This window comes from Coregonus lavaretus (genome assembly GCF_964263955.1).
Source record: "Coregonus lavaretus genome assembly, chromosome: 7".
Lineage (NCBI taxonomy): Eukaryota > Metazoa > Chordata > Actinopteri > Salmoniformes > Salmonidae > Coregonus > Coregonus lavaretus.
Genome location: NC_139994.1, coordinates 17,182,423 through 17,253,429, shown reverse-complemented (window position 1 = coordinate 17,253,429; position 71,007 = coordinate 17,182,423). Strand labels below are relative to the sequence as shown.

The 71,007-nt window shown below is 44.6% G+C and overlaps 5 protein-coding genes across 9 annotated transcripts in view; 3 read left to right on the top strand and 2 right to left on the bottom strand.

Annotated features, from left to right (window-relative positions):
- Positions 1–6,746, top strand: part of LOC311131904 (retinoic acid receptor beta-like) — a gene marked incomplete at both ends in the record, with an annotated part of 20,013 nt that extends 13,267 nt beyond the window's left edge. Inside the window, 2 exons of the mRNA XM_084165017.1 lie at positions 6,180–6,338; positions 6,499–6,746. Coding sequence (XP_084021143.1) covers positions 6,180–6,338; positions 6,499–6,746 — 407 coding nt within the window. The remainder of the gene's footprint in view (positions 1–6,179; positions 6,339–6,498) is intronic.
- Positions 6,747–11,528: 4,782 nt separating this feature from the next.
- LOC311132107 (DNA topoisomerase 2-beta-like) lies at positions 11,529–51,547 on the bottom strand. Of its 3 annotated transcripts, none has more exons than XM_084165297.1 (35): positions 51,006–51,547; positions 43,876–44,106; positions 39,286–39,376; positions 38,158–38,221; positions 30,181–30,326; positions 29,803–29,900; positions 27,539–27,751; positions 27,119–27,292; positions 25,223–25,324; positions 24,942–25,079; positions 24,571–24,709; positions 24,170–24,327; positions 23,736–23,861; positions 23,326–23,436; positions 22,901–23,006; positions 22,550–22,659; positions 22,133–22,225; positions 21,104–21,218; positions 20,276–20,397; positions 19,988–20,136; positions 19,507–19,738; positions 18,952–19,086; positions 18,384–18,584; positions 17,784–17,979; positions 17,591–17,682; positions 17,317–17,472; positions 16,945–17,028; positions 16,474–16,671; positions 16,058–16,223; positions 15,587–15,748; positions 14,009–14,320; positions 13,725–13,817; positions 12,811–12,951; positions 12,506–12,606; positions 11,529–12,405 (listed from the first exon to the last, which is right to left on the bottom strand). In XM_084165297.1, exons 1-35 carry the CDS (start codon positions 51,045–51,047, stop codon positions 12,217–12,219), a joined length of 4,986 nt encoding a protein of 1,661 aa, XP_084021423.1. In that variant the 5' UTR covers positions 51,048–51,547; the 3' UTR covers positions 11,529–12,216. The 3 variants fall into 3 exon arrangements, with proteins under 3 accessions (XP_084021423.1, XP_084021424.1, XP_084021425.1); XM_084165298.1 differs by having other exon boundaries at positions 12,811–12,948; XM_084165299.1 differs by having other exon boundaries at positions 43,876–44,088.
- Positions 39,386–43,861, top strand: LOC311131808 (uncharacterized protein; the record flags this gene model as incomplete). Its single annotated transcript, XM_084164939.1, has 3 exons — positions 39,386–40,142; positions 40,185–43,753; positions 43,845–43,861. The coding sequence occupies exons 1-3, from the start codon at positions 40,090–40,092 to the stop codon at positions 43,859–43,861; spliced, it is 3,639 nt and encodes a 1,212-aa protein (XP_084021065.1). The 5' UTR covers positions 39,386–40,089.
- A 99-nt stretch (positions 51,548–51,646) lies between the features above and the next one.
- ngly1 (N-glycanase 1) lies at positions 51,647–62,871 on the bottom strand. 3 transcript variants are annotated; one of them, XM_084165300.1, is made up of 12 exons: positions 62,711–62,871; positions 60,307–60,421; positions 59,906–60,127; positions 59,570–59,732; positions 58,333–58,552; positions 57,971–58,092; positions 57,517–57,662; positions 57,103–57,213; positions 54,238–54,414; positions 53,741–53,932; positions 53,253–53,430; positions 51,647–52,971 (listed from the first exon to the last, which is right to left on the bottom strand). In XM_084165300.1, the coding sequence occupies exons 1-12, from the start codon at positions 62,809–62,811 to the stop codon at positions 52,790–52,792; spliced, it is 1,929 nt and encodes a 642-aa protein (XP_084021426.1). In that variant the 5' UTR covers positions 62,812–62,871; the 3' UTR covers positions 51,647–52,789. The 3 variants fall into 3 exon arrangements, with proteins under 3 accessions (XP_084021426.1, XP_084021428.1, XP_084021427.1); XM_084165302.1 differs by having other exon boundaries at positions 53,365–53,430; positions 62,711–62,861; XM_084165301.1 differs by having other exon boundaries at positions 62,687–62,856.
- Positions 62,872–63,124: 253 nt separating this feature from the next.
- LOC311132255 (3-oxoacyl-[acyl-carrier-protein] synthase, mitochondrial-like) lies at positions 63,125–65,776 on the top strand. The gene is made up of 5 exons (XM_084165489.1): positions 63,125–63,218; positions 63,485–64,059; positions 64,292–64,524; positions 64,720–64,947; positions 65,199–65,776. The coding sequence occupies exons 2-5, from the start codon at positions 63,520–63,522 to the stop codon at positions 65,599–65,601; spliced, it is 1,404 nt and encodes a 467-aa protein (XP_084021615.1). The 5' UTR covers positions 63,125–63,218; positions 63,485–63,519; the 3' UTR covers positions 65,602–65,776.
- Positions 65,777–71,007: the final 5,231 nt, after the last annotated feature.

Sequence of the window (71,007 nt, the reverse complement as noted above, 5' to 3'; positions counted from 1 at the left end):
CTGTGAGGTAACGTATGAGACAGGGTGTGCATGTGTGTTGGACTGTTCTTTTAACAGGAAATTAGTATGTTCTGTTCAGCCTGTTTCAGCTGGGACAGGGCAGGCAGACATTGATTAAAACACACACACACATACATACAGTGAGCTCTACATTGTTGCATAATGCAGTTACAAACACACACAATCTGACACACGCTCCTTCCAAGGCAGTTAACCACCAACAACAACTGATCCCCGGGCGCCGATGACGTGGATTAAGGCAGCCCCCCGCACCTCTCTGATTGGGTTAAATGCGGAAGACACATTTCGGTTGAATGCATTCAGTTGTGTAACTGACTAGGTATCCCCCTTTCCCCCTGCTCTCACTCTCTGAAGTGTGTGACTGGCGTAAGTTTCCATTCCATTGTGTGAATCCCCAGAGCCTTGACATATATTACATGCTGTTGCATAATCCACAGAGGAAATAACTAAGCACTCTGCACTGCTGTGAGTCTCTCTGTAATGTGACTCTGTGACTGGGAGGCAGGCCTCAGTTCCCACAGCAGGAGCTGGTTCTTTCAACACACTCACACACTGACCCCTTATGGATTGAATTGGTACTGCAAGCATTACAAGGGACAATGTCAAAAATAAAAGGTGATAAAAATGTCATATAGGGCTATTGGCTCTTGAGAACTATGCGGTATTGAATAAAAAGATGTTGGTGGAATTGTATATACACTACCGGTCAAAAGTTTTAGAACACCTACTCATTCAAGGGTTTTTCTTTATTTGTACTATTGTCTACATTGTAGAATAATAGTGAAGACATCAAATATATGAAATAACACATATGGAATCATGTAGTAACCAAAAAAGTGTTAAACAAATCAAAATATATTTAATATTTGAGATTCTTCAAAGTAACCACCCTCGCCTTGATGACAGCTTTGTACACTCTTGGCATTCTCTCAACCAGCTTCATGAGGTATTCACCTGGAATGCATTTCAATTAACAGGTGTGCCTTCTTAAAAGTTAATGTGTGGAATTTCTTTCCTTCTTAGTGCGTTTGAGCCAATCAGTTGTGTTGTGACAAGGTAGTGGGGGTATACAGAAGATAGCCCTATTTGGTAAAAGACCAAGTCCATGTTATGGCAAGAACAGCTCAAATAAGCAAAGAGAAACGACAGTCCATCATTACATTAAGACATGAAGGTCAGTCAATACGGAAAATGTAAAGAACTTTTTGCAGTCGCAAAAACCATCAAGCGCAATGATGAAACTGGCTCTCATGAGGACGCCACAGGAAAGGAAGACCCAGAGTTACCTCTGCTGCAGAGGATGAGTTCATTAGATTTACCAGCCTCAGAAATTGCAGCCCAAATAAATGCTTCACAGAGTTCAAGTAACAGACACATCTCAACATCAACTGTTCAGAGGGGACTGTGTGAATCAGGCCTTCATGGTCGAATTGCTGCAAAGAAACCACTACTAAAGGACACCAATAAGAAGAGACTTGCTTGGGCCAAGAAACACGAGCAATGGACATTAGACCGGTGGAAATATGTCCTTTGGTCTGGAGTCTAAAATTGAGATTTTTGGTTCCAACCGCCGTGTCTTTGTGAGACGCGGTGTGGGTGAACGGATGATCTCTGCATGTGTATTTCCCACTGTAAAGCATGGAGGAGGTGGTGGTGTTACGGTGTGCTTTGCTGGTGACACTGTCTGTGATTTATTTAGAATTCAAGGCACACTTAACCAGCATGGCTACCACATCATTCTGCAGCGATATGCCATCCCATCTGGTTTGGGCTTAGTAGGACTATCATTTGTTTTTCAACAGGACAATGACCCAACACACCTCCAGGCTGTGTAAGGGCTATTTTACCAAGAAGGAGAGTGATGGAGTGCTGCATCAGATGACCTGGCCTCCACAATCCCCCGATCTCAACCAAATTGAGATGGTTTGTGATGAGTCGGACTGCAGAGTGAAGGAAAAGCAGCCAACAAGTGCTCAGCATATGTGGGAACTCCTGTTGACTGTTGGAAAATAATTCCAGGTGAAGCTGGTTGAGAGAATGCCAAGAGTGTGCAAAGCTGCCATCAAGGCAAAATATATTTTGATTTCTTTAACACTTTTTTGGTTACTACATGATTCCATATGTGTTATTTCATAGTTTTGATGTCTTTGCTATTATTTTACAATGTAGAAAATAGTAAAAATAAAGAAAAACCCTTGAATGAGTAGGTGTTCTAAAACCTTTGACCGGTAGTGTATATTTCCTACTCCATACGCCCTTTTAATGTTCAACGGTGTCACGATCGTTTACGAACGAGAAGGACCAAGGCGCAGCGTGATAAGCATACATGTTTATTTAAACACCACGACAAAACAACAAACGAAACGTGAAGTCCAAGGTAGACAAATAACATACCTCACACGGAACAAGATCCCACAACTAACAGGTGCCAAAAGGCTGCCTAAGTATTGTCCCCAATCAGAGACAACGAGCAACAGCTGCCTCTGATTGGGAACCACACAGGCCAACATAGATCTATACATTCTAGAATCTACACCATAGAAACAACATAACACGGAATATACACACCCTGACTCAACAAATAAACGTCCCCTGAGTCAGGGCGTGACAGTACCCCCCCCCCCCCCAAAGGTGCGGACTCCGACCGCATAAACATAACAGGGTAGGGGCCGGGTGGGCATTCCGCCTCGGAGGCGGTTCCGGCTCCGGGCGTGACCACCACTTACTCTCCACCTGTTGCGCCCCTGGTCTGGTCTGGACCTCGGCGCGCTGCTTCCCCTCTCCTTCCTCCCACAACGTACCAAGCCCTGTCTGGACCCTGGTGTGGGAGACCCCGAACCTGGAGAGGGGCTGACGTCTGGGTCTGGACTGGAACCGCTGACTGGAGCTGGACCAGACGACGGTGGATCAAACTGCTCTGGCTCCGGAGTGGAGCCGCTGACCGGAGCTGGATCAGGCACCGGTGGAGCGGACTGCTCTGGCTCCGGAGTGGAGCGGTTGACCGGAGCTGGACTGGACCCCGGTGGAGCGGATTGCTCTGGCTCCAGAGTGGATCCGCTGACCGGAGTAGGACTAGACCCTGGTGGAGCGGATTGCTCTGGCTCCGGAGTGGAGCAGCTGACCGGTGCCGGACCAGGCACCGGTGGAACAGGCACGGGCCGTGCCGGACTGGACACACGCACCACAGGCTTGGTGCGGGGAGCAGGAACGGGCCGGACCGGGCTGACGACGCGCACCACTGGCTTGGTGCGGGGAGCAGGAACGGGCCGTACCGGACTGGCGACGCGCACCACTGGCTTGGTGCGAGGGGCAGGAACAGGCCGGACCGGGCTGGCGACGCGCACCACTGGCTTGGTGCGGGGAGCAGGAACGGGCCGGACCGGGCTGACGACGCGCACCACTGGCTTGGTGCGGGGAGTAGGAACAGGCCGGACCGGACTGGCGACGCCCACCACAGGCTTGGTGCGAGGTAACTGGCCGGACCGGGCTGGCGACGCGCACCACAGGCTTGGTGCGAGGGACAGGAACTGGCAGGACCGGGCTGGCGACGCGCACCACTGGTCTGGTGCGGGGAGCAGGAACAGGCCGGGCCGGGCTGGCGACGCGCACCACTGGCTTGGTGCGAGGGGCAGGAACAGGCCGGACCTGGCTGGCGACGCACACCACTGGCTTGGTACGAGGGACAGGAACAGGCAGGACCGGGCTGGCGACGCGCACCACTGGCTTGGTGCGAGGGACAGGAACAGGCCGGGCCGGGCTGGCGACGCGCACCACAGGCTTGGTGCGAGGGGCAGGAACAGGCCGGGCCGGGCTGGCGACGCGCACCACTGGCTTGGTGCGAGGGGCAGGAACAGGCCGGGCCGGGCTGGCGACGCGCACCACTGGCTTGGTGCGAGGCACAGGAAGAGGCCGGACCGGGCTGGCGACGCGCACCACTGGCTTGGTGCGAGGGGCAGGGACAGGCCGGACCGGGCTGGCGACGCGCACCACTGGCTTGGTGCGAGGGGCAGAAACAGGCCGGGCCGGGCTGGCGATGCGCACCACTGGTTTGGTGCGAGGTAACTGGCCGGACCGGGCTGGCGACGCGCACCACAGGCTTGGTGCGAGGGACAGGAACGGGCCGTACCGGACTGGCGACGCGCACCACTGGTCTGGTGCGGGGAGCAGGAACAGGCCGGGCCGGGCTGGCGACGCGCACCACTGGCTTGGTGCGAGGGGCAGGAACAGGCCGGACCTGGCTGGCGACGCACACCACTGGCTTGGTACGAGGGACAGGAACAGGCCGGACCGGGCTGGCGACGCGCAACACTGGCTTGGTGCGAGGGACAGGAACAGGCCGGGCCGGGCTGGCGACGCGCACCACAGGCTTGGTGCGAGGGGCAGGAACAGGCCGGGCCGGGCTGGCGACGCGCACCACTGGCTTGGTGCGAGGGGCAGGAACAGGCCGGGCCGGGCTGACGACGCGCACCACTGGCTTGGTGCGAGGGACAGGAAGAGGCCGGACCGGGCTGGCAACGCGCACCACTGGCTTGGTGCGAGGGGCAGGGACAGGCCGGACCGGGCTGGCGACGCGCACCACTGGCTTGGTGCGAGGGGCAGAAACAGGCCGGGCCGGGCTGGCGATGCGCACCACTGGTTTACCACTGGTTTGGTGCGAGGGACAGGAACAGGCCGGACCGGGCTGGCGACGCGCACCACTGGCTTGATGCGAGGAGCAGGAACAGGCCGGGCCGGGCTGGCGACGCACACCACTGGCTTGATGCGAGGAGCAGGAACGGGCCGGACCGTACTGGGAACACACACCACTGGCTTAGTGCGGGGAGCAGGAACGGGTCGGGCCGTACTGGGAACACGCACCACTGGCTTAATGTGGGGAGCAGGAACGGGCTGGACCGGACTGGCGACACGCACCACTTGCTTGGTGCAAGGAGTGGGACTGGGTTCCTTTATAAACCCCCGCTCCTTCTGCTGCCTAACCAGCTCCTCTCGCCGTGCCTCTACACTCTCCTTCTCCCTTAATCGCCTCCTGTAGCGCCTCCCTCTGACCTAATAACTTCTACTCCCTCTGAACCAATAGCCCCCTTAACCTGGTGGCCTCCTCTCCTAACCTGCTGATCCGCCCTGTCGCTGCCTCCTGCTGCCTCGTCGTCCACACCGTGTGCCCCCCCCAAAAAATGTTCTTGGGGTTGCCTCTCAGGTCTCCGTCGTCGGCACTGTTGGCGCCGTTTCTCCTCTCCTACCTGGGCATCCTCATTCATCGCCCTCCGGTAACGGACAGCCTCCTCCTCCGTGATTCTCCCCCAACCGAGGAGGACATCTACTAACGTAACCTCCTGTTTAATTCCCGGTGTTTGCTCCTGAACACGCTGCTTGGTCCTATAGTGGTGGGATCTTCTGTCATGATCGTTTACGAACGAGAAGGACCAAGGCGCAGCGTGATAAGCATACATGTTTATTTAAACTTAAACACCACGACAAAACAACAAACAAAACGTGAAGTCCAAGGTAGACAAATAACATACTTCACACAGAACAAGATCCCACAACTAACAGGTGCCAAAAGGCTGCCTAAGTATTGTCCCCAATCAGAGACAACGAGCAACAGCTGCCTCTGATTTGGATCCACACAGGCCAACATAGAAACAACATAACACGGAATATACCTACCCTGACTCAACAAATAAACGTCCCCTGAGTCAGGGTGTGACAAACGGAAACCGTTCAAGTCGGATTACTTCTAACCGAGTTAGAATTCAGACATCTCCCTTGTTTCTAGACATTTACAGCACATCTCCTTTTATGCCAAACTATACCACAGTGTAAGCTCATGAGGCGTATGGCCTGGTAAAAGCCTAGCGTTGCCCTACTCTATGACTCTGGTATGTGTCATACATAGCCTATGTACAAAGAAGATGCAACTGTAGCTCAGTTGGTAGAGCATGGCGCCTGCAACGCCAGGGTTGTGGGTTTGTTTACCACGGAGGGCCAGTTTGAAAATGTATGCACTCACTAACTAAGTCGCTCTGGATAAGAGCGTCTGCCAAACGACTAAAATGTTTTTAAAATGTTTAATTGATCTGTGTGACTCTCTCGCTCACTCACTGACTCACTCTCTCTCTCTCTGTCGCTCTCACTCACTCTCTCGCTCTCTCTCTCAGACCGTCAGGACCTGGAGGAACCCTCTAAGGTCGACCAGCTCCAGGAGCCCCTACTGGAAGCTCTGAAGATCTACGTGAGGAAGAGGAGGCCCAACAAGCCACACATGTTCCCCAAGACCCTGATGAAGATCACTGACCTCCGCAGCATCAGCGCCAAAGGTACAGACAACACAGAGACTAATACACTAATACAACTGAGTAGAAATGAGCACACTATAGATTCAATAGCAGTTCAGTAGGAAAACTTTGTACACATATGCCCTATAACATCATTTCGCAATACGTTTGTTTTGCAATATGTCCTTTCCTCTCCCTCCAGGTGCGGAGCGGGTCATTTCGCTGAAGATGGAGATCCCTGGCTCCATGCCTCCTCTGATCCAGGAGATGCTGGAGAACTCAGAGGGTCAAGACAGCCAGAGCAGCACAGAGGGCGAGGATGGCAGCAGCCACAAGAAGGGAATCCCTAAGGGGGGTAAACCCTGCCCTGTGTCCCCTGACCCAGACGCTTCAGACAGCGACGGGCCCACAGCGGCCCCCAAGGAGGAGGAGGAGGAAGAGGACCCCTAGGTCCCCATGGAACTCAGGGGCCTCTCAGACTGACACTCTCTCTCTCGCTGACATTCCTTTGCACACAAAAAAAACAACAGAAAATAGGTCAACAGCATGGTGGAGCAGGCCGTTGGTCCCTTGGCGAACCACCACCACCTTTGCTTGTTCTAATGTTATCCTTTTACGTTTGTTTTTTCCTTCTCTCGCTTTGCCTCTTTATTTTCCCTTAAAAAAAACGACAACACTAAAACCTAAAAGGACCAGTGGTTGGTTTGTGTATAATTCTACATTTATCGAGCTCTTATTTTGGCGTTGTGTCTCGGGGACTAGGGCGTGATTGGTCAAGTTGGGTTTGACTCCGTCCGGCAACGCCCATTTACCTGTTGTACACAAAGGTCATAGGTCATCCTCCTCAGGTCTCCTGTGTAAATTCATCCCTGCATGACGGGCTCGCCGAGTTTAATACGTAGTTTTAATCTCTCTTTCTCTCAGTCTCTCTCATATTGTTGGAATGCATTGTACATACCATTGTATGGTTAGAAATCTGTCTGTTTCTATGATGAATTTTGTGGTGCTTTTTTCATTGTCTTAAATATTATTGTTTGAGGTGAAATAGTACATACATGACAAGGTTTAAAAGGGGGCTGAAATGTAAAGTCCTTTACAAAAACAGTTATATAGACTGTTCTTGCATATAGACAGTATGGAAGACTAATACTTTATATTTGTTCCTATATTTAAAGCTGTTTTTTGTTTTGTCTTTTATAACTCATTATGTTGACGTCTCGATGAGTGTACATTACATTCATTACAGGCTTCTCTCCCGTATCAGCTGCTGCATCTCTTCAGTCGCTTCCTCAAGGGGGGGAAGCCAGACTATAGAGGCCATAGATAAACAATGACTAGATTGAATCTAGATATACAATTACCAGATTGGATCTGTCTATCACAGATAACAGGCTGTAATGTAATGTACAGGGCTTCTGAGGCTAAAAGGCTTCTGAGATTTTATCAGAAAATGACATTCCCAGAGAGAAACCAAGCAGTCTTAACCAGTGAAATCTCTCTGGTTAAAGATAAGTGATGAGCGACTCTCATTGATAAAGACTTTCCTTAACCTAAGCTTGCGCCACTGAGAAATTGAGCTGTTGTTGTTAAAACAAATGTGGTTATACATTTGGAGTTCCCTTGCAATTCTCTTGAAAATTCTCCACAATCTGTGCAGGGAAATGCATTCTTATTACAGTGGTAAAATCAAAATTGCTTCTCTGATGCAGTTTCAATCTAGTAATTGTACATTAATGGCTGTCAGCAACTACAAGCATCTGCGCAACACAAAATGCACATTGGATTCTGGGCCAGGATTACAAACGAGTCCTGTAGACCCAGAATCACTACCTACCCCTTCTTACATACTTGCATACATAAGTGTCTTGTTTTGGCAGTAAACCACGGGGACATTGCAATCCTTAAAATACATATTCATGACCTAACCGCTTGGCCGGGAAGATTGTACACTAGACTCTAATGTTCTATCTAGCTGCACATGTATGGGATTCTAGTAGCCACTACGCATTCTTAGTTCTCGTCCTACAGAGTGACTGACTGTTGCCTTGCTCCTCCGACAGTCCTGTGCAAAACTATAGTGATGCAAAGGAGATTTTTTACACGTGACCCTTAACCCCTGAGACGTGCAGTAACTATAGGTAGACAAGCTCGGGTAGTGTTCATTCGTGGTGCAACATCACCGAATGTTCAGATAATTATATATTATGTAGACGTGCTTCTCTGTCATGTAGAATAGGGAATCAGGTCAGCTCTAACACAATAATATATTTGTATCTGTAACATTCCTGAACATTGCACCTCCTGAACCCAACCCTGCTTTGTGTTTTGGACGGCAGATCCACTAGAGAGCTCTTTTTCTCAGGGATGAGGAATGATGTCCCACATTCGGCCGCCGCCGCAACGGCCCTTCTGGTCTTATAAATATATTCTTAGTAAAGCTGCTTTTCTTCAGAGCCTAAGGGCTAGATTCAATCCGAAGCGCTGTAGATCTGCAGTATACCGCAATTAAAATGTAAAGGCAATGTTCCCGCGTTCGCGGAGACTGCATTCACGGTAAACGCTGCATATATCGGCACAATCGGAAATTACCTTTCAATTTCAATCGCGCTATACCATGGTTCTTCAGTGCTACGGATTGGATCTAACCCAAATCACAGATTAGAATTTGGACACTATTTATAAAGTTAATAGCCTAGAATCCACACTGAATATTGCTCTGTTCGTTCCACTGTTGTGAAGTGAAACAATAGTGATGTTCAGTGCGGAAGCCAGGCTATAAAGTTTATACTACAGCTAGGAAGAACTAGGACCTCTACAGTCCCTTATTACCTGTCGTAGCCTGGTATCCCTTGTGGTTGAAAGGATAAGGATAGATAATATCATTTACTCAGATGTTGACTATTTACTCAACTGTAGCACAAAGGCAATACTTCTCATAGCACTTATATAAAACTTGATCATGTGAATCATATGTAGCTGATACAATGTTAAGGGGGATGGTAATAAACAATGTTCTTTATCACTCTTTAAGGGTAATAATAATTTGGCATAAACTGTTATGGGTGTTTATTGAGTCATTCATCTCAGAGGTATAAAGACAGGAAGGTTCTTTATTCTGAATAGAGGCAAACATTAACCACAAGGGAATAGATTACCACTATAGTTAGTCAGCTAGAACCAAGGTTGGGGTCAATTCCAATGTAATTATTTCAGTTTACTTCCTGAATGGACTGAATTGATATGGAATTGACCCCAACCATCGCTAGAACCCTCCAGAAACATCTCACACATAACCATCTCCTCCTCTCCTCCATATCAACCCCACATGTAATACATACATATCTTAAGGGAAAAACAAAACTGTCTCAGTTTTACCATGTTTGAATGTGAATATGCTGTCCAGGCGTTACATAGGAATGATATGCAGTGTTAAAGGAATATTTACTTTAAAGCAGCGTTTCGTCAATTTCATTGCATCTCATTGTATGTATGAAAAAAATGTAATGCTGTCTTTCCCTCTCTAAGGGAGAGAGGGATGCAAGGGAAAACAATCCTGGTGGCTGTGGGTGAATCTCAAAAGTCTTCCCTACATTCCTCTCCCTTGATTCCTCGCCTCCTTCTCAAAATGCATTGGAGGAAAGGGTGCAGAACCTCAGACCTTCTCCAATGTGTGTTGTTGAGGTGAGGAATCGAGGATGTGATGAATCAAGGAAAGACTTGAGATTTACACTGAGTGTCTTCGAAGTTGGAAAACTTATTTCACAGCTAAAGAATGTCTAAATCCAACTCCCTAGTGTCCAGAGCGCCTCCTACAGGCACCAGGAGACACAGCAGGGAACTCGATCCATTCCACAATGCCGAATTTACTACGTTGGTTTCTGTTGAATGTTGTACCGATGTAACTGTTAATATTTACAACTACTATCCCACTGCAGACTTGTCCATGTATTAGATGGTGTGTGTGTGGTGTGCTTTATGTCTCAACTAATGGCAGCTTTAGGCTATCTGACCTCTCAGAGCTTCATCTCATAGCCAGCCCCTCTTGGGTAGCAGCTGCTCACCCCCCACACCATTTAGGACCAGCATGGGTTCACAATAGGGTTGCAAAATTCTAGAAACTTTTCCAAATTCCCTTTTTTTTGTGGTGGGGGGTGGTTGATGGTCTGAGGATTTTCAGAATCAGGAGGGAATAAGCTAAAGGAATTTCCAACGTGGAATTCTTCAACAGGGATTTTCTTTTTGTTGCTGGAATTTTGAAACCCTAGTTACTCCGATGTCATCGCTGATCAAACAACAGAGCTGCTTTCCCCTCTTTAGTTGGAATGCCAAGCAGTTGTCACAATCAACTGACAGCAATTTGGTTAAGTCAATAACGGAATAAGATCAATACATGTGGATCGTGTTCAGGAAGGGGGCAACGTACTGAACATTGCAGATAGAAATACACTGAATAGATCTGTAATGATTCCATACTCTACGAGTCAGTGGTCTGTTCTATGCAACATATTTCTACCTGAATGTCCCACACCGCTGTGCCCTACTGAGCGCGGCCCATTATCCAACTATCCAGTAAAAAAGCCAGAGAGAACATGACTGTGAACCTCAACAAATGTAACCTTCGAAAGCAGCTTTGTTGTTATGCCTGTTCAAAAAGTGTCAATGTTCAAAAGTTTAACATTTACAAATAATGTATATGATTGCCTTTTTCTCCCCATCGGTATCAGAAAAACCTCGTCATCATATGCAGTGTTGTATAGTTAGCGTTATGATTATGATCAAATTATGGTTGAGTTTTCTTAACTTTGTCTTACTGGACTCGAGGGTGGGCGGGGAAGCAGGGAGGAGTTGTCATGGTGATTATACATTTACCCAGAACCTCCTGCTGGCCTGGTGGGAAGAGAAAGCAGGAAGTCCTCAAAAGGAGCTTTACGGTAGCTTCTCGTTTTCCATTTTCAATATTGTCTGTTTGTATATTAACAATGCTTTATATGTTCATATACTGTTTAACTTGACCATGAAATGCCCTGGCAAAGTAATAAAATATATTTATTTTAAAATACATAACTTGTGGACGTGTTATAACCCGAATATTTAGATTTACTGTAGCCTTGAATACTGTGTGTGTGTGTGTGTGTGTGTGTGTGTGTGTGTGGTGTTCCTAAGGTTCTGCTCTGCAGGAAATAGAGTGAAGTCAATTAAGAAATTCAGACAGAAAACCCAACGGCCAGAGAATAATTTACATTTCATTGTTTACTTCCAAGTTCATGTTCAAAAAGGTACAGTCTCTTTTTTACTTTTTAAACAGTTAAAATGTGCTGAAGCACCGCGTTCCTAACTTCTAAAAGCCGCTTAGGACAAATACAGAACATTTCCATGGTAATAATAATAATTAAAAAAACAATTGTCTTGGTATGTATAATAAAAAGTGTAAAACACCTACACGGTAGAAAGCATTAAACGTCACCAATAAAATAAGAGTGGGGGAAATGTACAAAAGTCTGTGGGACACCGTACAGGGGTATTTCCACGAGCATGTCTGGTCCAGGTTGAATACTTCAAAACTAAATCCTTCCTTCCTACGTTGAAATAATCACACGACTGGATATTTATACAACCACTGCTTACACCTATCCCACCTCTCAGATGATTTCTTCTAGGAAGTGAAGGAGGAAGGATGCACGTTAAAATTACTCAAGCGGTGTGTGTAAATGGATGTTCAAATTGTTTAAAAACCCATCCTTCCTTCCTGATTTCCTCGAGGTGATCACAGATCGTAAGTGATTGGATAGGTGACAGCATGGGGTACTAACCTATTACTTTCCCCAGTCCAACCAATGAAGATCTGGGATTACTTCAAGGGAGGGAGGAAGCATTTAAATAGCATTGGAACAGAGCCTGTGTGTGGGAGGGATTCCATGGTCTAGTCGAACATGTCGTACTGATCGTCGTCTGACCCTGATGCTGACTCAGCAAAGTACTTCACTTCCTTCTTGGCCCTGCCTCTGCCCGGTCGGTCTCGGGACTCCACGCCGGATTGGCTGAAACGGTTGGAGTCCACATCATCATCTGACATTGGGGATGGGGCCGCGGCTGCTTTCTTTGATGGCTTCTACACATGGAGAAGATGCTAAGTATCTTTGTTGTATGGAAGGCTTAGTTTTTTTAGTATCTTCTTATATCCTATATAATTCAATGACACACATCCTTACCCTGCTGGTAGGGGCTTTGGGTGCTTTCCCAGGAGCCTTCTTGGGACTGAAATCATCCTCATCAGATCCAGAATGCTTCCTCTTCCTCCCTCCGCCTTTACCTGCACAGGTCAGGAGAAACACCCAGGTTACACTCCGTTCATATTCAGGTTACACTCTGTTCATTACCCAGGTCACATTCAGTTCATACCCTGTTTACACTATGTTCATACCCTGTTTTACACTAGGTCAATCTTATATATTCATAGAGAAATAGAGTGTAAGCTGACTGACTCTCCACCGATCATTGTGAGGTAAGCCTGTACCTTTGAGTGCTGGTGCAGGCTTCTTGGAGCCGGTATCTGAGTCTGAGTCCCAGACAGACGTGTCCAGCTTCTGTTTTGTTGGCGCTTTGGGTACTGGTGCTTTCCTGGGTTTGGGAGCTGCATCCGAAGGCTTCTTCACTGCTGTGATTAACAGAGAGTGAGCCAATCAATAACAATAAGTATCTCAGCAAGACACCATGGATGCGTCTAAAAAGGCACCCTATTCCCTTTATAGTGCACTATATTCAACAGCACCAACATTATCAGTATCTTTTTAACCCCCCTTGGTAGTGAGATTTGCATTAGTGCTCCCTCTAGCTGCAGATGTGGGTGTTACCAGAGTCATAGATCGCAACCTGTCCTCTGGGCAATTTGTGAGATTGGGTATGTAAACTTTGCCCCTCAATTTAATATATGTTACATTATGAATGTGATAGCAGTCATACAACATCATACGAATTGGAGGATGCATAGTATCATACGTCTTACCTGGTCGTACAATATCATACAAATTGGAGGTCTATAGTATCATATGTAGTAGAGGACGTATAGTATTATACGTCTTGCTCTGAGACCAGGCTGCTTGTTGTGTCATAATGACAGGACAATTTTGCCTAGAAGGTCATGAGAATTAGGTTAAGGTTAGGAAAAAGGTTAGGGGAAGGGTTAGCTAAAATGCTACAGTTGTCCCCGACGCAACTCGAACACGCAACCTTTGGATTGCTAGACGGTCGCGGTATACGCCCACCCATCCTCCCCGACCAACCTCCCTATCGTTCTGTCTTAAGTAAGCAGACCGTTATTTAATTTGAAACGTAACATATACTTAATGAAGGTACACAAATGTACGCTCCAAAGTGTATGTCTATTTAATGTGGCCAGGCTGTAGATACATATATGGCTCTGTATGTTACCTTTCTTAGCTGGGACAGGTTTGTTGAAGGCAGAGCTGCTGGAGTATGAAGAGAAGGCCTTGTCTTCCCCGTCACTGTCCAACTTCAGATCATCTGGAAGAGAAGAGTAACAGACATTAACCCTCAGATGAACATTGGGACTAGGAGCTTATTAACATACAAAGTCCTTTTTCATAGACAAACACACAAGACTTGAAATAACGACAATAAATATACATCTTTAACCTTTTACTAAAGAAAGTACACGACAAGGCAAACCTGCTGAGCTTGTTGTGCGAACTCACCACTGTCATTGCTCTTTTCAGAGGAGCAGGCTGATTTAGAGGAGGAGAATATACTCTCTGGTTCCTTCTTCTTCTTTGCTGGTGAGACGATGGTGGTGGTCTGTTTGGGCGGTGGGAAGATATCTTCATCATCCTCATCATTGCTGTGGTCGTTGTATCGGTCTTTAGTCTCGGAGGAGGCAGTGAAGTCATCTTTGCAGGGCCGGGCTGGCGAGGACGCAGCAGCAGCATCATCATCATCCTCCTCCTCATCCTCTTCCTCTCCTCCATCCTCTTCCTCACTGAAGTCAAAGGTGTACTTGGGCTTGGCCGCTGAGGAACAGAAAAAGTTCATTATAAGTATGGGTGTGTTTTGAATCACTTGTTGTAGTTGCAGCAGATTGATTTGTAATGATTTCTGAAAGGCAGCATGTCCTAATAGCCCACTGCTAGCAATAAGGAACAGCTACAGAGTTCATTTGGAGTTAGTGTGAGAGAGCTGAGTACCGTATCATAACCTCTCCTATTGCATATGGATTGCGTCACGCTGCAGTCAGACTTCAGGCTCATCAAGCCAGGGAGAACCAGACATTCAGACTTACAAAGAGCTGATGGACTTTGAAGTTATAGTCACCCCGGGTTACAGACAGCATAGTGTGTAGAATGACAATGAGCCAAAACGATTATGTTAGAATTAGCAAGGCTAGAGATATTTCTGACCACATGACCTGCAAAGGGAATGGATCACTGCCGTTACCTTGCTTTCCAAACAAGGTGCATGAATTGAGGAGCAAACTGGGTTAGAGAGGAGATTCAGCAACACTTGGAGGTCAAATGGAATTACATTTAAAAAATCATCTTTATTGCAAATAGTAGAACCAACGCATTTCGGCTTTTGGCCTTCTTCAGGGTTTTTACAAAAATAAGAATGAGGCTTTTAAACATTTGAAAATGGCCAATCACAAAGAATATGCAAATAAAAACATAATAAGATTGGTTAAAGCAGTTGTAGAAAGACCAACCAATCGACTAAGTGACTGGACCAGGAAAAACTCTGGGCCTCTTGTGGACAGATCTACGTCAACATAACTGGTACAGTACAATCTATGGTGAAGGAATGGGATGAGCAGCAGTAGTTCCGGTGTTTGGGTTTTTCATCACTGGTTATTTGGACAAATCACGATTTCGCAGGTGTTAGCATCTTTCGAATTTCGGAAGAGGAGGGGACATTCGGCCCGTAACTTGCAAAGAGAGAGCGCGAGCGAGCTACTCGTTCCGGTTCTGTTCCTTGTTCTAGCATTTCTTCAGCTATTCTCTTAACAGGTATAGACCTAGAACTTAATCGAGCAGCTGACCAATTAGGCAAGACTTTAGTTCTGGGTTAACCGAGATTAGGGCCCAATTAACTACTGATAACTGCTGTGGTCAGGAAAATGCCTGTCCCTAGTTCTAACAGGTCAGTGAACACGAAATTGAAGAAAACACCCCAAAACAGAGTGAAACAGGAAGCTACTGTCTGAACTTATCCAACAAAAAACACTTCTTCACGCTTTCCATTTTAATGGTGTGCCCTAATGAACACAGTAGGTAGGTGGTTACCTGAGGCCCGTTGTGACTTGGTGTCTCGGGGGATGACCACAGGTTCACTGTCCTCCAGGTCGCTCTCTGATTTGGACTCGTCCTCCGACCAGGGGTTCCGCTTCTTCACCTTCTTACCAGATGCTCCTTTGGGTGTGGGGGTTTTCCTGGCTCTGGGAGCACCTGATATAGAGAAAAGGGTTTATTCATTCAGATTTTGGGTATTTTATTTAATAGCCATGAAGTCCTGAAACTGTGTTGATGTGTGAGAGTTCATGTGTGATTAAAATAAATGAGTTCCAAAGTTTGCTCTAGTGGTAGCACTTCTGACTTCCAACTACAAATTGCCCCAAGAGGTGGGGATCCAATCATTGGGTCCACCACCTTCCTGACTTGTGTATCCCTCTCATTTGTCTCCCCTTCTCCCACAACTCATGACTGAACCTCAATATGATGACAGACACATGAAAGGAGAATGGAACATCTGCTGACCTGGCTCCTTCTTCTCCCGTTTGACCCGGGGGGCCTTGGGCTTGGCTGGGGCTGAGGCTGGTGGATTAGAGGATGAGTTGAGGGAGTTCTCCCCTGTTCCTCCATCTGACCCCAGCACTCCCATCTCATCATCAAACTCCATCTTCATTACCAGGTCCGCATCACCCTGAGAGACCAACACACACACACACACGTCATGTCTAATGCCTGAAAACACACAGAGACCAACGCAAACAATGGCGTTTTATGTTGGGCTATGACGGAGTTATACAGTTGAACTAAGCTCATACGGCACTGATAAGAGATATTCTTCAAGAATCAATGGGTATAAATCATCAACCTCAATGATTGGAATTGTCTGGAAACATTATAGACTGGACCTAGAGAGGATCCATTTTAAAAACAAAATGTGTTACCTTCTTCTTCTTGGTCATCTTCTTGGAGGCGTCAGTCTTCATGGCCTGTGTGATGGTGGGTACGACCCTGCGGCCGTATGGCGAGGGAAACGTCTCCTCCAGGTGGAGTTTCTTCACCTTGGGCTTGCCCACCTTGCCCTTCACCAGCTTGGTACCTTTACCTGCACTCATGTCTGCCTGCTCCTGGGCCTCGATTTTCTGTCACACGCACAGGGAGGGAATACACCTCAGTCAATTTTTGTAAATCGTCTAAGTCACTTGTATTGAGGTGACATTTATAGTGAAAGGAGATAAAACCCAAAGAAATCACTTTTTTTACCAATTAATCTGCCGTTAGTAAGGCCAGGAGAAAGAAACCTTGAGATTACCCGACTTCTCCCCAACAAAAGCAGTCTCGCACAAGTAGGTATAAATGTCAGCAGTGACTCAGAGATGAGTGGCACCGCTGCACATAGCGCTAGCACCACTTACATCCAGTTCTTCAATGAAGACAGCCAGGTCCTCCTTCCACAGGTCCTCTGGAGACTTCCTCTGCAGCTCATTCAACTCTCCTTTCTGTTGAACAACACACACTCAGTTGATAAAAGACGTGGCGCTAGTAACACCGAGATTGTGGGTTCATTTCCCTCTGCGATCACATACACAGATTCAAAAAGTACTGATATGCACGCACTATGCTCCAAGAACAAAACACATACAACCGTTAGAGACACTCAGCCCTTGACTACTTGTGGAATGTTGCTGCAAATGAATAGCCCTTTGGGGACGATAAAGATCTATTGAATTGAAAGTCCTTGACAGTCGGGTGTCTACACCCGTCCTCTCTGAGTGAGCAGTCAGTACCTTGATGTCTCTCTGTCGGAGCAGCTCGTCCACCTTCTCCTTGGACAGGCACCACAGAGGCATGTTGAGGATGTAGTTGAAGTTTGGTCCCGACGACGACCCAGAGTCCACAGAGCTGTCACTGTCGTTACCGTCACGATCGTCCTCCTCCAGAGCCTATAGGGAGAGACCAGGAAGACGCATAGTCCAATCAGAACACAGGGTGTTGAAGCGTCAAGCGGTCTCAGCCAGTCACAGGGCTGAATGGTGGACAGTGGCAGGATGCTAACAGTACCTTTTCCTGTGCTTTGGTCCATGCCGCCACGGGGTCCGACTCAAAGCCTTTCTGCACCAGCATCCTGATCAAATCCCTCTTAGACTTGTTCTCTATTGACAAACAACATTACTATATCAGTATTCTAGTAACAAATTGAAATAAGAATCGAGAGAGAGACAGAGAGAGAGAGCGATGCAGGTCAAATTCTCACCGATTGTGATCTTTCCTTCGATCTTCTCCAGCACAAATCGTGCCTGATTGGACAGTTTGGAAGCATCCGCCCCCAGGCTCCCCACTAGCCAATCCTTCCTGAGCTTGTAGTAGTGCAACCGCAGCTCAAAGAACTCCTTGAGAATGTCCTGGACCGAGTCATACCTCTTCAGACAGCCCATGTGGTCAAACAACACCTGAGGGGTGAAGAGCAACTACTTTAGATACCTCTCCTTTTCAAAACAGGTTAAAAACCACGGATCACTTCAAAATGTTCTTCACTTTTTAGATGATAGACTCATTCCAAAGAATCCCGTCATCCGGGCACATGTGATTCCTATAAGAGGAGTGCTCTCTATATACACAAAACAGAGCACTTCATCCAAAGAGGTATGTATAATGAATCAACAATGGGAGTCAATACAGCTATCAGTTCAACTCAAATACAGGGTCGTATTCATTAGGGCAAACCGTTTTGTGACGGATAATGAAAACAAGCATTTATCATTGGACAAGCTCAGGTAGTTTCTCCCTGTTTCAGTCCGTTTTCTTCCCTTTGGTGCCTAGTGAATAGGACCCAGATTTGAGGAGTGGTACTAACCATTGAGTTGCAGGTGAGGCTGGACTGTAGCTTGAAGACTTTGTGTAGTCCTGCAGCCTCTGCCTGGGCCAGCTTCTCCTCTGACATGCGGACCACAAACTTGACGGTTTGGTCTGTGTGGTACTCCTTATAGTCATTGATCAGAGCTGGAGTCTTCTCTGTCCCCTGGAGCATGGGCTCTAGTACAGACTCCTTGTAAGCCTGGCAGGAGAGAGGAGAGAGGGAGGGGAGGAGAGGAGAGAGAGGGGGAGGAGAGGGAGAGAGGGAGGGGAGGAGAGGAGAGAGAGGGGGAGGAGAGGGAGAGAGGGAGGGGAGGAGAGGGAGAGAGGGGGAGGAGAGGGAGAGAGGGAGGGGAGGAGAGGAGAGAGAGGGGGAGGAGAGGGAGAGAGAGGGGGAGGAGAGGGAGAGAGGGAGGGGAGGAGAGGGAGAGAGGGGGAGAACAAAGTCCATTACAAGAACTAACAAACATAATATCACAGCATTGAAACAACAGTTCAACATCTCCTTTATTCAGATGACCAGAATTGCTGGACAGGTGTGATATACCCTGTCATTAGCAATAGTGTACCTGTGTCCAGGTGCGAACGGGCAGCTCAGTGATCTCAATGGTGTTCTTGTCCAGGACAGAGATCTCCCCACTGACCATGTACTGGTTCTGGCCCAACTCATGGATCACTCCTTTAAAGTTCTTATAGCTGGGCAGCTGGGAGAGGAGAGAGAGGTAGGAATATTCAGTCGTCATTATGATAGATTACTTACTCATAACATGATTAACACAAATCTTGATTATAAATGACCAACAGCAGACAAAGTTGGTGGTTTATCCCGTTCTACCCAAAAAATTGTTTTAGCTAAAGGTTTTAATGTATAATTTTACATTTTAGTCATTTAGCAGATGCTCTTAGAGCGACTTACAGTTTGTGAGTGCATACATTTTTCATACTGGCCCTGGTATCAATCTACACAAATATTATCCGAGTTGATATGTTTTAAGCAATAAAATCCTAAAACCAAAAATGGACAATAGCGCTGCTTGTATGTCCACAACAAATTTCCCCTCTGGGACAATCAAGTTGATCTTAGCTTATGTAATCAAACACGTTTCAAACTTCTAAATGTTTACCATGGGCAGAGGGTCCTGCATGTTGAGCATGCGGTAGAGGTTGTTGACTATCTCTCTGTGGTCGTAGTTAGGGATCTTGCAGGCCCAGCCCGTCCCGATGCCCTCGGCCCCGTTCACCAGCACCATCGGTAGGATGGGGATGTACCACTCTGGCTCTACCTTCTGGTTGTCATCGAATAGGAACTTCAGCAGGCTGGAGTCCACCGCTGGGAACAACATCTTGGCCAGGGGACTAAGGAAGTGACATTACTTCATAATGAATACATTTTTTAAGCATTTTGAGTTTTAATGTGTTTTATGAAAGGTGATGTATAAAGAAAGTTTACATGAAATGTATCATTAAAAAAGGTGACTTTTTTTGTATCAAGCAGGTATGACTGCACCTCAGGATGGCCCAATGGCCCATACAAATCATACAACAAGTAGACCAATCAAATAGCTAGCACAATTCTGTTATGACCTTTGACCCTAGAGGCATTACCTGAGCATGGTGAAGATGTAACGGGGGCTGGCAGCGTCCTTGCCCCCGTTGATGCGGGTACCAAACTGACCCAGCGGCTGCAGGATGTTCACGTTGTTGCTGCCCACAAAGTTCTGGGCCAAGTTCACAATCGTCATCAACAGGGATTGCTGTTCACACACATACAGAGGCACACGTGTCAAAACAATGTTGTTGTGGGAAACACAAAGTATCTTCAGACAGTATTGATTTAAAGTGGAAGATAGCGCTCTAAGTATATTCCATATAGCTCTGTAAGAGTGTCCGGACCTCTCCGTGATGGTAGGCAGACATCTCTGCTACTGAACCAGCCAGCTGAGCCACCTTCACCTCCCGCTTATCATTCCTCTTCATACAGGTGAACAGCACCTTCCTCTGACCTGGCTTCAGACCTGCACGCATACACATATGACATCATCAAAAGGGGACCACGCCACAAACACATCTCTTCAAAAGGGGATCACAAGTGGACCGCAGGAGGAGTAGGTGATGCAACAAACAGCTAATGGGGATTTGTTAGATTAACTTGGATTTTAAGAATAATGACTAAAGGATTTCACCCCAAATACAGTATAAATGTTAGAATTATCATGTAGTGTCAACCCACTAACAGAGGGGGCGGTACTAAACATTCAAGGGTGAAGGAGAAGGCGGAAACTGTTTAGAAAAGCCACCTAAAGGTGGGAGGAGTCAAGTTCAGGAGGTATAAAATTGTATGTTTGTGTTTTTGGCGCCAGAGCTCTCCATGAATAAATATACAGATAATACTTGTTGGTTGTGGACCTTGAATCATTGATGATTAAAACCAGAGCCTTACAACCTCTGGTAATGATTCAAGCTTAGGTTGAATTAGAGATAGAAATTCACGTGACAGGATTCAAATAAACAAATGATACACGTCATCATCAAAAGGGGACCACATCACACACATAAAAAATGCACCAAGAGGAGAGTGAAGAACTGTTAAAAACAGGTTTGCAGGCTTTTCAGTTCCCTTATTAAACTTCAAAGCCATTTGACAACAAACACAACAACAAAAGCTACTAAGACAGAGTTGTCCAGAAAGATAGCTAGTCTAGTGGATCGCTGCATACCTACCGTCGACTAAGGATGGGATGGATCTCTCGTTGTCGGAGTTGGAGAAGAGGATGAGTTCTTTGTTGATGAAGTCGTTGTAGGAGAGGTGTTTCGCCTGCGTGCCGTACAGGTATTGCTGCATGGGGACAATAAAAGGATGAAACGTAAAGTGACTTGGATCAGGGCTATGATGTTGTTATGGTCTTATCAGTGCCACATGGGAGAGCGGTGTCTACTTTGCATCAGTGACCGACAGCAAACAGAGTCATTTACAAAACTGTGTTCCGTATCTGTGTTCCATACAGGTATTGCTGTAGGATGAGACAGAAATAAACAGACTTGAAGCAGCGCTCTGATGATGTCACCAGTGTTAGACCTGGCTCTGATGGGATTCACATGGGGAAAGCAGCTGCTACTTTACATCAATGATAAACAGTAAAGAGAGAATTTTCGGGATATTTCCATTTCAATGCTTAGGATATCTGGGGAACACAGAAATCAGATGTTTGTGAATCTGAGCCAGCTAGAAGACTCTAAACGAGCTGTGATAAATCATGGTCCAAGTAACTCCCATGGTGGAGAGATGCCTGTATGAAAACAGAAAGATCTAAACAGTCTACATCCTCTTCCTTTAATCAAACTCCAATATCTAAATGTCTCTCACAGGGTGCATCTCAATAATCTGTTGCTTCCCCTCCTCTCCTTTCCTTCATCTGCACTGATGTGAATGATCTGGACCGTCTCTCACATTGCAGATGGAACCTAGATGTTTCAGTGAAGCACACTTGAGTGCTGAGTAACCGTTGCAGAGACCTGAAGATTTACGCTATAGGAGGTATGCAAAACTTGTTATACTGGCTGTATTTCTGCCTGCTTGAATGGTGAATAACTCAGATACATATGAAAACAAGAAATGACCCTGGGAATCGATAGAAAATCGCTTAGAGATGCACAAATACGATATAACATAAACAAATGGGTGAATCTTTCTTTTGACATACAGGAAACCCGGGTTTGAACCCAGTCGGTCACACAGTCAGTCCCACCCACCTCTGGCAGGCCGTGCATCCTCCTCTGTCTCCTGTCCTCCATGAAGTTGGTGAGCCACTCCTTCCTGTCGTCAGTCTTCTTCTTACTGAACGCCTAGAGACCGACAGCAAAGGATAGATCACTGTTAGTGTCAGTCAAATGAAATCACTGTCAGTCCTCTCTCCATTTGGCAAGGATTTCATAAGCAGAACACAGACAAATAACAAAGTTGTGAGTTGATAGAAGGTTGGAAGAAAGCGCTAATCACGTTTGTGCGAAAGCAAAACTAGCTTGATGAATAGATTTTCTAAAATATTTGAGCCATTTCAGAATAGATTTTCTAACTTTTCTAGCCATTTTTTCTGTACATTTACTGAAACAGTGTTCAAAGACCATGACAGGGAAAAGGAGAGAGCGTGGTATCCGTGTTAAACCCACCAGTGTGATGGCAGCATCGTCCTCTGTCCCGGCGTATCTGAACATGATCCGGTGTTTCTCCATGTCTGCAAAGTACTCCTTGGCCTCCTTGCTTGTGCTGGTACCTAAACCTGGAACACAAACAAACAAACACTCAAACCCTTTTCACATTACCGTGCCAACCCAAATTATGCTAACAGGCTCAGATATATATTTTCCACATTGTCCTTTCCAGCATGCTCCAGTAACTATGGTGGACGTATATTCAGGCCAGCACAGTAGGGCTTGGCCCGAATTGCCTCAGTAGTGTGAAACAGAATACCTTCTAACAATAATGGTTAGTTTGGAGGAATATCCACATGATGAACATACCTTTGTAGTACTTTATATGCCAGGTTTTAAAGTTGACCGTCTGTTTCTTCCATTCGTCAAACTCTGGAATGCTGTAGAAAGCAAACTCCTGCTTATTCTTGTTCACCTGCAGGAAAGAGTTAAAAGCAGCATTACAACCATGTTTGCTAAATTTAAGTCATGCCAATCTAAACGTTGTTTGTGTTATAACAGTTTAAAGTTAGTTGCCATAAGCTGACATCAGCAGTCAAGACTATCATGTAGTCCTTGTCCTATGATGGAGGTTTCGGTCAGTGTAGATTTGCAAACACTGAAGAGTTCGAGCCAAGGGGAAGTGGTAGGGAGAAAATTGGCACCGGCTGTACCAATGTATAAATCTTACTTTGAATCTGTATAGAATGTGTGTAATAGTCCAGAACCCCTGCTATTACCTGTGTGAGTCTTACCTTAACGATGGGCGTGATGAACTCCTCCAGGAAGGTGTGTTTGAGCAGGGATGGCCAGTTGTGATGGAAGAAGTTGATGAGCAAACCCTTGATATGGGAGCCATCTTGATCCTGTCAGCAGATAATCAACCCAAACACACACTATTAGTATGGATTGTTATGACCCAAGGGTATGTCCAAAATCATACCCTATTCCATATGTAGCGCACTACCTTTGGTGCGCTACACCATACTATATAGGGAATAGCGTGCCATTGCAGATCAACCTTAAGAGAGTGTAAGTTCAACAAAACAAGGCTTTGAGCGTGCATAATGTATGTATTGTTACTACAATTATTGACTATGATAATTACAAGACATCGGTCAATTTTAGACGTCAGTCGTTGATGGGATTGATTAAGTGTTAGAACCTGATCGGTCATGATCATGATCTTGCCGTAGCGTAGGGATCTCAGAGACTCTGGGTCCTCGTAGCTCTTCTTGTACTGCAGACCCACGATCTTGATGATGTTGTTGATCTCTGCGTTCTCCATGATCTGGAGGGAAAGAGAAATGTATGTGTCAGTGTTTCCCCTACCATAATATAGGCAGGGTGGGCCACCCTAGCTCTGGTGGACACTACCTAAAAGAGTTTGGCTTCAGTTGATCTCAATTTACATTTTCAGTTGATCGGAATGGTTCTTGCGCCACATTTGGGAAATAATTGATGTAAATCCCTTTTGTATTTATCTGTTTACAAGATCATTTATTATTGTGGTGTACGCCCGATAGCTACTTGAATCATTTAGATTGCAATCACCCATACACTCTCCCAGACCAACCGAACGGCTCTCTAGTCACTCACCTGTTTGTGTGTGGCCTCTCGTACATTCAGGATCTTTCCTCTTAGTGGGAAGACACCATAGCGATCTCGCCCGATGACGCCGAGGCCGGAGACGGCCAGGGACTTGGCTGAGTCTCCCTCAGTCAGGATCAGAGTGCATTCTGAAGAGTGTTTACCACCTAGGGGTGAAGACGGAGGTAAGACGCGCAGTTCAGTGTGTGTTTAAACAATCTCGTGTTTCCCCAACAAAATTATAAGTGGGGTGGGGCCCAACCGCCTAGCTCTGTTCCCCCAGCCCAATTAAATATCTTCAACTAGTTTCAATATAAACATTTGGTAAAATAGGCCCTCTTGGTGGATAAGTAGATTACGAACACAGTAGGGCTTATACACACAGCGCAGAGTAGTTGTGGTTGCCTTACCGGCATCGTTGGCGTCATCCAGCTTGGGGATGCCTTTAATCTTGCTGTGCTTCACTGAAGAACACTTCTTGTTGAGTTGTGTCTGGGCCTTGAACTTCACCCAGTTCAGGATACTCTCCACGATGCCACAGTTAGTCGCCTGCAGACAAAATAAAGAATTGAACATGATATATCATTGTTTAATACTCCAGGTGAACCGAGAACACAAGAGGACATGGAACAGATTTTAGTGATCATATGATTTCAATTCAATCTAAATAACTTGACTTTCTCTGTGAGGAAGCAGTGTATGTGGAGAATAAATGCCCAACATAGGATGTATACATGTAGGAGGTAGTGATATCTCATTGTGGTGAAGAAAAGTAATTTACCGCTCTGATAAACTTCTCAGACAGAGGGCACTTAGAACCAAAGCTCTTGGTCTGGAGAGTCATGTTCTCCTTGGTCTGGGAGTCAAAGGTCGGGTTCTCGATCAACGCATTCACAAACACCCAGATGTGGTTCTTCACCTGATGTAGAGGAAAACAAAGCATTAAGATTGACCAAACTTTACATTAGATTGCTCCTATTCCAGTGTAGTAAGAATGTAATTACTACTAACACTTTTGTAGTAACATAGTAATAACACAGTAATAAGATAGTAATAACTAACCTGGAAGGGTTTGACTGAGACACCAGCTTTGTTCTTCTTCTTCACCACTTCTATCAGCTTGGCTACGATCTGGTCCACCACGTAATCAATGTGTCTGCCACCCTGAATGGCACAAAACAAGCAGTGTAGTACATAAAACATGTCTGATGTGATTGAAAGTGATTCAAGTCATACTCCAAGATGTGAATACCATCAAAATGCACACTCATCTCAGTATATTTACACATGCAAATAGCACTTCATTTCTGTCCATTATTCCTAGATTGGTCAAGTCATAGTTTTCCAAATCAAAGGGTATATTTCTGGTAATACAGTGCATTCGTAAAGTATTCAGACCCCTTGACTTTGTGTTAGTCTTATTCTAAAATATATATTTTTGCAAATATCCACATTAATCTACACACAATACCCCATAATGACAAAGCGAAAACAGGTTTTTAGAAATTTTGGCAAATGTATAAAAAATAAATTTAAAAAATACCTTATTTACATAAGTATTCAGACCCTTTGCTATGAGACTCGAAATTGAGCTCAGGTGCATCCTGTTTCCATTGATCATCCTTGAGATGTTTCTCCAAATTGATTAGAGTCCACCTGTGGTAAATTCAATTGATTGGACATGATTTGGAAAGGCACACACCTGTCTATATAAAAGTCCCCAGTTGACAGTGCCAAGCCATGAGGTCAAAGGAATTGTCCGTAGAGCTCCGAGACAGGATTGTGTCGAGGCACAGATCTGGAGAAGGGTACAACAAATGTCTGCAGCATTGAAGGTCCCCAAGAACACAGTGGCCTCCATCATTCTTAAATGGAAGAAGTTTGGAACCACCAAGACTCTTCCTAGAGCTGGCCGCCCAGCCAAACTGAGCAATCGGGGGAGAAGGGCCTTGGTCAGGGAGGTGACCAAGAACCCGATGGTCACTCTGACACAGGTCCAGAGTTCCTCTGTGGAGATGGGAGAACCTTCCAGAAGGACAACCATCTCTGCAGCACTCCAACAATCAGGCCTTTATGGTAGAGTGGCCAGACGGAAGCCATTCCTCAGTAAAAGGCACATGACAGCCTGCTTGGCATTTGCCAAAAGGCATCTAAAGACTCGCAGACCATGACAAACAAGATTCTCTGGTCTGATGAAACCAAGATTGAACTCTTTGGCCTGATAGGCAAAAGTCACGTCTGGAGGAAACCTGGCCCCTTCCCTACGGTGAAGCATGTTGGTGGCAGCATCATGCTGTGGGGATGTTTTTCAGTGACAGGGACTGGGAGACTAGTCAGGATCAAGGGAAAGATGAACGGAGCAAAGTACAGAGAGATCCTTGATGAAAACCTGCTCCAGAGCACTCAGGACCTCAGACTGGGGCAAAGATTCACCTTCCAACAGGACAATGAGACCCTAAGCACACGGCCAAGAAAACGCAGGAGTGGCTTCGGGACAAGTCTCTGAATGTCCTTGAGTGGCCCAGCCAGAGCCTGGACTTTACCCCAATCTAATATCTCTGGAGAGACCTGAAAATAGTTGTGCAGCGACGCTCCCCATCCAACCTGACAAAGCTTGAGAGGATCTGCAGAGAAGAATGGGATAAACTCCCCAAATACAGGTGTGCCAAGCTTGTAGCGTCATACCCAAGAAGACTCAATGCTGTAATCGCTGCCAAAGTACTGAGTAAAGGGTCGGAACACTTATGTAAATGTAATATTTCCGTTTTTTATTTGTAAGAAACGCAATTGTTTTTGGAATAAATCTGTTTTTGCTCTGTCATTATGGGGTATTGTGTGTAGATTTTAGAATAAGGCTGTAACGTAACAAAATGTGGAAAAATCAAGTGGTGTAAATACTTTCTGAATGCAGTGTATAACAGACTGACTTAACAACATCATTCCCTGAGGGGATGTTACCTTGGTGGTGGCAATACTGTTGACGAAGCTGATCTGTTGGAATCCCTTCTCACTCATGGTAAGACACACTTCCCAGCGCTCGTTGACGGACTCGTTGACCACCTTTAGGGCCACGCCCACCTCGTCCAGCTTATCCTTCACGTACAGGTCCACATAGCTGCGGAACCCTGTCACCTGAGACGACAAGGACAGGTGAGAGGAGCCTAAACCGGGTCTGGATAGTGGCACCGGTTCTGTAAAGGTTATTAGCAAATTACATTGTATTGAAACAGGTGTAGTGAAATGAGCTGTTTTATTTAAAGTCCAAAACTTTTTGCCCAGGGTCTTCCAAGACTTGGCACCTTATGTACAGCATGTTGTCTGTGTATATGGGCCAGCCCATCTTACTATGTGCGGTTACATGGGGTGGGGGAGACTTACAGGGAGTTTCTTCCCGTTGAGCATGACTTTGACGCCCTTGCAGGAGCCAGCGATGTCGTAGGCCCTCTTGGTGAGCAGAGCCACGATGTCCTTGTCTAGCTTCTCCATCTTGAACTTGGACAGGTCCGGCTGGAAGGTCACACACGTGAAGTCGTCCCCGTCAAAGAACTTGATCTTGGGGTCGCTCGTCTTGCCCATGTTGTTCTGCCAGGTCTAGGGAGGGAGAGAGAAAGAGAGGGACAGAGATTGTAATGAAATTCACTACTTCTTCACATGCTAAGGAAACTAGAATTAATCATGAGGTTGTATGGTGAAATTCCATCAAAAGAGATACAAGTTAATAAAAAGCCTTGTGAAACTGATTGAACAAACTCTGGTGAGTCATTTCATTGAAAGTGACAATTGTAGGACAAACCACATACAGTGAGGGAAAAAAGTATTTGATCCCCTGCTGATTTTGTACGTTTGCCCACTGACAAAGACATGATCAGTCTATAATTTTAATGGTAGGTTTATTTGAACAGTGAGAGACAGAATAACAACAAAACAATCCAGAAAAACACATGTCAAAAATGTTATAAATTGATTTGCATTTTAATGAGGGAAATAAGTATTTGACCCCTCTGCAAAACATGACTTAGTACTTGGTGGCAAAACCCTTGTTGGCAATCACAGAGGTCAGATGTTTCTTGTAGTTGGCCACCAGGTTTGCACACATCTCAGGAGGGATTTTGTTCCACTCCTCTTCGCAGGTCTTCTCCAAGTCATTAAGGTTTCGAGGCTGACGTTTGGCAACTCGAACCTTCAGCTCCCTCCACAGATTTTCTATGGGATTAAGGTCTGGAGACTGGCTAGGCCACTCCAGGACCTTAATGTGCTTCTTCTTGAGCCACTCCTTTGTTGCCTTGGCCGTGTGTTTTGGGTCATTGTCATGCTGGAATACCCATCCACGACCCATTTTCAATGCCCTGGCTGAGGGAAGGAGGTTCTCACCCAAGATTTGACGGTACATGGCCCCGTCCATCGTCCATTTGATGCGGTGAAGTTGTCCTGTCCCCTTAGCAGAAAAACACCCCCAAAGCATAATGTTTCCACTTCCATGTTTGACGGTGTGGATGGTGTTCTTGGGGTCATAGGCAGCATTCCTCCTCCTCCAAACACGGCGAGTTGAGTTGATGCCAAAGAGCTCGATTTTGGTCTCATCTGACCACAACACTTTCACCCAGTTCTCCTCTGAATCATTCAGATGTTCATTGGCAAACTTCAGACTGCACTGTATATGTGCTTTCTTGAGCAGGGGGACCTTGCGGGCGCTGCAGGATTTCAGTCCTTCGCGGCGTAGTGTGTTACCAATTGTTTTCTTGGTGACTATGGTCCCAGCTGCCTTGAGATCATTGACAAGATCCTCCTGTGTAGTTATGGGCTGATTCCTCACCGTTCTCATGATCATTGCAACTCCACGAGGTGAGATCTTGCATGGAGCCCCAGGCCGAGGGAGATTGACATTTATTTTGTGTTTCTTCCATTTGCGAATAATCACACCAACCGTTGTCACCTTCTCACCAAGCTGCTTGGCGATGGTCTTGTAGCCCATTCCAGCCTTGTGTAGGTCTACAATCTTGTCCCTGACATCCTTGGAGAGCTCTATGGTCTTGGCCATGGTGGAGAGTTTGGAATCTGATTGATTGATTGCTTCTGTGGACAGGTGTCTTTTATACAGGTAACAAACTGAAATTAGGAGCACTCCCTTTAAGAGTGTGCTCCTAATCTCAGCTCGTTACCTGTGTAAAAGACACCTGGGAGCCAGAAATCTTTCTGATTGAGAGGAGGTAAAATACTTATTTCCCTCATTAAAATGCAAATCAATTTATAACATTTTTGACATGCGTTTTTCTGGATTGTTTTGTTGTTATTCTGTCTCTCACTGTTCAAATAAACCTACCATTAAAATTATAGACTGATCATTTCTTTGTCAGTGGGCAAACGTACAAAATCAGCAGGGGATCAAATACTTTTTTCCCTCACTGTAAACAAAGACAACAGAAATAACCTAAATCCCCCAAAACTATGCAGAATCCTACAATAATCAACATAAAAATCCTGTGTGACCACACCCGACAGTGCAAATCAACTCATACTCGCCCCCTTATATGTTTTCAAGTCACATACTGTACTCCTACAAAACATCAAATGGAGTTCAGCTGTTTGATGAATGTTCTTTTCAACAGATGTCAAATCACACTGTGCTTTCTCGTCGTCTGTACCTGTTTGAAGCTGTGTTTGTACTCTTTGCAGGCGGTTTCCACTGTGAACTTTGTGCTGAAAATATTGCAGAGTTTAGCACCGTACCCGTTCCTTCCACCTAGGAGGAAAACAGAAGAGAGACATGCTTTCATCTATGGAGAGATTGTCCTTGAAGAGCTATAGTCATTCACTCATTCCAGTGTTGTGTTACTAAGCACTGCAAGGGGCACTACAAAACTATTCAGTTGAGATCATAAAAGCAGACAGTAAAAATGGTTTAGGTTAGAAGTTCTGTCTGAAGCTGTATGGAATCCATATGAAATGGTGTTCCACAAATGGACAATAAATACATAAATAATACATTAATTAGATTCTCGTTTTCAGAGTGATTTTGTCACCTGTGACTTTCTTCTGCTCGTCGTCGTAGTTACTGGAGGTGAGGAGGTGTCCGAAAATGAGAGCAGGAACGTACATCTTCTCATCTTTGTGTTCCACCACGGGGATGCCTTTACCATTGTTCCAGATGTTTATGGTGTTGGACTCACTGAGGGAAGAGAGGAGAGGGGGATGATGAACGTAGGAATATTAAGGAGGGATAAACAATGCATGCAGAAGAACTTCACAGGACAGACAGAAACATCATGACCCAACTTGAATAACCATTACGTATTTCCATTTAGATGTACTAACCTTTAGATTGTGGCGGTCATGAAATTTTGTCAGCCGGTTATTGTCATGCAAAAGACTGCCGGTCTCACGGTAATTGACCGTTAATTAACATAAATGGTAAGCATCTCCAGGCCTCCATGCATACAAGCCACTGATGCACACCCTTGGAACATCTAAATGTTTTAAAACATCTACAGTCTAATAAATCAGTTTAATATACACCATTACAATAAATCCCTTATTTTTAGGCAGGTCTAAGGAACATTATGATATGAAGAAAACGTATTTCAGAAGAACAGAATATGAGTTGGCCTACTGTCTGTTATCTGACTATGCGCCATGCCATAGGCTGTAGGCTTGTTCATTTAACAGTCCCGTGCAGTGGCGGTCGGTGCCGTTTAAGATGAGGGAGGATGATCGTTTCTTTCTGAGCATGGCCTTATTTCTATTACAGCATATTGGATGACTGTCATTCATATTCCATTGAACCTGCTCAATGTATCATCCATAGGTTTAGGCTACTACATGATACTGTCATTTTCCCTGTACCCATCATGAGGTTGCTACAACCTAGCCTACGAATGAAAGTTTACAACGTAGGTGCACAGGTCGAGAGAATTTGAGTAATCAAGGTGACAGACATTGACACATTCAATACCGCCTTGCACCCTCTTGCCTGCATCTAGCTGATCTAAGGCGTAATCATTAGTCCAACAGTTGCAAACAAGAGTTTCTATTGGACAAATTTAGGTACAGTGAGGGAAAAAAGTATTTGATCCCCTGCTGATTTTGTATGTTTGCCCACTGACAAAGACATGATCAGTCTATAATTTTTAATGGTAGGTTTATTTGAACAGTGAGAGACAGAATAACAACACAAAAATCCAGAAAAATGCATGTCAAAAATGTTATGAATTTATTTGCATTTTAATGAGGGAAATAAGTATTTGACCCCTCTGCAAAACATTGACTTAGTACTTGGTGGCAAAACCCTTGTTGGCTATCACAGAGGTCAGACGTTTCTTGTAGTTAGCCACCAGGTTTGCACACATCTCAGGAGGGATTTTGTTCCACTCCTCTTTGCAGATCTTCTCCAAGTCATTAAGGTTTCGAGGCTGACGTTTGGTAACTCGAACCTTCAGCACCCTCCACAGATTTTCTATGGGATTAAGGTCTGGAGATTGGCTAGGCCACTCCAGGACCTTAATGTGCTTCTTCTTGAGCCACTCCTTTGTCGCCTTGGCCGTGTGTTTTGGGTCATTGTCATGCTGGAATACCCATCCACGACCCATTTTCAATGCCCTGGCTGAGGGAAGGAGGTTCTCACCCAAGATTTGACGGTACATGGCCCCGTCCATCGTTCCTTTGATATGGTGAAGTTGTCCTGTCCCCAAACACGGCGAGTTGAGTTGATGCCAAAGAGCTCGATTTTGGTCTCATCTGACCACAACACTTTCACCCAGTTCTCCTCTGAATCATTCAGATGTTCATTGGCAAACTTCAGACAGCCCTGTATATGTGCTTTCTTGAGCAGGGGGACCTTGCGGGCGCTGCAGGATTTCAGTCCTTCACGGCGTAGTGTGTTACCAATTGTTTTCTTGGTGACTATGGTCCCAGCTGCCTTGAGATCATTGACAAGATCCTCCCGTGTAGTTCTGGGCTGATTCCTCACCATTCTCATGATCATTGCAACTCCATGAGGTGAGATCTTGCATGGAGCCCCAGGCCAAGGGAGACTGACAGGTCTTTTGTCTTTCTTCCATTTGCGAATAATCGCACCAAATGTTGTCACCTACTCACCAAGCTGCTTGGCGATGGTCTTGTAGCCCATTCAAGCCTTGTGTAGGTCTACAATCTTGTCCCTGACATCATTGGATAGCTCTTTGGTCTTGGCCATGGTGGAGAGTTTGGAATCTGATTGATTGATTGCTTCTGTGGACAGGTGTCTTTTATACAGGTAACAAGCTGAGATTAGGAGCACTCCCTTTGAGAGGGTGTCAAATACTTATTTCCCTCATTAAAATGCAAATCAATTTATAACATTTTTGACATGCGTTTTTCTGGATTTCTTTGTTGTTATTCTGTCTCTCACTGTTCAAATAAACCTACCATTAAAATGATAGACCGATCATTTCTTTGTCAGTGGGCAAACGTACAAAATCAGCAGGGGATCAAATACTTTTTTCCCTCACTGTATGTTTATCCCAGTTCCATTCCATTTAAGAAACATTTTTTTCAACAGAATTGCCACAATGAATAAACCCCTGATCACACTCGAACACAGTTCACTTTCATAGCAGCCACATACAAACAGCTCGTTGTATAATTTATTCTCGCATCTAACTACACGCTCTCCTCCTCTCACCTTTTCCCTTGGCTTGTGGACTTCAGTGCACAACACATCAGCTGTCTGTGACCAGGCGCCAAACCTTCATATCATGACCACTAACCGCTACACACAGCCTACATCGTTGTCACGCGTCATAGTCAACATAGCTACTAGAACTGACGTGTTAGTAAACCCGCTACAATGCAGTATAGTGTACAGTCAGCAGCAAGCAGTTTAGCAGTTACACTGGCAGGCCCGTGTGGCAATAAATTAATAAAACCAAAAGCTTACCTTGACTTGGAAGAGTTCCAGTGTTGGACAGCCATAGCCAGCTAGCTAACATAGCATCCCTCTCTGTTTGAGCCGGGTGTTTGAGTAGGCTAAACTAGCTAGCTGCATTAGACTCTAGCTAAGTAAGAGAAGTGAAAAAATATATTCTATGAAATATAGCTCTCTCGCTATTAATTTAGGAAGAAATTAATTTGTTCAAAACTGTTCAACTACTGTCTTTCTCTCTCTTTGAGTCAACTACTCACCACATTTTATGCACTGCAGTGCTAGCTAGCTGTAGCTTATGCTTTCAGTACTAGATCCATTCTCTGATCCTATGATTGGGTGGACAACATGTCAGTTCATGCTGCAAGAGCTCTGATAGGTTGGAGGACGTCCTCCAGAAGTTGTCATAATTACTGTGTAAGTTTATGGAAGGGGGTGAGAACCATGAGCCTCCTAGGTTTGTATTGAAGTCAATGTACCCAAAGGAGAACAGAAGTTAGCTTTCCTCTGGCTACACCATGGTGCTACCATGCAGAGTGCTACTTAGTCTACTGTAGACATTCATTGCAAAACAGTGTGTTAAAAAAATAAATATGAATATATTTAGTATAGTTTTATCTAAAAAGGATAACATTTTTTAATGTTTCTTTATTTTTATGAAATTCACTGAGGATGGTCCTCCCCTTCCTCATCTTAGGATCCTCCACAGGTCCCATGCAATTATTTTATATTATATGATTTTATAGTAAGAAGAATATAATTGAACATAGCTGAATAAAATAGAAAGGATATTTTTCCCATTCTGGAGTGAGTGAACATATGAAGTGGCTAGGTTGAGCGTAAAAGTTATAATTTGAAACAGGCCTTATACACTAGATTTAGAGTTATCCATATGCACTCGAATAGTGAATGGAGGCCACTTCCTGCTGGTTTGTTTTTCACTCATGCCGCGTAGTCTACTCCGGTTATTTCACTCCACACATCAACCACAGTTTGAGGAGGCTGCTGAGCGACAGGTGATTATCTGCCCAAACTCTGTATGCCATGGGCTCTCCAACCAGGTTCCTGTAGCTACCCAGTGCTTAATTTGGGAAACCAAGTGAAATCTGTTCGGGAACATCAATAGTAACATGTTTTCACAACGAAACATATTTCATTAAAGTGTTGACAACCCCTCTCTCTGCGCATTCGAGAAAGGAATGAAGGAGAGAGGGGAGGAGATGGAAATGCACGGTGATGAGATATTATGTAGCTAAAAGGTAATGTGTCAGCCTTAAATCAGCCGTGCATAATATGCAGTAGGCTATGTATTGTATAACGGCACAATTATTTTAAATATTGTTTATATTTTTTCGGTATAGGTCTATAGTACAGTACAGGGGCGCTGTTTTGAATAAGCTCTAATATGCATATGGCTGTTTTGAATTAATCATCACCTTAGAAAGTGCTGTCCATTTCGTTGTGTGAAGGTGTCAGCATGCTTCAGTTCGGCTGGCGGCTAGCCGAAGTCAGCTAGGCGAACGAGTGTGCTCGCATACTCCCTTAACAGAAATTCGCTTGAAAAGGGAGAAAAAAAGCAGAAATAGTACTGTTTGTCCATTTTGAGATGCCATAGCAGTATACACTTCCTCAAAAGTCAGAATTAATCTAAGATAACGCAAGAAATCTGTCATTAATTTTGACGTTTTTGTCAAAGACATCTTAGTCGCGCAATTTTACATCTAACTAAGATGTTTTATTTAGAAATACTGCACCAAACAATGTGCATGAAAACAAGTCGTCTCTCATTGAATGACAAGAAGAACTTTACTAAAGAAACCTTACTGTTGACCAATCACCGACGAAGCGGCATAGACTTGCCTCAAGAAAAAATTTGTGCCCGAACTGACAAAACCCTTACCGAAGTCCTAAATGAACAAAAACGTCATAATATATGCACAAACTCTTCAGAACTGTTTTGGCTGGGAAGCATTCGGACACCTTTACAACATCCACTATGATCATGTTTTCCACTCAGTTAGAGGGACAATAGAGCCCTGAGTACCAGGCCATTAGCGACCTGATGATCGTTAGCGAGTTTGGGACTACCAATGCATGTCCAGAGTGCATAAGAGGAGAGATATGACAGGGCCTTTTAGAGAGAGAGAGAGACGTGCAGACAGGCCTCACAGGGAGAAGACTGTGTGTGTGTGTGTGTGTGTGTGTGTGTGTGTGTGTGTGTGTGCGCGTGCGTGCGTACGGAGAGAAGCGCCAGAGGAATGCGTGCGTGCGTTTGGCAGATTGCTGTGGATGCCGTGCCGTAGGTGAACAGCATGTTAAATGAGCTCCCTGAATTCCAGAACCCACTGTTCCTTAACACCTACCCAGATCTATCAGCCTCTACAGTACCTCCCTGTCTCTCTCTACCCAGATCTATCAGCCTCTACAGTACCTCCCTGTCTCTCTCTACCCAGAGCTCTATCAGCCTCTACAGTACCTCCCTGTCTCTCTCTACCCAGAGATCTATCATCCTCTACAGTACCTCCCTGTCTCTCTCTACCCAGAGATCTATCATCCTCTACAGTACCTCCCTGTCTCTCTCTACCCAGAGCTCTATCATCCTCTACAGTACCTCCCTGTCTCTCTCTACCCAGAGATCTATCAGCCTCTACAGTACCTCCCTGTCTCTCTCTACCCAGAGATCGATCATCCTCTACAGTACCTCCCTGTCTCTCTCTACCCAGAGATCTATCAGCCTCTACAGTACCTCCCTGTCTCTCTCTACCCAGAGATCTATCATCCTCTACAGTACCTCCCTGTCTCTCTCTACCCAGAGCTCTATCAGCCTCTACAGTACCTCCCTGTCTCTCTCTACCCAGAGATCTATCATCCTCTACAGTACCTCCCTGTCTCTCTCTACCCAGAGCTCTATCATCCTCTACAGTACCTCCCTGTCTCTCTCTACCCAGAGATCTCAGCCTCTACAGTACCTCCCTGTCTCTCTCTACCCAGAGATCTCAGCCTCTACAGTACCTCCCTGTCTCTCTCTACCCAGAGATCTATCATCCTCTACAGTACCTCCCTGTCTCTCTCTACCCAGAGCTCTATCATCCTCTACAGTACCTCCCTGTCTCTCTCTACCCAGAGATCTATCAGCCTCTACAGTACCTCCCGGTCTCTCTCTACCCAGAGATCTATCATCCTCTACAGTACCTCCCGGTCTCTCTCTACCCAGAGATCTATCATCCTCTACAGTACCTCCCTGTCTCTCTCTACCCAGAGATCTCAGCCTCTACAGTACCTCCCTGTCTCTCTCTACCCAGAGATCTATCAGCCTCTACAGTACCTCCCTGTCTCTCTCTACCCAGAGATCTATCATCCTCTACAGTACCTCCCTGTCTCTCTCTACCCAGAGATCTATCATCCTCTACAGTACCTCCCTGTCTCTCTCTACCCAGAGCTCTATCATCCTCTACAGTACCTCCCTGTCTCTCTCTACCCAGAGCTCTATCATCCTCTACAGTACCTCCCTGTCTCTCTCTACCCAGAGATCTATCAGCCTCTACAGTACCTCCCTGTCTCTCTCTACCCAGAGATCTATCAGCCTCTACAGTACCTCCCTGTCTCTCTCTACCCAGAGATCTATCAGCCTCTACAGTACCTCCCTGTCTCTCTCTACCCAGAGATCTATCATCCTCTACAGTACCTCCCTGTCTCTCTCTACCCAGAGATCTATCATCCTCTACAGTACCTCCCTGTCTCTCTCTACCCAGAGATCTATCAGCCTCTACAGTACCTCCCTGTCTCTCTCCTCTCCATGGTCCTCTTTTCTCTCTTCCAAATCCTCTCCTATCTTACCTCTCCTCTCTTCCTCTCCACCGCTCCCCTCTCATCTCTTTCTCCTCTTGCACTTCTCTCTCTCCTCCACGTCTTAACTCTATTCTCCCTAAGCCCCTCCACCATCAATGTACGGCTAAATACTCCGCTGAACCATGCACAACGCGGACTTTAACACACACATCACAGTGGTCAGATCACTTCAACAAAATGGATACTCCACATTTTTCAAAGACATCCACCCACAGAAAGATCCCCATGCCTTGCTACAGTGCCTTCAGAAAGGATTCACACACCTTGACTTCTTCCACATTCTGCTGTGTTACAGCCTGAATTTTAAATGTATTAAATTTAGATTTTTTGGTCACTGGCCTACACACAATACCCCATAATGTCAAAGTGGAATAATGTTTTTTGAAAATCTTACAAATTAATGAAAGGCTGAAATGTATTCAACCCCTTTATTATGGCAAGCCTAAATTAGTTTAGGAGTAAAAATGTGCTTAACAAGTCACATAATAAATTGCATGGATTCACTCTGTGTGCAATAATAGTGTTTAACATTATTTTTTTATGACTACCTCATCTTTGTACCCCACACATACAATTATCTATAAGGTCCCTCAGTCGAGCAGTGATTTTCAAACAGATTCAACCACAAAGACCAGGGAGGTTTTTCAATGCCCTCGCAAAGAAGGGCACCTATTGGTAGATGGGTTAAAAGAAAAGCAGACATCGAATATCCCTTTGAGCATGGTGCAGTTATTACACTTTGGATGGTGTATCAATACACCCAGTCACTAAAACAGTTACAGAGTTTAATGGCTGTGCTAGGTGAAAACTGAAGATGGATCAACAACATTGTAGTTACTCCACAATACTAATCTCCTAATTGACAGAGTGAAAAGAAGGAAGCCTGTACAGAGTAAAAATATTCCAAACTGACCAACTATTTTATTAAAGAGCTTTAAAAAATGGCATTGGGCGAGCCATTGTTTTCCAATGAAGGGAAGCCGATGCACCTACCTAGGCAGCATGCACTGCGCAATTTTTTGGGGTGGTGCTGCTATGCTCAAATGATTTGATTCCTACACACAACCTCAAGGCGAGCAGAGGGCTTTGCCGTCACAAAACAGGACTGTTAAACAGGACTTATGATAATGACGGATGCATGACAACTAACTGCAACAGAGAGAAACTGCTGTGCCTACCTAAGCAGCATGCACTGTATGGTTTTTGGACTTCACTAATGATTGACAACTGCTTCCTAAGCATGTGTACTTACGGATCAATGGAGATCTTTATGGTCGACATGTTCTTATCTCGCTGTTTGTTGTCGGCCGCGTTGACTGTGGAGTAGAGAAAAACATGTTCAAATGAGAAGCAGTAGACTGCAGGGATTCGATTGGGTTGATGGAATCTATGGAGAAGATACCTGGGACTGGCATTTTCATCAAGAGCTTTAGACACACTTGAGAATGAATAGCCTAAATGTTGCCTGGCCTATAAAATCCAAAACCACATCCTTTCAGCAAGTCTCTCATACAGAAAACATATTGAAAAGTCGAATTGCCTCAGTCAAGTCTCCTGTGTGTTATACGGTTTGGTTGGCTTGTTTCATTTCAAGCCTTTGCTTCAGTCATAATGTGACGTTATGTGTGACTGACCCTGTTTGAGTTATGTCTAGTAAGTAATTACATAGATGTGGTAGGAACTAGTGAATATTTGGGCAGTGAGGACAGACTGCTGTCATGACCTTTTCACCACTATAAAACAGCTAAATGAACACAGAGTGTGGAGCAAAAAACTCAATGTCTTCTCATGTCTCCTTTCATTGCATATTACAGATTTCCAGTAGTTTGATCGCTCAAGGTAGTGCCTGGTATAAACATACTGTTACAGGACAGGGGTATTCATCTTTTCATCAATGCAGAACCCTAACATTTTCCGGTACAATAATTGGTTGTACACCATGTTAATGTTCCAGTCAGCCAAACACATAAGCGAGACTAGCGCTGGATTCTACTGCAACTGGTCAACTGACATAGAAAAGTCTGCCTAAAATAGAATCTACCTCAAACAATTGAAATCTTTATGTTCTCTTACATTTACATTTTAGTCAATTAGCAGCCGCTCTTATCCAGAGAGACTTACAGGAGAAATTAGGGTTAAGTGCCTTGCTCAAGGTGATTTCTCACCTAGTCTGCTCGGGGACTCGATCCAGCGACCTTTCGGCTAACTATTAGGCTACCTGCTACTTCTTGAGGGAATGTCCATCAGAGGCCATCACAGTAATAACTGGGCCTGATATAATAACTGAGTAATAACATATAGCCTAACAACAATGAGCTGAGGGCTATGACAACCTTGTTACCTGTGTGTGTCCTGCTTTAAAAGACCCTGATAGACTTACCAAGAATTTCATCAAAGATTTTGTATAATCCAGGGACGTAGGTGATTTCTCGTAGATTCATCCCAAGGTCTTCATCGAAAACCCACATTTGCTGAAATAGATACGTTTATTGATCAACCATTCATAATATTTGACTACGCATCAACAACAAAGAGCAACACCAGATTTCTCTGTTAGATCTAGCTACAGAACTGGATGTTGTTGTGACTAACGTTGTGTAGAACAGGGGTTCCCAAACTTTTCCACTCGGGACCCCCCTTCCAGCAAGTGGAACGTCTATTTCTATGGGCACAAGCACTGTTCATGACACAAACTGTTCACACCCCTCTTGTCGGTGGAGAGAATTTTGCAGGTTTAAAACTTACTCCCTGCAATACTAGACATTTTGTCATGGGGTGCAAAGAACATTCAGCAGTTTTAGAGCTAATTTACTTGCAATTCTACACATTTTGCCATATCTAATGTGTATTCATGTGATATTTGAGTGACTAAAAAATTACAACAATATCTATGGGCAAAAAAAACCTACATAAAAAAACGTTCGCTGACATGGGCTAGTCTATCTGGACATTCCTAACAAGTTATAAGTAGCTCTCTAAGCTATGCAATGACAAAAACATTTTAAGTTTAAAGTCGAACTGAATTCCTTAAAAAAACGTTGGAAAATGTTTGCGGGGGAGGTGGGGACCACTGGTGTAAAATATGAGTCAAGTTCAGTAGGCACAAAACAAGAGTGAAAAAAATAATAATCACAATTTCGTTTACTGTTGCACCCTCCTGAACACAACCTAGCCGTCTACAGCCATGATGAACCTAACTCACCTGGGTGACAGGAACCTAACTCACCTGGGTGACAGGTTCCACAGAGTCATGATGAACCTAACTCACCTGGGTGACAGGAACCTAACTCACCTGGGTGACAGGTTCCACAGAGTCATGATGAACCTAACTCACCTGGGTGACAGGTTCCACAGAGTCATGATGAACCTAACTCACCTGGGTGACAGGAACCTAACTCACCTGGGTGACAGGTTCCACAGAGTCATGATGAACCTAACTCACCTGGGTGACAGGTTCCACAGAGTCATGATGAACCTAACTCACCTGGGTGACAGGTTCCACAGAGTCATGATGAACCTAACTCACCTGGGTGACAGGAACCTAACTCACCTGGGTGACAGGTTCCACAGAGTCATGATGAACCTAACTCACCTGGGTGACAGGTTCCACAGAGTCATGATGAACCTAACTCACCTGGGTGACAGGAACCTAACCCACCTGGGTGACAGGAACCTAACTCACCTGGGTGACAGGAACCTAACTCACCTGGGTGACAGGAACCTAACTCACCTGGGTGACATGAACCTAACTCACCTGGGTGACAGGTTCCACAGAGTCATGATGAACCTAACTCACCTGGGTGACAGGTTCCACAGAGTCATGATGAACCTAACTCACCTGGGTGACAGGTTCCACAGAGTCATGATGAACCTAACTCACCTGGGTGACAGGTTCCACAGAGTCATGATGAACCTAACTCACCTGGGTGACAGGTTCCACAGAGTCATGATGAACCTAACTCACCTGGGTGACAGGTTCCACAGAGTCATGATGAACCTAACTCACCTGGGTGACAGGTTCCACAGAGCCATGATGAACCTAACTCACCTGGGTGACAGGTTCCACAGAGTCATGATGAACCTAACTCACCTGGGTGACAGGTTCCACAGAGTCATGATGAACCTAACTCACCTGGGTGACAGGTTCCACAGAGCCATGATGAACCTAACTCACCTGGGTGACAGGTTCCACAGAGTCATGATGAACCTAACTCACCTGGGTGACAGGTTCCACAGAGCCATGATGAACCTAACTCACCTGGGTGACAGGTTCCACAGAGCCATGATGAACCTAACTCACCTGGGTGACAGGTTCCACAGAGTCATGATGAACCTAACTCACCTGGGTGACAGGTTCCACAGAGTCATGATGAACCTAACTCACCTGGGTGACAGGTTCCACAGAGTCATGATGAACCTAACTCACCTGGGTGACAGGTTCCACAGAGTCATGATGAACCTAACTCACCTGGGTGACAGGTTCCACAGAGTCATGATGAACCTAACTCACCTGGGTGACAGGTTCCACAGAGTCATGATGAACCTAACTCACCTGGGTGACAGGTTCCACAGAGTCATGATGAACCTAACTCACCTGGGTGACAGGAACCTAACTCACCTGGGTGACAGGTTCCACAGAGTCATGATGAACCTAACTCACCTGGGTGACAGGTTCCACAGAGTCATGATGAACCTAACTCACCTGGGTGACAGGTTCCACAGAGTCATGATGAACCTAACTCACCTGGGTGACAGGTTCCACAGAGCCATGATGAACCTAACTCACCTGGGTGACAGGTTCCACAGAGTCATGATGAACCTAACTCACCTGGGTGACAGGTTCCACAGAGCCATGATGAACCTAACTCACCTGGGTGACAGGTTCCACAGAGTCATGATGAACCTAACTCACCTGGGTGACAGGTTCCACAGAGCCATGATGAACCTAACTCACCTGGGTGACAGGTTCCACAGAGTCATGATGAACCTAACTCACCTGGGTGACAGGTTCCACAGAGTCATGATGAACCTAACTCACCTGGGTGACAGGTTCCACAGAGTCATGATGAACCTAACTCACCTGGGTGACAGGTTCCACAGAGTCATGATGAACCTAACTCACCTGGGTGACAGGTTCCACAGAGCCATGATGAACCTAACTCACCTGGGTGACAGGTTCCACAGAGCCATGATGAACCTAACTCACCTGGGTGACAGGTTCCACAGAGCCATGATGAACCTAACTCACCTGGGTGACAGGTTCCACAGAGTCATGATGAACCTAACTCACCTGGGTGACAGGTTCCACAGAGCCATGATGAACCTAACTCACCTGGGTGACAGGTTCCACAGAGTCATGATGAACCTAACTCACCTGGGTGACAGGTTCCACAGAGTCATGATGAACCTAACTCACCTGGGTGACAGGTTCCACAGAGCCATGATGAACCTAACTCACCTGGGTGACAGGTTCCACAGAGTCATGATGAACCTAACTCACCTGGGTGACAGGTTCCACAGAGTCATGATGAACCTAACTCACCTGGGTGACAGGTTCCACAGAGTCATGATGAACCTAACTCACCTGGGTGACAGGTTCCACAGAGTCATGATGAACCTAACTCACCTGGGTGACAGGTTCCACAGAGCCATGATGAACCTAACTCACCTGGGTGACAGGTTCCACAGAGTCATGATGAACCTAACTCACCTGGGTGACAGGTTCCACAGAGCCATGATGAACCTAACTCACCTGGGTGACAGGTTCCACAGAGTCATGATGAACCTAACTCACCTGGGTGACAGGTTCCACAGAGTCATGATGAACCTAACTCACCTGGGTGACAGGTTCCACAGAGTCATGATGAACCTAACTCACCTGGGTGACAGGTTCCACAGAGTCATGATGAACCTAACTCACCTGGGTGACAGGTTCCACAGAGCCATGATGAACCTAACTCACCTGGGTGACAGGTTCCACAGAGTCATGATGAACCTAACTCACCTGGGTGACAGGTTCCACAGAGTCATGATGAACCTAACTCACCTGGGTGACAGGTTCCACAGAGCCATGATGAACCTAACTCACCTGGGTGACAGGTTCCACAGAGTCATGATGAACCTAACTCACCTGGGTGACAGGTTCCACAGAGTCATGATGAACCTAACTCACCTGGGTGACAGGTTCCACAGAGTCATGATGAACCTAACTCACCTGGGTGACAGGTTCCACAGAGTCATGATGAACCTAACTCACCTGGGTGACAGGTTCCACAGAGTCATGATGAACCTAACTCACCTGGGTGACAGGTTCCACAGAGTCATGATGAACCTAACTCACCTGGGTGACAGGTTCCACAGAGCCATGATGAACCTAACTCACCTGGGTGACAGGTTCCACAGAGTCATGATGAACCTAACTCACCTGGGTGACAGGTTCCACAGAGCCATGATGAACCTAACTCACCTGGGTGACAGGTTCCACAGAGTCATGATGAACCTAACTCACCTGGGTGACAGGTTCCACAGAGCCATGATGAACCTAACTCACCTGGGTGACAGGTTCCACAGAGTCATGATGAACCTAACTCACCTGGGTGACAGGTTCCACAGAGTCATGATGAACCTAACTCACCTGGGTGACAGGTTCCACAGAGCCATGATGAACCTAACTCACCTGGGTGACAGGTTCCACAGAGCCATGATGAACCTAACTCACCTGGGTGACAGGTTCCACAGAGTCATGATGAACCTAACTCACCTGGGTGACAGGTTCCACAGAGCCATGATGAACCTAACTCACCTGGGTGACAGGTTCCACAGAGTCATGATGAACCTAACCCACCTGGGTGACAGGTTCCACAGAGTCATGATGAACCTAACCCACCTGGGTGACAGGTTCCACAGAGTCATGATGAACCTAACTCACCTGGGTGACAGGTTCCACAGAGCCATGATGAACCTAACTCACCTGGGTGACAGGTTCCACAGAGCCGATGTAGGTGTCTGGCCTCAGCAGGATGTGCTCCAGCTGGGTCTTCTTCTGGTACACCCTCTCCACTGACATCTTCTCTCCTCCCTTCTTCTTGGCTCCTCCACCTCCTCCCTCGGGCTTGCCCCCATCGCCCCTGCCGTTCGCAGCCGCAGCCGCCGCTGCCTCCTCCTCCCTCTTTTTGGCAGCATTCTTCTTATCAAAGAGGGTCTGGTATTAGACACATGTGCACAACTTAGTTAAAAATTACACTAGAGATAAATTGAACTCTGTGTCTGCAGGCACTGGCAGCTGATTATCAGAACTAAGGCACAGCAGTCGCCGTTTTGTTTGACTTCGATTGTTTGGATAGTCCGTCTAAGTCACGTGTCAAACTCATTCCACGGAGGGCCAAGTGTCTGCAGGTTTTCGCTCCACCCTTGTACATGATTGATGAATTAAGGTCACTAATTAGTAAGGAACTCCCCTCACCTGGTTGTCTAGGTCTTAACAGAAAGAAAAAACTAAAACCCGCAGACACTCAGCCCTCCATTGAGTTTTACACCCCTGGTCTAAGTCCTACTAGTTCAGTGTAGCCTCCAATTTTTCAGTCAATGCTCCTTTACGCTTTGGTTGTTTGGTTGATTAGTGGGTTGGTTGGAACTTGGAAGGTTTATTTGGTTAGGCTAGTTGCCCGGCACACACGCCCACAGTAGACACCATTGGTTAAGGTGCACCCAAGGAGAAGCAAAAAAGTGGCTGAGCCTGAGGAGCAAACTTTATCAAATAAAAATGTAAATGTTGCAAGCTTGGGGAAATCTAAACGGTAATGGTGTGGCAATGTATGTATACAATTGATCCAGAGGCTTTGAGCATGCAATAGGCTTATATAAACTGAGCAAATCATCTACTCTGCAATAACAAAAACAGTGGTTGAGTATAATGCAGTCCCTGTCACCTGTGGCCCTTGAGACCCGTTTACATTTCTCTATGGGGAGGTATCTGAGCAACAGACCCTCACAATGCTCATCAGCCTATTAGTAACAAACAGGGGACTCAAAAACAGTTCACTCCACATGGTCTACGGTTTACACAGCAAGTCATAATCATGATCATCAAGCCAAAGCAGCCATTTAGCTCATGACAGTCCACCACTCTGGGATATTTGCTTTAATAAGATATGTACAAAAAAGTAATCTTGAGATTATTATATATATTAGGTCTGCTAAGAACCTAATCTTGGTTGCTCAAACACACTGAAAGAATCCTGCATAATGTCGTTATCGCATCCCTGCCTGCATCTACCTGACAGACAGCTGCTCTATTGTCTATCTGCTGACAGTGGCACGCAAATTGACCTGTGTGAAACTAGCCACAATAAGGATTCACCATGATTGTGGAATTTGCACTTCACCTTCAAAATAAAAGTCCCCCATTGAAAGTGATTAAAACGGATACAAGGTGGAATCATGCCATATTTGCACTAGATAACGCTAAACAAGGTCAAATGTTGTTCTAAATTCAACAAAAGACAATAATTAGTTAATTTGACAAAAATAAAATCTATTGAAATCGTGTGGATGAATTATGAAAAAGTATGAGAAAACCATGTATGCACTCACTTAACTGTAAGTCGCTCTGGATAAGAGCGTCTGCTAAATGACTAAAATGTAAATGTAATTACACTTTAGAATTGCATTGGGGGGGCATACTTATATGCACTGCACAAAATAAAATACAATTTGTCACATGCGCCAAATACAACAAGTGAAGACTTTATCGTGAAATGCTTACTTACGAGCCCTTTCCCAACAACGCAGTTAAAAAGCAAGAAAATTAGCAAATAAATAAAAATTTAAATTGTAACAATAAAATATAAATAACAAGTCTATATACAGGCAATATACAAGGAGTACCGGTACCAAGTCAGTGTACTGGGGTCCAAGGTAGTTGGGGTGATTGAAGTAATATGTACATGTAGTTTTGGTTAGGTGATTGATAGAAGTACTTTGTAGGTAGGGGTGAAAAGCAGAAAGTCCGGGTAGCCAGTTGATGAACTAACTGTTCAGCAGTCTTATGGCTTTGGAATAGAAGCTGTTCAGGAGCCTTTTCGTCAAAGACGGTGCTCTGGTACCGCTTGCCGTGCGGTAGCAGAAAGAACAGACTGTGACTTGGGTGGCTGGAGTCTGACAATTTTTAGGGCCTTCCTCTGACACCACCTGGTATAGAGGTCCTGGATGACAGGGAACTCTGCTCCAGTGATATACTGGGCCATACGCACTTCCCTCTGTAGCGCCTTGCGGTCGGATGCCAAGCAGTTGCCATACCAATCGGTGATGCAGCCAGTCAAGATGCTCTCAATGGTGCAGCTGTAGAACTTTCTGAGGATCTGAGGGCCCATGCTAAATCTTTTCAGCCTTCTGAAAGGGAAGAGGCATTGTCGTGCCCGCTTCACGACTATGTTGGTGTGTTTGGACCATGATAGGTCCTTAGTGATGTGGACACCGAGGAACTTGAAGCTTTCGACCGTCTCCACTACAGCCCCGTCGATGGGAATGGGGGCGTGCTCGGCCCTCCGTTTCCTGTAGTCCACGATCAGCTCCTTTGTCTTGCTGACGTTGAGGGAGAGGTTGTTGTTCTAGCACCACACTGCCAGGTCTCCGACCTCCTCCCTATAGGCTGTCTCATTGTCGTCGTATATCAGGCCTACCACCGTCGTGTCGTCAGCAACCTTAATGATGGTGTGCTGCCACACAGTTGTGGGTGAACAGGGAGTACAGGAGGGGGCTAAGCACGCCCCCGTGTTGAGGGTCAGCGTGGCGGATGTGTTTTTGCCTACCCTCACCACCTGGGGGCGGCCCGTCAGAAAGTCCAGTATCCAATTGCAGAGGGAGGCGTTTAATCCCAGGGTCTTTAGTTTAGTGATGAGCTTGGAGGGCACTATGGTGTTGAACGCTGAGCTGTAGTCAATGAACAGCATTCTCACGTAGGTGTTCATTTTGTCCAGATAGGAAAGGGCAGTGTGGAGTGCAATAGAGATTGCGTCATCTGTGGATCTGTTGGGGCGGTATGTGAATTGAAGTGGGTCCAGGGTGTCTGGGATGATGGTGTTGATGTGAGCCATGACCAGCCTTTCAAAGCATTTCATGGCTACAGATGTGAGTGCTACAGGGCGTTAGTCATATAGACAGGTTACCTTGGTGTTCTTGGGCATGGGGACTATGGTGGTCTGTTTGAAACATATGGGTATTACAGACTGGGTCAGGGAGAGGTTGAAAATGTCAGTGAAGACACTTGCCAGCTGGTCAGCGCATGCTCTGAGTAGGCGTCCTGGTAATCCGTCTGTCCCTGCGGCCATCACACAGTCGTCCGAAACAGCTGGTGCTCTCATGCATGGTTCAGTGTTGCTTCGCCTCAAAGCAAGCATAGAAGGAATTTAGCTCATCTGGTAGGCTTGCGCCACTAGCAGCTCACAGCTGGGTTTCCCTTTGTAATCCGTGAAAGTTTGCAAGCATTGCCACATTCAACGAGCGTCAGAAGCCGTAGCGGGATTTTGTATAAGCTTCTGGATTTGTGTGCTGCTCCTTGAAATCAGTGCCGAGGTTGCCTTTAATCCATGGATTTTGGATAGGGTATGTACGTACGGTCACTGTGGGGACAACGTTGTCGATGCACTTATTAATGAAGCCGGAGACTGATGTGGTAAACTCCTCAATGCCATCGGATGAATCCCAGAACATATTCCAATCTATGCTAGCAAAACAGCCCTGTAGCTTAGCGTCCACTTCATTGGACCAGTTCCGTATTGAGCGCATCACTAGTACTTCCTGTTCCTGTACAGCCTAACCTATGACCCCACAATATTAGAAACAGGTCAATTTGACCCTCCCCAATAATAAACCATGATGATCTTGATGAATTGGAAATTATTTTCCCACCTTAGTTACTGGCCTTCTGTGGCTTTAAACTACACAGTACTACTCAATTCCTCATATTATGATTGGATCCCCCCCCACCGCCAATTATGCTTGGTTTGGCCCGGTCGTCAGAGGCTGTGGTTTGTGAAGGGAAAAAAGTTGCACAATAGCACCTCTCTTTCTCTCCGTTCTCTTCTTAACAAAACACTTAATTCTCTGAGCTAACTTGTAACAAATAAAGAAGTACAATCATATTTAACATGGTAAATTCATAAGCATAATATGGAGAAGGTTTCTATTGCAAAGTGACGGGCCTAAAAAACAAGTTATTATTGGTCACGGTTAAATTGGGCTCAATTTTGTGAGTTCAAAGGCAACTTTGGTATTATTATAAACTTTGAAACAATTGGTTTCTAGTAAACTACATAATTACAGAAGGGCTGTTTCTCTGAACCTCAGGCAGTAGGCTCAAGCAAGTCTGTCTCTCTCCCCAGTCAGAGGCAGCCTGCCTGTCTCACAGACTCTGACCAGCAGCAGCAACCTTTCCTCATTATTTAAAACATAGGATCTTACCCCATGATGAAAGGGGGCCATGACTGAAATAGTTTGGGAAGCACTGATCTAGCTAATGATTAGCACAAATACAGATGGGCAACCCCATGCTTCAGCCTATTTAGTTATAGCCACTATGCTGCATCAGTTGGGCTACAGGTGATAATTGCTTATTGCTAAATAACACACCAGCCTGATATTATGGACCAATATGTTGTTAGGCTCATTTTTGGAGGGACATTCTTATTTTAATGTTGTCACCAGGGCTGCATTCAGGCCCATAAAACGTAATGCAACGTTCAATTAAACGGTTGGACAGTTCTGAAATGGATCCGTGGCTTTCCCACCCGACCCGATATGCATAATTACATTTTAAAAATTAACAGAGACCTAATATTTGTGTAAACTCTACACAGTTGTGTTCTGTGAGTGTCACTGAGAAGGCCGATACCCCATTCCATGGGTGCAACATCCCTAGGTTATGCTGTACAGTGCAACATGAATGTCTAATACACACAATAGACTGACTGGAAAGCTGATTTCCCACAATCAAAGTCCTGCAATATGACTAGAGCTAAGAAGCTAATATTTGAGTGAACTCTATGCAGTTGTGTTCTGTGAGTATCACTGAGCAAGTAGGCTGATACCCCATTTGATGCGTGCAACATCCATAGGTTAGGCTCTACAGTACATACAGTGTATTGCAAAAGTATTCAACCCCCTTGGCGGTTTTCCTATTTTGTTGCATTACAACCTGTAATTTAAATTGATTTTTATTTGGAGTTTCAAAAAATTCAAAAAAATTAATAACGGAAAAGTGGTGCGTGCATATGTAAAAAAATAAGCAAACACGTTTGGTGTTTGCATGTGGGAGACTCCCTAAACATGTGGAAGAAGGTACTCTGGTCAGATGAGACTAAAATTGAGCTTTTTGGCCATCAAGGAAAATGCTATGTCTGGCGCAAACCCAAAACCTCTCATCACCCCGAGAACAACATCCCCACAGTGAAGCATGGTGGTGGCAGCATCAACTGTGGGGATGTTTTTCATCGGCAGGGACAGGGAAACTGGTCAGAAATTAAGGAATTTTTTTTTTTTTTTTTTTCACCTTTATTTAACCAGGTAAGCCAGTTGAGAACAAGTTCTCATTTACAACTGCAACCTGGCCAGGATAAAGCAAAGCAGTGCGATAAAAACAACAGAGTTACATATGGGATAAACAAAATGTACAGTCAAAAACACAATAGAAAATGATGGATGGCGCTAAATACAGGGAAATTCTTGAGGGAAATCTGTTTCAGTCTTCCAGAGATTTGAGACTGGGACAGAGGTTCACCTTCCAGCAGGACAATGACCCTAAGCATACTGCTAAAGCAACACGAGTGGTTTAAGGGGAAACATTTAAATGCCTTGGAATGGCTTAGTCAAAGCCCAGACCTCAATCCAATTGAGAATCTGTAGTATGACTTTACACCAGCGGAACCCATCCAACTTGAAGGAGCTGTAGCAGTTTTGCCTTGAAGAATGGCCAAAAATCCCAGTGGCTAGATGTGCCAAGCTTATAGAGACATACCCCAAGACACTTGCAGCTGTAATTGCTGCAAACGGAGGCTCTACAAAGTATTGCCTTTGGAGGGGGGGTGAATAGAAATGCACGCTCAAGTTCTGTTTTTTGTCTTATTTCTTGTTTGTTTCACAATAAAACATATTTTTCATCTTCAAAGTGGTAGGCATGCTGTGTAAATAAAATGATACAAACCCCCAAAAAATCAATTTAAATTCCAGGTGGTAAGGCAACAAAATAGGAAAAATGCCAAGGGGGGTGAATACTTTCGCAAGCCACATATGCCCCCGATGCAATTCTAAAGTCTAATACATCCGCAGTTCGCTTTCAACTGATTTTTGTCAAATTAACTAAATTGTCTTTTGTTTAGTATTACCTAGTCCAAATATGTCACGATTACACTATTTGTATCCGTTTGAATCACTTTCAAATGGGGGACTTTTATTTAGAAGGAGAACCGCAAATTCCACTATTGTGGATAATCCTTATGTGGCTAGCTTTACACAGGTCCCAAATTGTGCTGCTGTATCTACGGGCTGGCCGCTGCTATAGCTAGCTGGCCAAATGTCTTGCAAATACATATGTCGCATACATTTTTTTTTATAGATTAGGCTACCTACGAATAACGGTATTTGAGACACATTCAAGATTCTATATTCAAACGGCGTGCATGTAAAATATGCAAACTGACTATCAATCCCACTTGACGTGCATTGCAACAAAGAACTTATTGGGGCAATGCCATTGGCCAAGTGGCTCATTAACCGGTGTCTTACAGGAAAGCAATGTTGCCGAATTACATGATAAAAGAAAACAATGTATCTAACGTTGGTGGACTAATCTGTGATTGTATGTGCAGGGCAATCGTAGCTAAATTAATATCCCAAATGATGGCCCATCTTGAATAGGTGCATGCTAGTTTAAAGGAATGTATTAGCTGCTGGCTAGTTAGCATCATCTCTGGCCATTTTAAAATATCCAGCTCTTGACAAACTGGGGAATTTCTCTCGTGCATCCTGGCAAAATGATCAACGCTAGCTGAAGCGATAAAGCAAACCTTTCCAGTAATGCAACATTATAACAAAATAGTAACTTACCACCCAAGTCAGACCCCCACTTCCTGCTGCGCCGTTTGACATCTTCCTTTTGTTTCCCTAAATGTAAGTGATGCTACTAGCAGATAAAATACTGAAAAGTCCTGCATACAATATAGTCCATAAACTCAATAATTATTTCGGTTAACGGACCCCATTGCGTTATTTTCTGTGTCAGTACAAGTTAAAAATGTCTGTCAAAATAGTTCAAGATGGGGGAGTGTATCGCGGCTATTGTTAAAATCGACAAGCGGTGGTTAGAACTAGGCCTGAAATCTTCAACAAAGCTTGCGTGCTACTTGCCGAGGTGTAGAAATTACTGTACAAAATCCAAACGTTAAATAGTTTCACAACATTTTATGTAGTACAAAATAAATTGGAGTTAAAATACGGCTGTAAATCAATACCAAAATGTTCATTCACAAATAATAACACCGCCGCCTGCCTCCGTCCGGCTCCACCATCCGCACGGCGACAATCCCCCACAGCGGAAACCACCAATCCGGTGCTCGCTTTTCGAGGCGCCGGTACTTCAGCCAATGAAAGAAAGACATGCCCCACGATGTACTTGCAATTTGTAACCAGTAGGTGGTAGAACAAACACACCGACCGCATTACTTTTTCTTACTGTAGTCCAGTCTGCGTAAAACCCCAAATAGTACTTTATTATACCGATTGCACAATTGACATATTTGAACAAGGACACATTAACTCCTTTAATATCTGGATTTCTGCAAGGTAATTGTAGTTAAAATATTTGAACACAGGTCTTCATCATGCATTCACCATAAATACATATAGAATACCAGTATATCCATAACCATAAGTGGATACATGCATAAAAACCTATCAATAGTTACATGGCTTTCTGGTGTCCATTCAACATTACATACAACAATTACACATACATTGTATTGCCTTCTTCAAAAGACAAGTGGAAAATCCATATCAGATGGACTTTAGGCTCACAAGTCATATATTCCTATTCTGTGTCCAGGAGCCTGAACCTTGTTATGCAGGGGGTTGCAGCCAGGCCATATTGATCCATCATCCCCTTTGAGGTGGAAAGCCATGTTGGACACCATATGCTTGCAAGGGGTCCAAGAGGATTAAGTCAAGTAAGTTACTCCTCATTGGGCAGAGACAGTCTAGATAACAGAGGCTTTTGTGTCATACAGAAGCTGGGTCTTGCTACATTACTGGCAGTAAATATCCAAGTAGCATCATTACAAGATATGTAATCAATATAAGATTATTGATTGAAGACACACAGATCCCAAAGGATTATTGAACTACCTGACCGACCATCCATCCATCCATCCATTCTGTACCCACAACCAACATCACCAAACTACTACCCCTCCGTTTGTCTCATAAGCACCAAGACGCATATGAATATACAATACATGACTATGCACAGAGTCTGTGTATTCAAGGTGATCATCTTGAGCACGTGTCAATCTCATTCCGCGGAGGGCCGAGTGTCTGCAGGTTCACTCCTCCCTTGTACTTGATTGATGAATTAAGGTCACTAATTAGTAAGGAACTCCCCTCACCTGGTTGTCTAAATCTTAATTGAAAGACAAAAACAAAAACCAGCAGACACTTGGCCCTCCATGGAATGAGATTGACACCCCTGATCTTGAGCAAGGCACTGAGCAGAATCACTGATCTATACATCATGTTGCATCCCAAAATAACTACTCATTACGTGATGAAGATTAGCGAACCAACATAGCAGCGCCTTGCTCAGCGCGATCGCCATCGAATGCACAGTGTCTCCATCATCAAGCGTCCTCCTCTTCCATCTCAACGAGGATTTCCAACGAGGATTCCTCAAGCTCATTCAAACTCCGCCGGAACAGCTGGGAGTGTTGCCATGACGACTCTCCCTCTCCTCCAGCTAGCTCCGCCTCCACGACCAACTCAGAGGATCCAGAAAGACCCGCAACCAAATGCATCTCCCCGTCTGTGTTCAAAAACATGACAAAACATTTAGCCATTGTTATGCAGGATAAGGATGAAAAAATATATAATTTAAGTGCACATGCAAATCAATGTCGTTCACTGTCACACCTGATTATCAAATCATAATATATCCGTTTTACATTTACAAATCACTAAGTACCAGTATACAATTAGCACTTTAAGTCGATTTGAAAAAAGGCTTCCAACTTAATCCTGAAAGGGATGGGTCACACAAACCAGACAAAAATCTATCTGACAAAAATCTATCAATCATCCATCAACCTCCTGAGAACTCTGTGGTGTTCTGTCCAGACTGCAGACTCCAGCGGACGGTTCCAGAGTGAAAGGTCTGGCTGCATGCTCTGACTGAGACAGTCTTTATCTTCATTCTTACAGGAGCACAGTCCAACTTCCAACTGATGTTCCCTGACGATGAGCCCTCTGTACGAGCTAGATACACCTGACAGGGCATAGAGCGCATTTACTGACAGGAAAAATACAGCATAAATATGGAAACATTTACAGTTGAGATACACACATCCTATAGAAGCAACATATCCAAAGGTTGGATATATTGATAAAGGCAACTTCTTTATTATTGGTTCTGCAAAATAGTCATGCCCTTGAATTAACGATCACAAAGACTGCCCAATAGAAAAATGACAGAAAAGCAACAAAGTATCCCATTGATGTGTCAATACAAGAACTGCATTGAATCAATAAGAGCGTTGCATCTTGTCGTTTATGACATATCATGGATGAAAACTAACCATCTGCCAGTCATTTTCCAGCTTCCTGAGGACAGACTCTTTCCTCCACACAGTCTTGTCCCAGCCCTGAATGTCCTCACTGTCATTGGACACCCTGCAGTAGTGATCCTTGGTGGAGTTGTACCGCAGATGGAATACTCTCCCACTTTTCTCCTTCTCAGTCGGAACAAACACAAACTCTGCTGCAGCAGCCTGGGGGGGGGGAGAGAGAAACACAAACACATTCATTTAAAAGAGCTGTTGCCCCCACTGGTCCCCAAATTCCAAGACAAGTGTTCCTATCCGACTCAAAGGACCATTAAAGTTAATAATAATAATAATAATAATAATAATAATAATAATAAGCCATTTAGCAGACACTTTTATCCAAAGCGATTACAGTCAAAGCGACTACAGTCATGCATGCATACATTTTCATATCAGTGGTCCCAGTGGGTCCACAAACATGCAAGGAAGTAACCAGTTATTTGACTCAGTAACACAGCTGTATATCTCACTGATGGGGTAGTCCCTAGTCCTGTCTCCCCGCGGGCAGCCTTCCAGGCCAGGGAGCCAGAGTTGCGCCCCCCCAGATCACCCTGTTTGGGTGTCTTAGGAGATATAAACTCCACCAGCTCCACTAGAAGCATCTCTAACAGCTCCTTCTTCCTCTCAGAGCTCAGGGACTGCTGTCTCTGGAAATGAATACAGGAAAGTAATGGGTGACTGAGCGCTACCCTCTACAGATTAAAACACAGGAATGTTATCAGGCTCTGGGTAGAGTGACTGCTACCAGAACAGCATGGGTGAGGGGCTGCATAATCTCCTGAGCTGACTGGCAAATTCAGGGCCATTAAGCCTAAAAAAAATCTAGTTTAAAAAATACATTTAATAAGCCTCCTTTTGAATTAAATTGCTTGTAGGTTTACAATCTACCGCACCAAATGAGAGGTGTCTCTCTACACAAATTGCATATCATACAGTACCAGTCAAAGGTTTGGACACACCTACTCATTCAAGGGTTTTCTTTCTTTATTTTTACTATTTTCTACATTGTAGAATAATAGTCAAGACATCAAAACTATGAAATAACACATATGGAATCATGTACTAACCAAAAACGTGTTACATTTTTTTTATATTTGAGATTCTTCAAAGTAGCCACCCTTTGCCTCGATGACAGCTTTGCACACTCTTGCCATTCTCTCAGCCAGCTTCATGAGGTAGTCACCAGAAATGCATTTCAATTAACAGGTGTGCTTCTTAAAAGAAATTTGTGGAATTTCTTTCCTTTTTTTATGCGTTTGAGCCAATTAGTTGTGTTGTGACAAGGTAGGGGGGGGGGTATACAGAAGATAGCCCTATTTGGTAAAAGATCAAGTCCATATTTTGGCAAGAACACCTCAAATAAGCAAAGAGAAACGACAGTCCATCATTACTTTAAAGACATGAAGGTTATTCAATCCGGAAAATTTCAAGAACTTTGAAAGTTTCTTCAAGTGCAGTTGCAAAAACCATCAAGCGCTATGATGAAACTGGCTCTCATGAGGACCGCACTACGTTCATCCACCTCTGGCCTGTTAGCCCCCCTACTTCTACGGAAGCACAGTTCCCGCTCAGCCCAGTCAAAGCTATTCGCTGCTCTGGCACCCCAATGGTGGAACAAGCTCCCCCATGACGCCAAGACAGCGGAGTCACTGACCACCTTCCGGAGACACTTGAAACCCCACCTCTTTAAGGAATACCTGGAATAGTATAACAGTAATCCTTCTACCCCCCCTCACCCACAAAAAAAAAGGGTGGTTGTCCCACTGGCTATCCTAAGTTGAATGCACCAATTTGTAAGTCGCTAAATTACTTAAATGTAAATGATAAGTTCATTAGAGTAACTACACCTCTGATTGCAGCCCAAATAAATGCTTCACAGAGTTCAAGTAACAGACACATCTCAACATCAACTGTTCAGAGGAAACTGCGTGAAATCAGGCCTTCATGGTTGAATTGCTGCAAAGAAACCACTACTAAAGTTCACCATTAAGAAGAAGAGACTTGCTTGGGCCAAGAAACACGAGCAATGGACATTAGACCGGTGGAAATCTGTCCAAATTGAAGATTTTTGGTTCCAACCGCCATGTCCTTGTGAGACGCAGAGTAGGTGAACGGATGATCTCCGCATGTGTGGTTCCCACCGTGTAGCATGGAGGAGGTGGTGTGATGGTGCTTTGCTGGTGACACTGTCAGTGATTTATTTAGAATTCAAGGCACACTTAACCAGCATGGCTACCACAGCATTCTGCAGCGATACGCCATCCCATCTGGTTTGCGCTTAGTGGGACTATCATTTGTTTTTCAACAGGACAATGACCCAAAACACACTTCCAGGCTGTGTAAGGGCTATTTGGCCAATAAGGAGAGTGATGGAGTGCTGGATCAGATGACCTGGCCTCCACAATCACCTGACCTCAACCCAATTGAGATGGTTTGGGATGAGTTGGACCGCAGAGTTTAGGAAAAGCAGCCAGCATGTGCTCAGCATATGTGGGAACTCCTTCAAGACTGTTAGAAAAGCATTCCAGGTGAATCTGTTTGAGAGAATGCCAAGAGTGTGCAAAGCTGTCATCAAGGCAAAGGGTGGCTACTTTGAAGAATCTAAAATATATTTTGATTTGTTTAACACTTTTTTGGTAACTACATGATTCCATATACGTTATTTCATAGTTTTGATGTCTTCACTATTATTCCCTCCCTCCTCCCTTTCCTCAATTACGGGCCTTTTCATGTGCCTCAGAACCACAGGCAAATCATAATTAAGGCTGAAACTGTCTATTATGATTGGAATTTTTTACTAGACAGGCGTAATTACAACCAAAATGGTTGACTTAAAATAAAAAAACGATGAGTTTAAACGGCCAATCAAGGGCTTTAACTGAGAAAAAATAACACACATTTATAATCATCTGATTAACATCCATGTAACCGAAAATGAGCACTTCTCATGGCCGTCACGTATAGGCTACAGACCCTCAGGAATCTCTAGAGCTGGTCGGAAAAGCAGTTCCAATCTGACCCCAAAGAGTCAAGAGTATGAGCTCCCTCTTCTCAAGCTGTTCCAACGGAAGCAGAGGGCCAATCCCTGGCTGAATCCCCCATCATAGACAGAGACAGTGTGTGGAGAGACCATGTCAGACTCTCTGCCCTCTCTCCAACCCCTCATACTAAAAATAAATAAAAACCCTTGAATAAGTAGGTGTGTCCAAACTTTGGACTGGTACTGTATATGCTCATAACAAGTGAAGCATTATACCTGTTTACACATATGTAGACACTGGTTTGGTGCTGAATATATGAGGTTAAAAAGTGGTGGAATTCTGAGGTGAACCTACCACAGCATTGAGCCCGTTGATGGTGTGTAGCAGCCAGGGCTCCTGGACCTTGGTCCGTCTGGACAGGACCTCTGGGTGCTTACAGGAATACCTCCAGGTCACATCCACCACCTGCAGCACAACACACTCCTAACATCCTGAAAACTCTACAAGCCACAGCTAGAGACTTATTGACTCATTTGATTCTGAAGTGTGTATAATCAAGCTAAGCACGCGTGAAGAGATTAGGTCAAGCATCTCTTCATACGTTAACAGATTGGGCCTAAGTGAATGCTCCCTATTGCTTTGTGTTTAGCCACAAGTGGTAGCAGTGGTCAAGATGGTTGAACAAGGCATTTTCAGTGGGAAACGCCAACTACTCTCTCTGGCACCTACAAAGTCTACATTCTGTGTGAGACTGAGTGTGTTCCTCACCTGGTCCTTGGAGAAAGCCAGAACGTAGGCTAGTTTCTTGCCCCAGCCGATCTCATAGAGCAAAGGTTTGTCACAGGCGTTCTCACAGGAGTCACAGTGCAGCCAGCGGTGCTGAGAGGCAGAGTACACCTCTGTCCACACGTGGTCTGGGACAGGACAAGGTCCAGGCAAACATATTAATGACATATCTGCCATACAGTATTTGCGGAGATGCACAGTTATGGTCAGTTAGAAATAGTTGAGAATAGAATAGGATAAGCAGCCATGGAGCAAATTCCTGCATGTCGTCAATAAACCTCTCCAGAGATAAGTGCAGAGAATGGGAAAGCGGTCATACTTTAACACAGAACAACAGGAACATGTTGAGAGAACCCCTCCTGAACCGGTCTTAATTAGTAGAGCCTCCAGTAACAGTATCTGTCCTTTAACATGAATGAATAGAGTGTTACAGTACCTGTGCTGTCCCAGATATACCTGGCCTCCAGGCCCAGGGCTCTGCAGCACAGGGTGAAACAGTTGGCCCACTCCCCACAGCGCCCTCTCCTGGTCTCCAGCAGCTTCTCAGGGTTGTTGTACCTGCATACAGAGGAGAGTGATGTCTTAATATGTCCCTTAGCATATATTTTTATCCAATGTGACTTACAGTAGTGAGTGCATCCCTTTTTAAGTAAAATCCCTGCAGGAATTGAACCCACGACCTTGGCATTGTTAGCACCACGCTCCTACCAAAAGACCTCGTAGGACCACGTTCCAGCTTATCTTTGAAACAGTTGTGATATATAAATGATAGGGAAAACACTGACTCATTGAACCCACCTGGGGAACCTGGTAGAGTGGTTACAGGCCTGACAGTGATGGTTCTCTACCCTCTGGGCTCCCCAGCGAAGGTCCTCTGTAGATGGGGCCAGTGGGCCTGAGGACTGGGTTGGACCCCCACAGTGGCTGCAAGGCAGGCAGTCCACCCAGGAGAAGAACTCCTCTTTAAACCAGCGGAGCAGCGCCAGCACCAGTAGGTCCTCTTCACTCAGGTTGCAATCTGAAGACCGGAGAGAGACAGGAATATGGTCAAAGCAAGGATAAATGTCTTTAAAGTTCATGGACATCCAGAAATACAATAAACATGTGAACTGTTTGATTACAAGCTCTGAACAGTTTGCTCCTTTATTCATGCACCTTCGCTGTGGAGTGAGGTAGCAACGGTGTTCTTGTTGTCGTTGTTTTAATAATAATTATTAGGCCTATTGCAACAAAAACAAGGTAATGTCTCGTTAAACCATCAATACGCGCTAAAATTACCCGCACGGCTGATCTCAATTGCAACCATCATTGGCCACCGATTTACCGTTCCCTAAAGCGGATGTCTGTGGTAATTTACCCAGCCTCATACATTTTTCATTTACAATTTAATGTAATCCATTAATTACAATTTGTCTTTAAAAAGTTTAGTCATTTCTTATCAAGACCGGGGGGAAATATCTGTTTTAAATACGTAACTAAATCAAGTCAATCGAGATTAGTTATATAATCTATAATTTTTTATCAAATTAAAATGTAGTCTAATAACATTACTTCAAATGGTACACATATTATTTTGCCATTTAAGATTAAACTTTTGAATGAAGTATAGGCACTTATATTCTTCGAATAAGTATTTTACATTCATCAGCCTTACGGCTTCTGATCCTCCTGAGAAGTCGTTATTTCATCGGGGGTGGGAATAGAGAACCTAGACAAGGACAGTTGCAGCTGTCTGGTATCAACATAAGATCAGCTAAATCACCGGTTTATTGTTGTGAGTTTTTCCATTGCAATCAAGCTTATTTTAGCACGCAGGTGCATGTAATCTCCCGTTAGTATCGTTTTAAGAAAAACTCCGCCAACACGGTGCTCCATGTGAAGTTCCGCGTCTTCGTTGCAATCCACCCAGCGTTTATAAAGCACAGTAGAACTGGTTTAGCCTGAATTCATCTCATCTGCCAGCCCACAGTAGCAATTGAGACTGGGAATGAGGTTAAACCTGAATAGGAACTCTGAACTACGGGGTTGGTGTTACCTGGATCAGCCTGCTTGCTCTGCTGTAGTTTCTCCTTGACTGCAGTGGTCAGCTGCTGGTGTGGTATAACGCATAGAGCTTTCTGCTGTAGCTCTGAGTTCTCATACTCCATCACATGCTGGAAGTTAGACTGAAGGGTGGTCAGGAAGATCATACTGCTTTCCTGGTGAACAGAAACAGAGGGAGGGAGGGAGGAGGGGGTGAGAGAGGAGGGAGAGAGAGAGAGATGAGAGAAGAGGGGAGAGAGTTAAATTTAAGGGATGCAATTGTTTACTGACAAAGAAAAGTAGAGTGTATCAGAGAGAAATTATCCTAAACACAAGACTGAAGCTTTACCAAGGAAGGTGCTTGTGCAGGGGTTTGTCTAGCTGGCAGGCTGGCAGTAACAGGTGGACCATGGGCTGGGGCTGAGGTTAGGGCTGGGGCACTCGCTGTCACAGGAGACTGTTGGGGCTGCCCCACACCCAGTCTCTGATCCCTTTCTGCAGCGATGGACTCCCGGATTCTCCTCAGTTGGTCCACAGAGGCAGACTTGGGGAACACCAGGTGAGTTTCAGCCTGAGGAGAGAGGGAGACATCCAGATAAAAATACATCCCAAAAGACATGCATCTAGGCTTCTGGCATGTTCACTTATGTTGAACTTTTCAAAGGTAGTCATGCATACATCTTTCTTGACATTTCAATGACATTCAATCAGTGTGTTTTTAGAATAAGGATGACGACAATAGTAGCCTACCTCCTCAAAGCCCATCTCAAAGAGGCACTCCACTGCCCCTCTGACAGGCAGGAGTTTGGTGGAAAATGTAGGGTTCCCTATTCGAATAGACCTGTATTTGCCTTCATTGGGATTCCTGTAAGGACATTCACAAATATCTTAGGTAGTGAATATGCATTGGATGCCTTGCAAAAGTATTCAGACTCCTTGGATTTCTTAACTTTTATTGTGTTGCAAAGTGGGATTAAAATAGATTTAATTGTCATTTAAATACAAAATTAATAATTAAAATAATCGTTGCATAAGTATTCATCCCTTTTGTTTAGGCAAGCCTAAATTAGTTAAGGAATACAATTTGGCTTAACAAATCACATAATAAATTACATGGACTACAACAGTGTGAAATAATACAGGCTGACATTATTTTTGAATGACTAACCCTTCCTCTGTCCCCCATACATACATCTGTAAGGTCCCTCAGTCAAGTATTGAATTTCAAGCACAGATTTAACTACAAAGACCAAGGAGCTTTTCGAAAGCCTCGTAAAAGAAGGGCAGTGATTGGTAGATGGGTAACAATAACAAATCAGACATTGAATCTCTCTTTAAGCATGGTCAAGTTAATAATTACGCATTGGATTATGTATTAAACCACCCAGACACAAAGATAGTAGTCCTTCTGAACTGAGCTGCAGGACAGGAATGAAACTGCTCAGCGATGTTACCATGAGGCCATTCTTGAGGATGGAACAACAACATTGTAGTGTCTCTCAATAATGACCTAAATGACAGTGTGAAAATAAAAAATATATACAAAAATATTCCTAAACATGCATCTTGTATGCAACAAGGCACTAAAGTAATACTGAGAGGGAGAAAAAACACAGCAAAGGAATACACTATTTGGCCTAAATGCAAAGCCTTATATTTGGGGGCAAATCCAACAAATCATTGAGTAACTGCCTCCTTATTTTCAAGCATGGTGGTGGCTGCATCATGGTATGGGTATGCTTGACATCGGCAAATACTGGGGAGTTTTTCAGGATAAAAAGAAAAGGGATGGATCTAACCACAGGCATAATGCTAGAGGAAAACCTGCTTCAGTCAGTCTGCTTTACACCAGACACTGGCAGAGGAATTCACCTTTCAGCAGGACAATAACCTACAATACAAGGCCAAATCTACACTGGAGTTGCTTACCAAGAAGACAGTGAATGTTCCGGAGTGGCCAAGTTACAGTTTTGACATAAATTGGCTTTAAAATCTATGGCAACACATGACAATTGCTGTCTAGCCATGATTCCCCAACAGCTTGACAGAGGTGAAGAATTTTGAAAAGAATAAATGGGCAAATATTGCACAATCCAGGTGTGCAAAGCGATTAGAGATTTACCCAAAAAGGACTCAGACAACTCCCATAATTTTAAAGCTGCAATATGTAACTTTTTGGAGGACGACCAAATTTACATAGAAATGTGAGTTATAGATCTGTCACTCATTGAAAGCAACTCTAAGAAGCCCTATTTCTATGCTTCCCGTGCTTAAATGTAATTTTTGCGTGTTACTTTCGGTTTTGTACACTAGCTTAAATAAAGCAGAAAATACAATATTTTTTGGTTATTGCAAAGATATTTCACAGCGGCTTAGATGGTACAATGATTATCTACACTATACATTGTTGTCACAAACTGAAATTAGGCGAACTATTACAATTTTAGCAACAAGGAAATGGCAGAGCGACTTCTGCATTTTGCAGCTAACTTACCCAAGAAGACAGCTGTAATCGATGCCAAAGGATTCTAACATGTATTCACTCAGGGAGCTGAATACTAGTACAACGACTATATTTTTGTTATTAGATTTTTATTCACCCCCCCCCCCCCAAAAAAAAAAAAAAAATGTAGATTTTTTATCCACTTAGACACGAGTATTGTGTAGATTGTTGACAAATCATATTGCAATTTTTATTCCACTTTATAAGAATAAAATGTGATATAATCCAACAGGCAAGGGGTCTGAATACTGTTGCAAGGCACTGTATGTTATGTCGGTATGTGAAGATCTGGCAGGTATTTTGAGTTCCTTGTAGCAATTTTCATACGTTTCTCAGCAGCTGCATGAGAGAAAGTTGAGCTAGAGATAAGTAGCTACATTTGTTCCAATCGTTTCCAAGAGGCAAATAAATGTCATTACGATGTAACAAGCGCTCGCGCCTCAAGCGGATGATAGCTTTGCGCGTGACGGTTTCAGTAGTTTGTAGTCGCCTCGTATTTCCATTTTCTTTTCAACAAGATGACACTGCATAATGTCTAGCTATGAGCTAAAGAATCTAGCTAGTTAGTAAGGAGGCTAGCATTATAAGCTAACCAGCAAAGTTAGCTAGGCTATGTTTTTCACTTACATTCAAGCACACTGACATTATTACCTAAGAATGTTGTCGGCATAGGTGATCAACAATTTCGCGACGTCTAGAAACACTTCATTCGAATTTTCGCATAATGTTGAGAATCCTTGAGACGCAGCCATGTTTTCTCTGCTACAACCTCCTTCCCTGGACGTATTTTACTCACTGAGGTAGGTAGCGATGATTTCACTGCTGCTAGCAACCTTAAGTAAATAATCAAAATAGCTGCCACTGCAATGCCTGAACAAATCACAACTATTCAAATAACAACTATTCAAAAATCGATGTAAAATATGGTAATGTTATCCATAAAGCAATATTTCCTAAATGTATGCATTAATTTACATTGTTCTGTTGTATAAAAATTTTAATCTACACTTCTATGTTCAATGTATGGTATCAGGCAATACGACAGTATCCCCGTTGAATGAACTCAGTTGCTTGGATGCCAGTGTGTTAGCGAGACTCATTTGACATTTAGAGAGGATTTCAGAGGTATAATGACATAATCTATCATCGCTTTCACGTGGTAAGTGGCAAATAGATGATTAAGGGAGGTTTATTTCGTAGTTGGACAAATTAGAACGCTAGTAGCCTGTCGTGTTGGTGAGGGATCAGTCATTGACAGCCTGGATCCAGGGACACAGATAGAGCAGTAGCCTATAATTTTGCAAGGATAAGGATATGATAGCATTTGCACTACCTACATACCATACTGTATTGACGTGATAGGTATGAGTCAAGAATGAGTTATGCTGCTAAACTGTTAATTATTGTTTTTTCTCTACACCACAGGATCCACAGAGATAGCAGAGAAACAAATCAACATCATGTCTTCATTGTGTTGGCCAAAGCTGCTGTTGTACGTTGCATCACATCGCACCACCAGAACACTTCTCAACAAGAGCACTTGTATGTGTTCAACATGTCCAAATCTGAGACACTACACCTGTGGAAAGAGTCCGCCCAGGAGGAGAGTAGCAATCACTGGAATAGGACTTGTCTCTCCTCTCGGCACAGGGACTACTCTACCCTGGAAGCAGCTGATTAGCGGTGCCAGTGGGATCGTCGCCCTTGACTCTGAGATGTATAAGACAGTCCCCTGTAAAGTGGCAGCCCTGGTGCCCCGAGGGGACGGAGAGGGCCAGTTCAAGGACGAGAGATTCGCCACGCGCGGGGAGATCAACAGTATGTCACCAGCCACTGTCATGGCTCTCGGTGCCGCCCAGCTGGCACTGGAGGATTCTGGGTGGTATCCCAGCAGGCCTGAGGAGCAACTGACCACAGGGGTGTCAGTGGGGATGGGCATGGTTTCGCTGGACGAGATCGCCAAGACGTCGGCCATCTTCCAGGCGAAAGGTTACAGTAAGGTCAGTTATGGGGTCCGCTGTAGCCAGCAGGCGCTGAAGTGTGCTGTGCTGCTTCCAACTTCTCAGGTGTGTGTGTGTGTGTGTTTGTGGCAGGCTTAGTAGGTAGGAGTGTGTCCTATTTGCAGAGAAGGGTTGAGAATGTGGGATTAAATAACAACAGACTGCAAATAAAACACCAATTTCCATTTTGATGGATGGATTTAATAAAAGTTGTATTGTATTTGTATTCTAGGTCAGCCCCTTCTTTGTGCCTCGTATCCTGGTCAACATGGCTGCCGGTCACATCAGCATCAAGCACAAACTAAAAGGCCCCAACCACGCTGTGTCCACCGCCTGCACCACTGGAGCCCATGCCCTCGGTGACGCAGCCAGGTTCATCGTCCACGGAGACGCTGTCGCCATGGTAGCGGGTGGGACAGAAGCCTGTGTGGGACCTCTGTCAATCGCGGGGTTCGCAAGGGCGAGGTAAATCTTGAAAATCCCAGGATATTTTTGTTGTTGTTTGTTTGTGTTATTGTTGTTGTTAGTATACATCTAGTCTGTCCTTTTATAAATGTGTACATATGTATTAAGATATGCCTATGCCATTTGTATGTTCATGGATTTCAGTTTGTACTGACTGCTATGTCGGTGTAATTCAACTTTAACTTTTATTTGAAGGGCTCTGAGTACCCACTGGAATGACCAGCCCAGGCTGGCATCACGGCCCTTCCACCCAGAGAGGGATGGGTTTGTGATGGGTGAAGGGGCTGCGGTGGTGCTCCTGGAGGAGTGGGAGCATGCTGTGGGGAGGCGGGCCAGGGTGTATGCTGAGGTGCTGGGGTACGGACTGTCAGGGGACGCCAGCCACATCACAGCCCCCGCTGCTGATGGAGACGGAGCCTTCAGGTAAAAGTCATGGATGGGGTTTATAGCACTCTTTCACCAGGTGCTTACTATTTGTGTTAGGAGTTAAGGAACCATTGAGATGTACTGTAGCCAGTACCATTATCAATATCTATCAACATGACCATGAAAAAAATATGTAAAAAATCTTAGGCCTATTTCAAAACAATTCAGAAATGTTAAATGAAATGGTGAACAAATTTGAAGTGATTACATTTTTACAGTCCATTTTAATTATCCTGTTCTTCTTCCAGGTGCATGTCTGCAGCGCTCCGAGACGCAGGTGTGGAACCAGCCCATGTGACGTACGTGAACGCACATGCCACCTCTACACCACTAGGTGACGCTGCAGAGAACGCTGCCATCAAGAGACTGTTCCAGCAGCACGCCGCCGCCCTGGCTGTGTCCTCCACTAAGGGGGCCACGGGGCATCTCCTGGGGGCTGCTGGGGCCCTAGAGGCAGCCTTCACTGCCCTGGCCTGCTACCACAGCACTTTGCCACCCACCCTCAACCTGGACCGCACCGAGCCAGAGTTTGACCTGAACTATGTGCCCTGCACGGCACAGCAGTGGAAGACAGAGGGCAGACGGGTAGCTCTCACAAACTCTTTTGGGTTTGGGGGGACTAATGTGTCGCTGTGTCTCGCCAGTGTCTGAAAAGCTTGTCTGAAGGATTCAATTCTTACTTGTTTTGTATGGGATTCCTAGTATTTCAGTTTCAAAATATTCTCAATATTATATTGGGACATGTAACAGGGTAAATAATTTGCATGAAATGATGATCGATGTTTGCATTTTGTTCATTAAAATACAGATGTACTTTGTGTACTTGAATACCAGTAGTATGTATATTTATCACCAGCAGGTGTCACTGTCTCACATGGAGACTACACTGGAGAGGCTATGGATTTATTACCTTTGATATTTATACAGGCAGTTCAGCTCCAGCCCAGAGCCCGTTATTGTATTAGAAGGCTGTGCTCCAGCCCATGAATGAGCAGTTGGTTAGTCATAAAGTGTAATTTCGCAAGGCTTCCTGGATCCACCATGAGCATAAACATCATAAACAGCACAGTCACTCATTTGGGTCCCAAAGGCCCTGGTTCACACTTCCTGTCCTCCAAAACAGGGTTTTTTAAATGGTGGAATTCAGTGGTTCTCTACCTGAGTTATGGGTAAACCTGGGGATACTTGGCCTATCCCCAGGTTACTTGGGAAGACGCATAAGAACATATGCCTACTGGTAAATTGCACGAGGGGGCTACTTCAGGGTTACCCCAGGCAGAGCAAAATGTGATTGAGGATACAGTGACGAAAGAACCACTGGTGTAATTCTACAGCCGGATTTAGCACTGCTGTTTATTGGAGGAGAGATGATCTAACGTTACCAATAATCCTCTCTCTCGTTTTCTCTCTCTCTCTCTCTCTCTCTCTCTCTCACACTGAAAGTGCTTATGGTTTTGTTTGTTAAATCAGCAATACATGCAAGCAGAGCATTTTGTGTATTTACTGGTATTTAAGGTGTTCATCCATCCTAGCTCTGTAAGATATATTCTACATACTGGGGGCCGGTTTCCCAGACACAGATTAAAAAGCCTTGTCCTGGACTAAAAAGAGCTTTCAATGGAGATTCTCCGGTAAATTGTCAGGTAAACTGGCCTTGTATTTGTCTGGGTTCTGTGTGAACAACAAGGTCTCAGTCTCAGACAGAGGAGGGCACGGTGGTGATGTGATAGGGAAGGTTAAGTGGAGACAATGTGACATTTTCTGCATCCCAAATGGCACCCTATTCCCCCTAGCACACTACTTTTGACCAGGGCCTATAGGGCTCTGGTCAAAACAAAATGAGTGTACTCATTTGGGACGCAAACATTATTTCAAGGGAGACATAGAGGTAATGGAAAAAACATGTCCCGGAGGGGACCAGGAAAATAAGCTTTCACATTTGTTCCTCCACTTTTGTTCCTCCACAAGCAATAATCAGTGCTAGCCGCTCTTCTATGGAAAAGAGAAACTGAGTTGTTGAACCAAAGTGGTCCTCCTGAGGGAGATGTGTAATGATTGCATAGGGGGAATATGAAGGGTGATTTAGGGATCTCTTATCCTCTTTGTATTCCCTCTGGATCACTGGATGTCGGTTGATCAGTCTGAGGCAAAGCTACTATGAATGTGATTGTAGAAGAAGATTAGCCTCTTGCAACCTGTTGGCGCAGGAGTATATAGAGAGGTATATACAGTATGATGTACTAGTAGTGTATTTTACTGTAAATATTGACTGGTATGAACATCAGTTGATATGAACAAAATGCAGGCTTTCTTTCAATCTATTGGAAACATTGTGCAAAACATACTCTTCAGTGTATGAATTCTTGAATACTTTCTTCAGTCACGACTGAAGTGAATTGCAGATGCAATACATGAAACTAACTAGCATGATGAATTACAGGGGGATGTCTCTTTCTCAAGGCCATTTTTAGATATTAAGTTTTATTAACTCTTATAGGATGTCATCTTCCACTAATGAATAAATCAATTATTAATTCACCTTTTTAATTTTAAATAATTTGACATGGATAAATGATATGGGAAGCTTTTTTTCTAGTTACGAAGAAAGGATAGCCCTTATCTGTGTCTTGAACCTTTTTAGAGTTTCGTTTTTTAGTTTGACAACTGACCTAACCCAGCAGCAGGTGCTGTTCTTTGTGGTATTTTCACAAAGTTATTTGTGGAAAGTTAACCTCCTCCCCTGGCTATTGCGCACAGTGCATTTGGGCTGAAGTGTCTGGGAATGAGATTAGTGGAAAGTGGACATAATGTATCAGACAGAACACCATAATAACAGATTCACTGTAGGCAGGTTTATTCAGTGATGACCTAACTTCCCCCTCAACGGCTGTCATTGCATTACCATCCCTCATGTATCAAAAGTATTGACATTGACACACTGCAGTATTGTGCTGTTATGACTGATTATTAATCAAGAGATGCTAATGATCTATTCCATGTACAGTATAGACATAGAAATGTGAGATCACAAATATGGTTTCCAATTGACTTTCTCTAAGGCACATCTGTTGTTTGTTTGTTTGTTGGTTTTACAGACAGAGTAGAGCTTTAGCAAGTTTTAGGTCTACTCATTCCATTCCGCAATACTGCATTTTTGTGCATGAAATTGGAGATTGACATTTACAGTTCCATTTGTTTTTTATAGCGTTATGAACAAAAGGCTAGCTCCCACTTACCGCATTGACAGAAGTGGCCCTGCCGTCCCACCTCACCGTACTGTAATGCACTCACACTGCCATTTAGTGCACAGTAAGTGAGGTGGTAAAACATTGACAGCTAGAGAGAGAGGGCCCAGAGTATGTAAATTAAATGTGGCGTACAGTACGTTCAGCTTCGAAGTATTTCTCTACCTTTCTACTCTGAGCGGCAATCATCGAAGTTAACGGCTCCTCCATTGATCTGTATCTCCATTACCTTCCTCCCTCCCTCCCCTTGTCACAGCCCTCCTCTGATTCCTCCCCCCTCTACCTATCGATACTGCCACAGCCCGAGCACCTAACCCAGGGACGAATGATTCCTATTAATGATAATTACTGATTCGATTAATGTTTTTTCTCTTATTTTTTCTCATTTTCTCCATTCATGCTTTCCAATTAGGAGACATCCAAGCTGAATTACGCTCACCATGGCAACAGAGTCGGCATGTATTCCCTTTGATATCAGGCGGAGCCAACCGACCGTCCCACAGGAGAGCAACGGGGTTTAGCTCCTCTACAGACACACGTACGCATGCTAAAATGATAGCTTCTCTCTCTGGGGCCTAGTGCTGGTTTAATGAGGGTCAATATACGGTAGCACCTGATGTCGCCGAATCAATCACACAACCACAGACAGAGCCAGTGTTGCCAGCTAATTTTCAGGGGAAATTGCTAGAGGCAGGTAGATTTGTTGCTAAAAGTTGCTAAATTACGTTGTGATGTCATCGCGTGATGGCGTCATCGCGTAATAACGTAAAACTGCGTCATTACCTAAATACTTAATAACATGACTGGCCATCTCAGGGACAAATATGATTAGACTTTTTTGTGTTTTTTTTTTTTTGGGGGGGGGGGGGGTAGATCAGCTTTAATATTGCAGATAGATTGTAACTTCCATCAATGTAATTGTCTGCATCACTTCCAATCCCCCATGGGTTTTTTTCACACACATACAGTTGAAGTCGGAGGTTTACATACACCTTAGCCAAATACATTTAAATTCAGTTTTTCACAATTCCTGACATTTAATCCTAGTACAAATTCCCTGTATTAGGTCAGTTAGGATCACCACTTTATTTTAAGAATGTGAAATGTCAGAATAATAGTAGAGAGAATGATTTATTTCAGCTTTTATTTCTTTCATCACATTCCCAGTGGGTCAGAAGTTTACATACACTCGATTAGTATTTGGTAGCATTGCCTTTAAATTGTTTAACTTGGGTCAAACGTTTCGGGTAGCCTTCCACAAGCTTCCCACAATAAGTTGGGTGAATTTTTGCCCATTCCTCCTGACAGAGCTGGTGTAACTGAGTCAGGTTTGAAGGCCTCCTTGCTCGCACATGCTTTTTCAGTTCTGCCCACAAATTTTCTATAGGATTGAGGTCAGAGCTTTGTGATGGCCACTCCAATACCTTGACTTTGTTGTCCTTAAGCCATTTTGCCACAACTTTGGAAGTATGCTTGGGGTCATTGTCCATTTGGAAGACCCATTTGCGACCAAGCTTTAACTTCCTGACTGATGTCTTGAGATGTTGCTTCAATATATCCACCTAATTTTCCTTCCTCATGATGCCATCTATTTTGTGAAGTGCACCAGTCCCTCCTGCAGCAAAGCACCCACAGCATGATGCTGCCACCCCCGTGCTTCACGGTTGGGATGGTGTTCTTCGGCTTGCAAGCTACCCCCCTTTTCCTCCAAACATAACAATGGTCATTATGGCCAAACAGTTCTATTTTTGTTTCATCAGACCAGAGGACATTTCTCCAAAAAGTACGATATTTGTCCACATGTGCAGTTGCAAACTGTGGCCTGGCTTTTTTATGGCGGTTTTGGAGCAGTGGCTTCTTCCTTGCTGAGTGGCCTTTCAGGTTATGACAATATAGGACTCGTTTTACTGTGGATATAGATACTACTGTACCGGTTTCCTCCAGCATCTTCACAAGGTCCTTTTCTGTTGTTCTGGGATTGATTTGCACTTTTCGCACCAAAGTACGTTCATCTCTAGGAGACAGAACGCGTCTCCTTCCTGAGCGGTATGACAGCTGCGTTGTCCCATGGTGTTTATACTTGCTTACTATTGTTTGTACAGATGAACATGGTACCTTCAGACGTTTGGAAATTGCTCCCAAGGATGAACCAGACTTGTGGAGGTCTACACATTTTTTTCTGAGGTCTTGGCTAATTCCTTTAGATTTTCCCATGATGTCAAGTAAAGAGAAACTGAGTTTGAAGGTAGGCCAAAGAAATACATCCGCAGGTACACCTCCATTGACTCAAATTATGTCAATTAGCCTATCAGAAGCTTCTAGAGCCATGATGTCATTTTCTGGAATTTTCCAAGCTGTTTAAAGGCACAGTCAACTTAGTGTATGTAAACTTCTGACCCACTGGAATTGTGATACAGTGAATTCTAAGTGAAATAATCTGTCTGTAAACAATTGTTGGAAAAATTACTTGTGTCATGCACAAAGTAGATGTCCTAACCGACTTGCCAAAACTATAGTTTGTTAACAAGAAATGTGTGGAGTGGTTGAAAAATGAGTTTTAATGACTCCAACCTAAGTGTATGTAAACTTCCGACTTCAACTGTATATATATATATACATATACACATACAAACATATAAATACATATACATACATATATATACTTATCCTTTAAAAAAATATATTTCCCTTTATTACTTTCCAACCCCACCACCCCTTCCTTAATTGGAGTAAACTAGTGAACAACAACGCTTAGGCCTCTACTTCCAGCTTATACAGTGGGGGAAAAAAGTATTTAGTCAGCCACCAATTG

Bases quoted from the DNA above. Each gene is read 5' to 3' on its own strand.
- ngly1 (XM_084165300.1), bottom strand. From the start codon at position 62,811: ATGGCTGCGTCTCAAGGATTCTCAACATTATGCGAAAATTCGAATGAA. The intron at 58,093-58,332 runs GTGGGTTCAATG...CTCTGTATGCAG, and splicing joins CACTCTACCAGGTTCCCCAG to GTACAACAACCCTGAGAAGC. The intron at 57,214-57,516 runs GTGAGGAACACA...GTTGTGCTGCAG, and splicing joins TGGCTTTCTCCAAGGACCAG to GTGGTGGATGTGACCTGGAG.
- LOC311132255 (XM_084165489.1), top strand. From the start codon at position 63,520: ATGTCTTCATTGTGTTGGCCAAAGCTGCTGTTGTACGTTGCATCACAT. The intron at 64,060-64,291 runs GTCAGTTATGGG...TTTGTATTCTAG, and splicing joins AGGCGAAAGGTTACAGTAAG to GTCAGCCCCTTCTTTGTGCC. The intron at 64,948-65,198 runs GTAAAAGTCATG...TTCTTCTTCCAG, and splicing joins GATGGAGACGGAGCCTTCAG to GTGCATGTCTGCAGCGCTCC.
- LOC311132107 (XM_084165297.1), bottom strand. From the start codon at position 51,047: ATGTCAAACGGCGCAGCAGGAAGTGGGGGTCTGACTTGGGTG. The intron at 18,585-18,951 runs GTACACTATTGC...CTCTCCTGCCAG, and splicing joins CCGTTCGCACCTGGACACAG to GCTTACAAGGAGTCTGTACT. The intron at 12,406-12,505 runs GTAAGGATGTGT...CTCCATGTGTAG, and splicing joins CCAAAGCCCCTACCAGCAGG to AAGCCATCAAAGAAAGCAGC.